The sequence below is a fragment of the Cherax quadricarinatus genome, chromosome 74 (assembly GCF_038502225.1).
Source record: "Cherax quadricarinatus isolate ZL_2023a chromosome 74, ASM3850222v1, whole genome shotgun sequence".
Classification (NCBI taxonomy): domain Eukaryota; kingdom Metazoa; phylum Arthropoda; class Malacostraca; order Decapoda; family Parastacidae; genus Cherax; species Cherax quadricarinatus.
In genome coordinates, this window is record NC_091365.1 from 3,540,143 (window position 1) to 3,612,231 (window position 72,089).

Consider the following 72,089-nt stretch of genomic DNA (forward strand, 5'->3'; position numbering starts at 1 on the left):
AAGGAGAATTAGATATTAATCTGTAGTTCTTTAGTTCTGTATATATAATTATACAGTACATGTACTCTGAGATGACCCCTGTTGTCTTGAGTATGGATGGCAAGGATAAATTGTACTACCTCATACATTAATAATAGAGTGAAATATAGAATATTTGTATTCTACCACTGTAAAAGAACTAATTACAAACTTAAAAATGTAAATAACAAAAAAAGGCACAATACCGTGACTGGAACGATACACAAATAACCCGCACATAGAAGAGAGGAGCTTACGATGACGTTTCGGTCCGACTTGGACCATTTACAAAGTAAGATTGTATCATAAACTGTACTACCTCAGATACTCGAATTACTATATACTGTATAGCAACTGAAAAAAATTAATATCCTCTGGGGCTCTTCACAGACCTATAAAAAGCATTTGATACAGTAGATCACTAAAACTACTTTATAACTGTCAGGGCTACTACAAGTGCTATATAATTGTCAGTGACTACTACAAGCACAGGTTAAACATCACTAATCTGGCAATCAGTTATCTGGTTCCATCAGTAATCCAGCACTAATTTCAGCTAGCATAATTTCAAATTTCATCATTATGCTGACTGAAATTGTGCAGATGGTTGTAAATCCACAGCACCAAGCCAGTGGAGGAGAAAGCAGTGATGAAAATGAGGAAGATGTAGCAGAAAGTCTCTCTATTGATAGGTTAATTAAGTGTATTCTAACCTAACCACTCTGTAATCCAGCAAACTACAGGTCCCAATGATGCCGGATTAGTGATGGTTGACCTGTACTATATAACTGATGGACTACTACAAGGGCAAAGCATTTCCTTACACCTGTTGTCCTGCTCACCTAGCAGAAAATAGGTACCTGGGTGTTAGCCCACTGGCATGAGTCGCATCCTGGGGAGACAAGATTGAGGACCCCAATGGAAGTAAGTTACAGCCTTTGATGATGCACTGACTTTCTTGGGTTATCCTTGGTGGCTAACCCTCCGGGGTTAAAAATCCAAATGAAATCTTATCTCTTATCACTTATAAGGACTATACAACTGTTAGGGACTACTATCAGGATTATATAACTCTTAGGGATTTCTAGAAGACTATACAGTGGAACCCCAAGTTTCGTCTGCCCTGAGTATCATATGCTTCGAGTTTAGAACCATTTTTACAGCTAAATTTTGTCCCAAGTTTCGCACTGTATGGCCTGTCTAACAGGATCACAGATGCCACACACATCTTATTAAAAAATACAATTTTGGTGACCCATTTCATACCATTTTCAATCCAAATTATGCCAACTTAGGTTGTATACAATGGACTAGATTCCATAAAATTTACTTTCTTTGTAACAGCAGTGTTTGTATTAACATAACTGACCAACTGCCAAATAACCCTTCAGCTATACAACATACAACTACGTATATGACTTTTAATATAAATCACTAATATAAAATGACAAATGTTTCAAGTACATGTATCCAACAACTCTCTTCAATTACTATATAACACAACTAAGTAAGTACAGTATCTGCACCCTAAAGGAGGGGTGGAGACATTAGCAGTTTTGAGGTGTAGTATCAGTGCCACTCTGGCAAGACTGTGATAGTAAAAGCATTTCTTCTTTGTGTGGGTCACTACCTTGGTGGGAGACAGTTTCTGGAATCAAAATTTTTAAAGTATTTATATGACACTTACTCAAGTGTCATTGCAAAGATCTAATGTGGATTGCATCAATCAACCCAGTTACTACATGAGATGAATTTAATAAACTATACTGACAAAGATTGAAGATCTGCTCAATAAAACGGTATAACTTCCCAACATCCCTCTAGCTTACACCAACAGAGCCCACTAAGGTTACCATGATTATTAACACTAAATAACAAATCAAGGTATGTAACCCATGTGCCACCACTACTGTATAAACAATTGGCTCAAATCCTTTCACCTACCATTGCATTAATCTTCAACAATTCACTAGATACCAACATTTCCCAGCATTATTCAAGCTAGCAAGGATTACACCAATATACAAAGGTGGTGACCCAACATATATAAACAATTATAGGCCAATATCAAACTTGCTGTTGGAGTGTGAGCAGGGTAACATTTAGTGAAGGGATTCAGGGAAACCTGTTATTTTTTATAGCCAGACTCGAGTCCTGGAAATGGGAAGTACAATTCCTGCACTCTAAAGGAGGGGTTTGGGATATTGGCAGTTTGGAGGGATATGTTGTGTATTTTTATAGATATACTTCCAAGCTGTTGTATTCTGAGCACCTCGGCAACAACAGTGATTATGTATGAGTGAGGTGAAAGTGTTGAATGATGATTAAAGTATTTTCTTTTTGGGGATTTATTTTCTTTTTGGTCACCCTGCCTCGGTGGGAGACGGCCGACTTGTTGGAAAAAAAAAAAATTATACTCCCCCAGGATGCAACCCATACCAGTAGGCCTGCTGCAGCATTCCTCCTCTCTTCTGTGAACAGTGCCAATGGATATAGGGGAACATGCCCACTTGTGCCCGGGATCGAATCCTGGTCAATTGACCCCACTACCAATCGAGCCATGATATATCAAACATTTCATCTCTGCTTCCTACATACACTCTTGCAGGATGGGTACAGGCTGCATATTAAAGATATTTAACTAACACTTGAAGAATTGGGACACTTATGCAACATATGGGAATCTTTATTGAAGAAACTTTTTGCCACACAGTGGCTTCATCAGTCCAGTACAAAGTAGAAATGGTTAATGAAAGGAGGAGTTTGAGGTAATCAGTCCCTCAGCCTGGAATCGATGTGTTCAGTCCATCACTCTTGCAGACCATTTACTAGTGTGGTTTTCTCCACCCCTCAGACTGGTCAATGTTGCTGTGTTGATCAGTGTTGCAGCACACACAGCCAGGCACAGCAGTTACCACACCTGAAACATTATAACCATCAACATTACACATATATACACAAACATTACCATGCAATATAAACTAATAACATTACTGCTGACTGATATACCCATTAATATTTAACGTAGTAAAACTATATATTTAATATTTCTTTCACATAAACCTGATGACTAACAATTTCTTTACATGGAAGTCTATATCTGGATCACAAGGCATAAGTTACTTGGATTAAGAGACCTTCACTAAGTTATTTTTCAATAATGGAAAAAAATAGCACAGAACTACATACACCATTATGGATTATGTAATGCCTAGTGTGAGAGTTATTGTTTGATCAGAGGAAGGGAAGTAGCTCCAGTTCCTCGCATCAAAGCGCCTCCACTAAAGTCAATTACCCCCTCCCCCTCCAAGACATTAGACCCCAAAGAAAATTAAGACTTAAAATAATAAATTTAATGACAAAACTTGTGGCGAGGACCAGGAGCTGCAGCTCAGCTCTGCTGTTGTACTTACAAACACATCAACAGACAATACTTACATTATTTAGGTGCATTAAGAGGCTGAGGAAGTGGTAAAGCTGGCAGGGCAGCAGGAGCAGCAACACGTCTTCCCTGTACGACCATTGAAGGTTAACTGACTTTTAGTACCCTTGAGGTTGGTCGCTGTCTTGATCTTCATTATAATACCATCACTGATAACCTGACTAACTCTGACTACCACGACTAGATGGCACCTTTGCTATATCTTACCTATGAAGAATTTCGAGAGTATATCTACTCTCTGAGCCCGGCCATGGGCCAGGCTCGTCTAATGCTCGCCTGGTCAACCAGGCTGTTGCTGCTGGAGAGACGCTGCACGACTATACGATCACTACTCATGGTGGAGCACTCAACCCATGGGGGTCATGGACCACCTGGGGAGATATGTTCACTCCCAGATGGTATAGATCACATTCCTTGGATCAAGAGACCCTCGCCACCACCTTCAAGGAATCTCTCTCCAGGCCACCACTCTTACCACCAGAGTACTAGTGGTACTATTGTACTATTTACCACTAGTATGTGAAGGGCAGATTATTTTACTACTAGTACTCTACATGAAAGGGAGAATATGTAAACATTCAGTTAAGTGCTAGAACCGTACTGCTCATAATAGTAACAAATTGGCATATGGGTCGTACTCATTTTTCATCATATACAGTATTATATTCAAGTGTGGAGTTACTCAAGTAGGGATAGGCCTATTTAGGAGTGTTACGTTATAGATTAGGTTAAGTTAGGTGATAGGTTAGGTTAGTTTAGGTTAGGTTATAGGTTGGATTAGGTTAGGGAAGGGAAGGGAAGGGAAGGGAAGGGAAAAGGAAATGGGACGGAAAGGTGGGATGAGAAGGATGTAGCAGGGAAGGGAGAAGTGGGGAGTATTTGGATTTGGTCCAAGGAAGAAGACCAAAAGGACCAATTCCTCAGATCAAGAGCCTTTTCACTACAGCAAGGATTATTATTATAATCAAAAAGAAGCGCTAAGCCACAAGGACTATACAGAGCTGCAGGGCAGGAAGGAAGCGAGGGCATCAGGTGGCAAAAGGGAGATGGATGAGTAATAGGTTACGGATAACAGCGGGGTAGTGGATGGTGAAAGGATAAAGGGCAGCAAGAGACTGAACTAGAAAGGGCTGAGGGGAGTGCAAAAAGTATCATCAGAGTTTGTGGAGTAAATCAGTTGTTGTCAAGAAGTCAATGAGAGAGTCAGGATTAAAGGAGGGTCCATCAGCAAGAAGGGAAGGTAAAGAGAGAGTAGTAGAACGAAGACGAGGTTGGAGGTAAATTCTGCGTGCTCATTGATAGAGGGCAGTAACAGAATGTGGCTAATCGATACTGGAACTTGACACTGCTCACAGAGAGGAACAGGGTGCCTCTCCATGAGATACCCATGAGTAAGACGAGTGTGGCCAATGCGAAGGCGGGAGAGAGTGGTCTCCCAACCTCGGCACTGATGACAAGAAGACGGCCAGTAACCTATGCTCGGTTTAATAGAATGAAGTTTGTTACCGAGCAGAGTTGACCAACGTTGTTGCCAATGGGTGCAAAGGTGGGTAGCTATTGCAGCAAAATAGTCCAGAAATGGAACACCTCGATAGGAAATTGGTAGGTCATGTACTGCTGACCGCGCAGCAGTGTCTGCCTGTTCATTGCCCTGTACGTCGACATGACCAGGGACCCAACAAAAAACTATATGTTTGGTAGATATACGGCGTAGCCAAAGTTGGATACGGAGAACTAGGGGATGAGATGTATCAAATTTTCGTATAGCCTGTAGAGCACCAAGGGAGTCTGAGACTACTACAAAAGATGACACAGGCATAGATGCAATACGAATAAGTGCTGCAAGAATGGCATACAGTTCAGCAGTAAAAATGCTAGCTGAAGATAGTAAATGCCCCCGCACGACGCTATCTGGAAACACTGCTGCGAATCCGACGCCGTCTGAAGACTTAGAGCCATCTGTGTACACAGCGGTGGCATGAGAATGGGAGTGGAAGTGATCAAGAAAAAGAGAGCGGGAAGCCACCGTAGGCAGTTAAGCTTTCGAGCAAGGGAGTGAGAAAGAACAGACCCGAACAGCTGGAACTTCCCAGGGGAGTAGGGAAAAGTGAGATGCTACATGAACATATAAAGGTGGTAACTGAAGGGAAGACAAGAGTGAATGTAGGCGAAGAGAAAAGGGACGGAGCAAACGGGCGGCGAACGAATAAAGAATGTCTACTAATATCGGTGACCATTCTATAAATGGAAGGATTGTGTAGATCGTGAGAGCGTACATAGTAGCGAAGGCAATGGGCATCACGGCTATCAGACAAGGATGGAACATTTGCTTCTGTATAGAGGCTCTCAACAGGGGAAGAGCGAAAAGCACCAAGGCACAAACGTAATCCTTGGTGATGGATAGAGATAAGGCTAGAGAGAGTAGCAGGAGAGGCCGCGGAATAAATCTGGTCACCATAATCGAGTTTCGATAAAACGAGGGCTGAATGTAGGCGAAGCAGAGTTCGACGATCAGCTCCCCAGGAAAGATGAGCAAGGGTTTTAAGAAGGTTTAGCCGGCTGTGACAAGTTGCCTTCAGAGAGGTAATGTGAGGTTTCCAGGATAACCGACGGTCAAAGAGAAGGCCTAGAAACCTGACTATCACGTTCGGGGATACGGGAGCCATAGAGATACAAAGGAGGATCGGAGATAACAGAGCGTCTAGTGAAAGTAATTTGGTGAGTTTTGGTACTTGAAAATTTAAACCCATGCGTGGTGGCCCAAGTGGAAGCACGGTCGACCGCATGCTGGAGAGAAACTGCAATAAGGTGACAGTCAGCGCCTGCACAAGTAATAGCAAAGTCATTAACATAGAGTGATGACCAAATACTGAGTGCAAGAACAGAGGCCAAATCATTTATAGCAAGGAGAAAAATTGTTGTGCTTAGAACACATCCCTGAGGGGCACCTTCAGCTTGGACAAAGTCCGGGGAAAGAACATTATTGACTCGAACACAGAAATGTCTGTCAGTTAAAAAGTTCTTAAGGAAGGATGGTAGATTGCCTCGGAGGCCTAAGGAATGGGCCTGGGCCAAAATATTATACCTCCAAGTTGTGTCATATGCCTTCTCAAGGTCAAAAAATATGGCAATAACCGAGTGATTATTCGCAAAGGCATTACGAACATACGTATCCAAGCGTAGTAAGAGGTCTATGGTAGAACGACCCTTACGAAAGCCATATTGACTAGCGGAGAGACTGTTGTGTGTCACTAAATACCACATTAAACGTCGATTTACGAGACGTTCCATCACTTTGCAAACTGCACTAGTAAGAGCGATGGGGCGATAGTGGGAGGCATCATGTCCTGTAGTACCCGGTTTGCGGAAAGGGAGAACAATGGCAGATTTCCACAGCTGGGGAAGAACTCCTTGTGCCCAAATAAGATTGAAGAGGTGTAAGAGGACTACAAGGGCTGACCGATGTAAATGTTGTAACATACAAATATGAATGTCGTCAGGCCCAGCTGCCGATGATCGGCAAGCTGAGAGCGTTGCCTCCAGTTCTTGAAGTGTAAAAGGCACATTATACTGTTCTTCTCTGAGAGAAGAAAAGTCCAAGGGTACTAACTCTCTGGCAGACTTTGAGGAAAGAAACGAGGAGCATAGATGGAGCCCTCGGGAAATACGGACCAGATGTGTGCCAAGTTCAATGGCAACGTCGAGAGGGTTTGCTACATCAACACCAGCGACCCGTAGAACAGGAGCCGGGTCAGGAGAGTATTTACCACTCAATTTCCTCACTTTTTTCCAGACTGCACTCATAGAAGAAGCACAGGTGATGGTGGAAACATAGTCTCGCCAACAAGTGCGTTTAGCTTCACGGATGACACGGCGAGCGATCGCACGCTTCTGCTTAAAATCAAGAAGTCTCTCAGCGGTTCTATTGTACCGGTACCTGCCCCATGCAGCACGTTTCAAACGTACTGCACGAGCACAAGCAGGAGACCACCAAGGCACGCACTTCTGAGAATGCCTGCCTGAGGTTTGCGGTATAGAATGAGAAGCTGCGGTATAAACTGACGTCGTGAAGATGTGTAGGAGCTCATCAATGGAGGATGAAGAAGGAACCTCACTAAAGGCAGTGAGGTGTGAGTAAAGATCCCAATTTGCCCAATCAAATTGCCAGCGAGGGCTACGGAAAGGTGGTGAATAGGAAGGAGAAGTAAGAATGATCGGAAAATGATCGCTGTCATGTAAGTCTGGTAGAACAGACCAGGTGAAGTCTAGTGCAGTGGAGGAAGAGCAGACTGATAGATCGATGCAAGAGAGAGTATGAGTACGAGGATCAAAATGGGTGGGAGTACCCGTATTTAAAACATGGAGCGGGTGAGAGGTGAGAAAAGCCTCCAACTGGATGCCACATGAGTCACAATGAGACCCCCCCCCAGAGGAAATGGTGGGCATTAAAATCACCAAGTAACAGAAGTGGTGGCAGTAAGGATGAAACAAGAAAGGCAAAGTCTGGGATAGAAAATGCCCGAGAAGGAGAGATATAAAGAACATATTGTAAACCACTTATTCAAGTGGATACGGGCTGCAGTGTAATGCAGCTAGGTATGGACAAATAGTTGACAGTACGGAATATCATTGCGTAGAAGAAGGGCACTTTCATTAAAGGTCCCATCTGAGAAAGAATCCGAAGAATACAATAAATTATAGCCTGAGATAGGTTGGAAAACAGCCGAGTGTAATTTTGGTTCTTGTAAGCAAGCACCAACAGGGGAAAACCTGGAAAGCAACATCTGAAGCTCACCCCGATTACCCCTGAGGCCGCGGATATTCCACTGTAAATAGGCCATGATTGGCGATGAAGAAAATACCAGGAATCTGTAGGTAAAGGCACCTACGGACTAGAGGGGTTAGAAAAGTCAACGTGTGGTGGCGTTGGAAGACGTTCAAGTAGCGAAGGAATGGAGCGTTGCGAAGAATGGGGTTGAGAAGATGGAGGAGAGGGAAGAGAAGGAACAGGAAGTGAATCAGTGTCCATTGAAGGTTTAGTCTCTGCAATATATTCTGAAATGGCTTCAAGTGTTTCTGAATTCGAAGATGAATGGGAGACCATATTGGAGATAGAAGGAGGGTGAGTAAAGATTGGGACAGTAATGGACTGTACCAAAGTAGAGGGGGACGAAAGAGTGTAAGGGACTGGAGATGAAGTGTGGGGGGGGACAGAAGAGGCAGAAACCTGGAAGGTGGCAGAAGAGGGAGAAACTTGAGAGGGGACGGGGGTGGAAGGCATAGTACGAGGAGGAGGGTGAATCTCCACACTTGTAATAGAGCCAGAGAGAGGGGAAGAACTAGGTACAGAGACTGGAAAGGTAAAGTGTGGAGGTGGAAGAAGGGAAGGAAGGGGCAAAGAAGATTTGAGCAATGTGGATTTTTTGGACTTCTGAGTAGAGGGGCGATTGGTATTAGGTGTCGTACGAGGTCTTGTCGATACTGGGGCTTGTGAGGAAGGATGCGAAGATGTGAGAACAGACTGAGTTGTAGTCGGGACGTCAAAGCCAAGGACGGCAAAAGGATTAGATGCCGTAGTGGCTATGGGAGGGGTAACAACAGAGGAGGCTGCAGAAGATGGGACCCCAGAAGTGGGGGGATGTTTGGAAACACGAGAATAAGAAACACGGGGTTGTCTCCCTTGGAGGCGGAGATGAGTTACTGCCATAGCATAAGGGAGACCTTCTGCCTCTTTGAGGCAACGGATTTCACGTTCATTTAAGTAGACCTGGCAACGGCGGGAGTACGAAGGGTGAGCTTCATTACAATTAAGGCAAGATGGAGGTTGACTGCAAGATGTATTAGAATGGTCGTCGGCACCACAGACTGGGCATTCAGCCATAGATCTGCAATATTTCGCTGGGTGACCAAAACGCCAGCAATTTCTACATTGTTGCGGTGTAGGTATCACCTTTCGAACTTGTAACCGATGTCCCGCGACATATACAGAGGACGGGAGTTCTCGGCTGTCAAAAGTTAAACAAGCCACATTGCAAGGATAACGTCTCCGCCCCCGGGCAGGAAGGACATAAGTGTCTACTTTGAGGATTGGGAGATCCTGGAGTTCCAGCTGTTCAAAAATGTCATTGCCACATGACTGGAAATTCTGTTGGACTATGGTATGGGGCAGAATGACAGTACCACTACAAGAATTGAGAGAAAGATGTTTTTCAATAGTGATAGGAGTAGTATCGATATTCGAAAGGAGAGAAAGATCATGAGCTTGGGTAGCATTCTGGACAGTGACGATGCGCGTACCGCTCTTGAGAGCATGAAATGAAATATCTCCGCCAACATGACGCAGGAGCGCTTTGCCAATACTATGGTCAGAAAGGTAGGCAGAAGAAGAAGTCGATCTTAAAGTAAAGAATTTAGTCCATTGTGTGGTCCGAAACTGAGCGTGGAGAAGGAGTGCTTGACGTGTCGGTCTTTTCCGAGTAGAATGGGAAGGTAACGAAGGAGCATCATCAGGAGATTGACGTTGGCGTTTAGGAGTAGGACCGGAGTTGGTCCGGCGTGAAATGGGCGGGCAATTCGAAAATTGCCGTACCATAGAGGGAGAAGCCGGAAGCATAGTCAAAGGAGAGCGGAGTTCAGACAAATCGAAGGAGTCAGTCGAAGCCCCGGTACCTGAAGCGGGTGAGGAAACAGCACCAGCAAGAGGTACAGGGGCATCAGGAGTGTCCGAAGAGTGGTCTAAACACAAGGCAGGGTCAGAATGGGGTGCGGTATCAAGAAGGGGCCCGGGGGTAGTGGGTTCATGGACTAGGGCTGCCATGGTTAGGTTACTCCTTTGCTTTTTGTTTTTAAGAAAAAAAAAAAGAAAATAAAATAAAAATAAAAAAAAAAGAATAAAAAAAGGGGGGAGCGGGGAGGAATAGTTCCCAGGAGGAATGAAAGGGCCGGAAATCTCCCTCCGCGCCCAAGAGGACCTCAACACCGCTAGTAGCGCAGATGCAGCATGGAACCCGTGCCATACCCTACCCTTCATGCCAGTAAACCAGCAATCCGGGATAGCAACCTCACATCTGCCGAGCTACCTCGGTGGACAAAAGAGAGGGCGGCCCTATATCCGCCACAAAGCATACCTCCTTCGGCCACCACCCCCGGAATCCGAAAGGTGGCTTCCAGAGATACACCCGTCACCCGAAAGACACCCAAAGCTACTCCGGGATACCGGAGAGGGATCGGGACATCCCCAGGCAATCCAGATTCCATGGCAAACTACGCCACCGCCAAGAACCTCAACGGAATGGGATGGACCCCGGTGTCCTTTCCCCTACCTAGGAACTAGCGCGCCTGTGGGAGAAATCCCAAAGGCCAAAAAGAGGAAGGGCAAAAGGGAGGGGTGAGGAGGAGGAGGAGGAATGGAAAAAGGGGAGGCTGGGGAGGATGGGATAGGGGAGGGGAGAATGGGGGGTAATTAGGTTCGGTCTGAGGAAGAAGACCGACAGGGCTAATTCCTCAGACCAAGAGCCTCTTCACCACACCAAGGAGCCCCCCTTGAAGAGGACTACAGCAAGGAACCCCTTTGAAGAGGATAAAAATAATAATCATAATAATAATAAAACTAAGCACTAAACCCAAAAGGGTCATATAGTGCTACAGAGTGGGATGTCCTAAAGAGATATGCAGAGGTCAATAACTAAGCACTTAAACCCATAAGGGTCAATACTAAAGATAAAATATAGCTTCCAATAAGTCCAAGAGGTAAATAAAAAGCCTTTCTACCAGCTTTAATTTACAGATACATGCAGTATATTTTTGTACACAGTGTAGCAGTGAAGAAAAATCAACTTTATATTATTATTATTATTATTATTGTAAAACACTCACAAAGGGACATACTACCATCTTATTGCAAGTGTAAAACAAAGCTGTTAACTGTTTTGTACTCTGGCATATTTTTATAATCATAACCATCTCAACATGTAAGCTGACTGATAAATCTAAAAATTGCCATTTTCCTGTATTTCTTAATGGTTCTTAGTCCCACTGTATTTATTTTCAAATTTAGAAGACCTGGTTTGAGACCAGGTAATACGGGTGTTGATCCCCAGAACCATCCTAAAGAGGCATACATATCTACATAAGTAATATTAACACAACCTACACAGCTTCCTGGAGGAGAGAAGTAAACCTGTTGATCTTTGAAGCCATGGACATGTCTATGTACTTATCACCAACCGAAACTAACATGCCTCCAATAATTGATGGATCAACCTTCAAGCTCAACTGAAGGCTCTCGCCTGGCTGCAAGAATGCTTTAAGGGATGACTCTAGCTCATTCTTCATAGCAGCATCTAATGCCTGAAAAATAAAACATCAGCAATTTTAACCAGACCAACTTTAATACTGTTTATGGATAAAGCATATAAATAAAAAAAAATGCCAAACCTGAATGGGTCATTTAGCATGTGTGTGTTTCAAGTTATAAGAGGGGTTAATGGAATTAAGGGTTAGTGAAGGTGTAAAATTAACATCATTGTTGGTGTAACAGGTGAGTATTTGTTAAAAACTCAGAGGGAATTTCCATCAAAGATGGTGATCCTTGATGCAAGATCCTCTGATATTATCACGAAATCTTTCACATTAGTTTTCCACTCTAGCGTGTAGTTAAATTTGGCTTTATACTCCATTCTAGTTTGTATTTCCTCAATTTTTCCGTAAGGGAATAACTGAAATTTCTTCTTATTGAACTTGTTTTCAGAAGCCCACTGGAATACTGGGTTAATACCACATGGAAACACTAAATATTGGTTATAGTGCCTTGTGGAAACAGTTATCAGACTGATCTGGGGAAAGAAGCTCCAATTTTTTGGATCAAGAGCCCTTTGACACTTATAGAGCACAAGTGGCTTGAGAAACAGAAAAAAAAAATAAGTGACATAAATGTTACCATAATGGTAACACATGGAAGGAAAAAAAGGTAAAGGACTATGTAGAGGGTTGTGTGTAGTAAACAGAAAATAAATTTGTGCAGAATCTATGCTAGGATATCTGTAGGCATGCAATTCTGACAATCCAAAAAAAAATGCCATGACCTAATGACTAAAGGAGTGTCATTCTTCTTCCTGTGAACTTTTTCACCCTGAAATGTGTTATCAGTTCATGAAAGGCAATGTTACAACACACATTGCCAGGCACACTATTTGAAAAGGGATAAGAAGATACAGATCCTAAAAATCTTGGGAAATAAACCATGGTAGCTACAATCATTCAATAAAAAGATTTTTTAGTGCCAAGAGGAAAACATCGGCAGGAAATGATAAAAATACTCCACCTCCTCGAAGCCTTGTTGGAATGGAGGCCTAGCCAGTGGCCCCCCCACTCAAAAACAAATATTAGTGCCAACAAATAAAGCCCCCAACAAACAAGCAATATGACATTTGTGTTTGCAAATATACAGTGGAAGCTCGACTTATGAGCTTAATCTGTTCCGTGACCTAGCTCGTAACTCAATTTGCTTGTACAGTAGGGCCCCACTTTACGGCTACAGCGTTTCGCTTTACGGTGTTCTGCTAATACGGTCATTTCAAATTATGACCAAAACTCTCTATACGGCTCCCCCACCTGACTTTCTAATACGGTCACTGTGCCCCACCCAGTTTGTTTACATTCTGTGAGATCCATAAGCACTAAGTTTCTCCATTATGTCTGGAAACTCCAAAATTTTAAGTGTTTTTAAAAGTTATTTCACATTTTATATATACTCTGATAATTATGTATACTACCTGTACCTAAATAAACTTACACATTATGTTAGCATGCAGGTAAACATTAAAATCACTAAGAGTGTCTTATGTCTCGAGACACCATATTAATGATGATAATAATAATAATCACCGAGTCTCATTAAATGTCGTATACAGTTGTACATAACGTAACTTGTACACAAACCAGACGTGTACACCTGGTTTGTTTACAAAACTTGCATTCGCCTGGTTTGTTTACATAACTCAGCACCTGTCCTCCCTCATGTACGTATTCTCTCTCTCTCTCTCTCTCATTCTCTCTCTCTCATTCTCTCTCTCTCTCTCTCATTATCTCTCTCTCTCTCTCTCATTCTCTCTCTCTCTCTCTCTCTCATTCTCTCTCTCTCTCTCATTCTCTCTCTCTCATTCTCTCTCTCTCATTCTCCCTCTCATTCTCTCTCTCTCATTCTCCCTCTCATTCTCTCTCTCTCTCTCATTCTCTCTCATTCTCTCTCTCTCATTCTCTCTCTCTCTCTCATTCTCTCTCTCTCATTCTCTCTCTCTCTCTCATTCTCCATCTCTCATTCTCCATCTCTCATTCTCCATCTCTCATTCTCCATCTCTCATTCTCCATCTCTCATTCTCCATCTCTCATTCTCCATCTCTCATTCTCCATCTCTCATTCTCTCTCTCTCTCTCATTCTCTCTCTCTCATTCTCTCTCTCTCATTCTCTCTCTCTCTCTCTCATTCTCTCTCTCATTCTCTCTCTCTCTCTCTCTCATTCTCTCTCTCATTTTCTCTCTCATTTTCTCTCTCTCTCATTTTCTCTCTCATTTTCTCTCTCATTTTCTCTCTCTCATTTTCTCTCTCAATCTCTCTCTCATTCTCTCTCTCATTCTCTCTCTCTCTCATTCTCTCTCTCATTCTCTCTCTCTCTCTCATTCTCTCTCTCTCTCTCATTCTCTCTCTCTCTCTCTCATTCTCTCTCATTCTCTCTCTCTCTCTCATTTTCTCTCTCATTTTCTCTCTCTCTCTCTCATTTTCTCTCATTTTCTCTCTCTCTCTCTCATTTTCTCTCTCATTTTCTCTCTCATTTTCTCTCTCATTCTCTCTCTCATTCTCTCTCTCTCTCTCTCTCATTTTCTCTCTCTCTCTCTCATTTTCTCTCTCTCTCTCATTTTCTCTCTCTCTCTCTCTCTCTCTCTCTCTCTCTCTCTCTCTCTCTCTCTCTCTCTCTCTCATTTTCTCTCTCATTTTCTCTCTCATTTTCTCTCTCTCTCATTTTCTCTCTCTCTCATTTTCTCTCTCTCTCATTTTCTCTCTCATTTTCTCTCTCTCTCATTTTCTCTCTCTCTCTCTCTCATTTTCTCTCTCTCTCTCTCTCTCTCATTTTCTCTCTCATTTTCTCTCTCTCTCTCTCTCTCTCTCTCTCTCTCTCTCTCTCTCTCTCTCTCGTTTATTCATTTTTTTATCTCGTTTATTCACCTCTGACCCAACATTAAGACTACAAATATTTTAAGGTTAAGTAATGAGTGAACTGTATATGCATTTTATTGCTCTGGAATGCTTAAATGTCATAGAATATTATGTGTGGGTGGGTTGGCCTGGTATGGTAGCCTGGCTGGCTACCATATATACCATATTTGATTTCTTACAATAAATACTACTCATTTAGGTAGTAGGTTGGTAGACAGCAACTGCCCAGGGAGGTATTACCGTCCTGCCGAGTGAGTGTAAAATGAAAGCCTGTAATTGTTTTACATGATGGTAGGATTGCTGGTGTCCCTTTTTCTATCTCATAAACATGCAAGATTTCAGGTAAGTCTTGCTACATCTACTTACACTTAGGTCACACTTCACATACATGTACAAGCATATATATACATACCCCTCAGGGTTTTCTTCTATTTTCTTTCTAGTTCTTGTTCTTGTCTATTTCCTATCTCCATGGGAAAGTGGATCAGAATTCTTCCTCCATAAGCCATGCGTGTTGTAAGAGGCGACTAAAATGCCAGGAGCAAGGGGCTAGTAACCCCTTCTCCTGTATATATATTACTAAATGTAAAAGAAGAAACTTTCGTTTTTCCTTTTGGGCCACCTCGCCTCGATGGGATACGGCCGATGTGTTGAAAGAAAGAAATACTACTCGTCTCACCCTAGATTAAGACTACAAATATTTTAAGGTAAGTAATGAGCGTACTATATGTGTATTTTACTTTTTTGTTTCTTAATGCCTAGTTCTAGTGCTAACTTAATATATGTTAGTGTAGACTTGTTATCAAGTATTTATATGCATTTTAAGCAGAAAAAAAGGGTGTTCCACTTTACGGCAATTTCCGCTTTACAGCAGTAGCCCAGAACCTAACCTGCCGTATAATTGGGGTCCCTACTGTATGTCAAATCAGTTTTCCTCGTTTAAATTAACTGAAATGCCATTAATCCGTTCCAGCAGAATTCCTGCTTTCAGGAGGCAGGACAAAATACTTCAATATAACACTTATATCAACTCTACAGTTTATTTTTCTATCACAACTGATTTAATATGACATAATAAACAATATAACATAGAATGAATAAAACAGGCCATAATATGGCAAGTGGTGGCTGCCCGCTACTCCCACTCCCGCACTGACCATATCTTTCCATTCTTCCCCCTTCTGAAAATGAGTGTTTGTGTGGCTAACTGCACTAGATCACTAGTTTCATATGGAAAACACTGGAACAACGTATTTATAAATAAGAAATATTGTATATAAACATAATAGTAGGTAGTAGGTTGGTAGACAGCAACCACCCAGGGAGGTACTACCGTCCTGCCAAGTGAGTGTAAAACGAAAGCCTGTGATTGTTTTACATGATGGTAGGATTGCTGATGTCTTTTGTCTGTCTCATAAATATGCAAGATTACAGGCATGTCTTGCTACTTCTACTTACACTTAGGTCACACTACACATACATGTACACATTTATTTATACACACTCATCTGAGTTTTCTTTGATTTTATCTTAATAGTTCTTGGTCTTATTAATTTTCCTTTTATATCCATGGGGAAGTGGAATAAGAATCTTTCCTCCGTCAGCCATGCGTGTTGTAAAAGTCAACTAAAATGCTGGGAACAATGGGCTAGTAACCCCTTTTCCTGTAAAGATTACTAAAAAGAATAAGAAGAAGAAAATTGTCAAAGTGGGAAGTCTGAATGTGCGTGGATGTTGTGCAGATGATAAGAAAGAGATGATTGTGGATGTTATGAATGAGAAGAAGCTGGATGTCCTGGCTTTAAGTGAAACAAAGCTGAAGGGGGTGGGAGAGTTTCAGTGGAGAGGAATAAATGGGATTAGGTCAGGGGTTTCAAATAGAGTTAGAGCTAAAGAAGGAGTAGCAATAATGTTGAAGGATAAGCTATGGCAGGAAAAGAGGGACTATAAATGTATTAATTCAAGGATTATGTGGAGTAAAATAAAGATTGGATGTGAAAAGTGGGTTATAATAAGCATGTATGCACCTGGAGAAGAGAGAAGTGTAGAGGAGAGAGAGAGATTTTGGGAAATGTTGAGTGAATGTGTGGGGAGTTTTGAATCAAGTGTGAGAGTAATGGTGGTTGGGGATTTCAATGCTAAAGTGGGTAAAAATGTTATGGAGGGAGTAGTAGGTAAATTTGGGGTGCCAGGGGTAAATGTAAATGGGGAGCCTTTAATTGAGCTATGTGTAGAAAGAAATTTGGTAATAAGTAATACATATTTTATGAAAAAGAGGATAAATAAATATACAAGGTATGATGTAGCACGTAATGAAAGTAGTTTATTAGATTATGTATTGGTGGATAAAAGGTTGATGGGTAGGCTCCAGGATGTACATGTTTATAGAGGGGCAACTGATATATCGGATCATTATTTAGTTGTAGCTACAGTTAGAGTAAGAGGTAGATGGGAAAAGAGGAAGGTGGCAACAACAAGTAAGAGGGAGGTGAAAGTGTATAAACTAAGGGAGGAGGAAGTTCGGGTGAGATATAAGCAACTATTGGCAGAAAGGTGGGCTAGTGCAAAGATGAGTAGTGGGGGGGTTGAAGAGGGTTGGAATAGTTTTAAAAATGCAGTATTAGAATGTGGGGCAGAAGTTTGTGGTTATAGGAGGGTGGGAGCAGGAGGAAAGAGGAGTGATTGGTGGAATGATGAAGTAAAGGGTGTGATAAAAGAGAAAAAGGTAGCTTATGAGAGGTTTTTACAAAGCAGAAGTGTTATAAGAAGAGCAGAGTATATGGAGAGTAAAAGAAAGGTAAAGAGAGTGGTGAGAGAGTGCAAAAGGAGAGCAGATGATAGAGTGGGAGAGGCACTGTCAAAAAAATTTAATGAAAATAAGAAAAAATTTTGGAGTGAGTTAAACAAGTTAAGAAAGCCTAGGGAAAATATGGATTTGTCAGTTAAAAACAGAGTAGGGGAGTTAGTAGATGGGAGATGGAGGTATTGGGTAGATGGCGAGAATATTTTGAGGAACTTTTAAATGTTAAGGAAGAAACAGAAGCAGTAATTTCATGCACTGGTCAGGGAGGTATACCATCTTTTAGGAGTGAAGAAGAGCAGAATGTAAGTGTGGGGGAGGTACGTGAGGCATTACGTAAAATGAAAGGGGGTAAAGCAGCTGGAACTGATGGGATCATGACAGAAATGTTAAAAGCAGGGGGGATATAGTGTTGGAGTGGTTGGTACTTTTGTTTAATAAATGTATGAAAGAGGGGAAGGTACCTAGGGATTGGCGGAGAGCATGTATAGTCCCTTTATATAAAGGGAAAGGGGACAAAAGAGACTGTAAAAATTATAGAGGAATAAGCTTACTGAGTATACCAGGAAAAGTGTACGGTAGGGTTATAATTGAAAGAATTAGAGGTAAGACAGAATGTAGGATTGCGGATGAGCAAGGAGGTTTCAGAGTGGGTAGGGGATGTGTAGATCAAGTGTTTACATTGAAGCATATATGTGAACAGTATTTAGATAAAGGTAGGGAAGTTTTTATTGCATTTATGGATTTAGAAAAGGCATATGATAGAGTGGATAGAGGAGCAATGTGGCAGATGTTGCAAGTATATGGAATAGGTGGTAAGTTATTAAATGCTGTAAAGAGCCTCCGCGGTTTTTATGAGGATAGTGAGGCTCAGGTTAGGGTGTGTAGAAAGAGAGAGGATTAAGGAAAGACTACAGCTGTTGCAAGCCGTGCTTGTGACTATTTCAATGACAATTCCCAGAAAAGGACTTGCTACCTCAAGTCCTAATGGAAGGGGATTCCCCTTCTAAACAGTAAGAAGATAATGCTCTCCCCTCCTCCCATCCCATCAATCATCACCAGATCTTCAATAAAAGTAAGTGTCATGTAATTGTGCATGCCTTTTTCAGTTTGTGTGTATTAAAATTAACATTTCATGTGGTAAAAAAAAAATTTTTTCATACTTTTGGGCGTCTTGCACGGATTAATTTTATTTCCATTATTTCTTATGGAGAAAATTGATTCGCATAACGATTATTTCGCATAACGATGAGCCCTCTTGCACGGATTAAAATCGTTAACCGGGGGTCCACTGTATATGGAATAGGTGGTAAGTTATTAAATGCTGTAAAGAGTTTTTATGAGGATAGTGAGGCTCAGGGGTGTGTAAGGGAGAAGTAAAAGTAGGTCTTAGACAGGGATGTGTAATGTCACCATGGTTGTTTAATATATTTATAGATGGGGTTGTAAAGGAAGTAAATGCTAGGGTGTTCGGGAGAGGGGTGGGATTAAATTTTGGGGAATCAAATTCAAAATGGGAATTGACACAGTTACTTTTTGCTGATGATACTGTGCTTATGGGAGATTCTAAAGAAAAATTGCAAAGGTTAGTGGATGAGTTTGGGAATGTGTGTAAAGGTAGAAAGTTGAAAGTGAACATAGAAAAGAGTAAGGTGATGAGGGTGTCAAATGATTTAGATAAAGAAAAATTGGATATCAAATTGGGGAGGAGGAGTATGGAAGAAGTGAATGTTTTCAGATACTTGGGAGTTGACGTGTCGGCGGATGGATTTATGAAGGATGAGGTTAATCATAGAATTGATGAGGGAAAAAAGGTGAGTGGTGCGTTGAGGTATATGTGGAGTCAAAAAACGTTATCTATGGAGGCAAAGAAGGGAATGTATGAAAGTATAGTAGTACCAACACTCTTATATGGGTGTGAAGCTTGGGTGGTAAATGCAGCAGCGAGGAGACGGTTGGAGGCAGTGGAGATGTCCTGTTTAAGGGCAATGTGTGGTGTAAATATTATGCAGAAAATTCGGAGTGTGGAAATTAGGAGAAGGTGTGGAGTTAATAAAAGTATTAGTCAGAGGGCAGAAGAGGGGTTGTTGAGGTGGTTTGGTCATTTAGAGAGAATGGATCAAAGTAGAATGACATGGAAAGCATATAAATCTATAGGGGAAGGAAGGCGGGGTAGGGGTCGTCCTCGAAAGGGTTGGAGAGAGGGGGTAAAGGAGGTTTTGTGGGCAAGGAGCTTGGACTTCCAGCAAGCGTGCGTGAGCGTGTTAGATAGGAGTGAATGGAGACGAATGGTACTTGGGACCTGACAATCTGTTGGAGTGTGAGCAGGGTAATATTTAGTGAAGGGATTCAGGGAAACCGGTTATTTTCATATAGTCGGACTTGAGTCCTGGAAATGGGAAGTACAATGCCTGCACTTTAAAGGAGGGGTTTGGGATATTGGCAGTTTGGAGGGATATGTTGTGAATCTTTATATGTGTATGCTTCTAGACTGTTGTATTCTGAGCACCTCTGCAAAAACAGTGATAATGTGCGAGTGTGGTGAAAGTGTTGAATGATGATGAAAGTATTTTCTTTTTGGGGATTTTCTTTCTTTTTTGGGTCACCCTGCCTCGGAGGGAGACGGCCGACTTGTTGAAAAAAAAAAAAAAAAAAAAAAAAAAAAAAAAAAAAAAAAAAAAAAAAAAAAAAAAAAAACATAATAGAGAATGTGATGAAATAAACTGGTTTGATAAAGTGTACATACATATTTACGTACCTTGGAGAAGAGATGGTGGCAAAGGTTGAGGGTGGAAGATAGGCAGAGCAAAGTATGCTGTCAGTGGCTCTATAAACCCCAACATCATCATTGGAGGAGTTAGTTTCGTTTTGCCCTTTTTCAATCACTTAATCGCTTAACTTGCTACACTTCTCAGCACTGTCCTTTGCACTTACCTTCTTAGGACCCAGGGTTAGAAAAAAGAAATTTAGCAAAATAACTGTACAAAATGCAACCAAACCATGAGAAAAATGCTTCCACAGCGAGGGAAAACACTGCACTGCTCAGCAGATGTCATGGCATTCGCTGCGCCAACTAGTGGCGGCATTCTGAAGCTCCTCACTATTATAATAATTATTATCGTTATTAATTAAGAGAACTGGAGCACAGATCCAATTCCTTAGATCAAGAGCCCCTCACCAGCATCAAGAAACCTTGATTCTGGTGAGGAGCTCTTGATCTAGGGAATTGGATCTGTGCTCCAGTTCCCTAAACAACAAAAACAACAACAAAAACAACAAAAACAAAAACAAAAACAACAAAAACAACAAACAAAAACAAAAACAACAAAAACAACAAAAACAACAAAAACAAAAACAACAAAAACAACAACAAAAACAACAACAAAAACAAAAACAAAAACAAAAACAACAACAAAAACAAAAACAACAAAAACAAAAACAACAAAAACAACAAACAAAAACAAAAACTTGGCACATTGCACTGTTTACCTCGCCATGGAAGCCTTTCTCTTGTGTTTTGCTTGCATTTTGTACAGTTATTTTGCCAAATTTCTTTTTTCTAACTACTGGGACCATTTGAAGTCCCTTGACCAGTACTCCTTTGAAAGCAAGTGAGAAAGATGCATCATAATTTACACCTGGAAAACCCAAGAGGGTCTATTCCCAAATCTGCACACAGAAATCACGCCTGACAAAAGCAAAAGACTCGGCAGGTGGTGCAACATCCCCCCAGTGAAAAACGGGGTGCCGTGAGTACACTAAGAACACAGTAAGTGTCAGGGACCCCAAGACTGTTCAACTGCCTCCAAACATACATAAGCGGGATTACCAGTAGACCCCTAGCTGTCTTCAAGAGGAAGCTGCACGGAGTCAGTACCTAACCAGCCGGGTTGTGGTTCGCATGTTGGATTGCGTGCAGCCGGCAGTAACAGCCTGGTCGATCAGGCCTTGATCCACCATGAGGTCTGGTCATGGGCTGTGCTGTAGGGGTGTTAGGCCCCAGAACACCTTCCAGGTAGACTCCAAGTGATATAATCCACCACTACATTGAACTAAATGCCTGACTGACGAGACCATCAACCAGTATGCCTGGTTTCAGATTAGGTTGTAGGGAACATGACCCCTAGGACCATCTACAGGTAATCTATGAATAGGGAGAACTGAGCAGGTTAAAAAAATAAGACAAATTTGCCTTGAATTTCCTGTGCTAGTCACATTGTTTGATGGGTGCAATACAACAATCACAGATATTAAATCAGTGATAGAATAACAAAATGCAAGTATGGTAATAGTTACTGAAAAGGGCGAAAAATGTAGAGAACATCTTGGTAGAAGTACAGCAGTTTTCCATCTGCAGATTAAAATCTTTTAATATTCTGCATTAATAATAGTAAAGTATCTTAACCTTTAAACTGTCCAAACGTAGATCTACGTTTGCACCACTAGCGCTACGAACATAGATCTACATTTTTTTTTTTTACATGCTTTCAAATACAAAAAAAAAAAAAGTAGACCTACGTTCAGAGCACTAGTGGTGCAAACGTAGATCTACGTTTGGACAGTTTAAGGGTTAAGGATAAAGGGCTAAAGCTCACCTTAGCAGTAGTGACTTCACACAGGATTTCTCCTCTAACTGCTGCCATTATAGTTGCAAATGCAGCAACAACACCCTCTATATTTGACATTCGGCCATTTTCAGCAAGAGCACCTGTTTAAAAAGGTATTTACAGCAATAATACTTAAAAGTGCAAAGCTTCCAATGAAGGTTATAACAGGATTATTCTACAACCAGCAACTCTGACATATCTGCTTTTCTCTCTATATGCACAAAGATAACATCAAGCATGTATAGTCAAATTTTATGATTTACAATTCTAGTAAAACCATTTTGATATTCAGTGGTTTTACTATCAAAAGTTGCTATCATTAATCACCAGTTTTTAGGTGTCTTAATTTTGCTATCACTACCAATTTACTACTGTCATGACAAACTGTATACTGTATAAGAGAAAGATACTTATGTAATTATCAAGACATTTACTGAGGATACATTTTGCTAACCACATGAGAAGTACTGCTGGATATGTTGAGGACAGGAAGGAAAGGGGCTAAGTAATGGCTGTGTTTTGCTTGAATGCAATACATAGTGCTAGTATTTTGGATATGATGAAACTCCGTATTCTAAGTTATGATGTTCCTGGTAGTGACAAGTGATGACTACACACCATCTGTTACAATGAGCCAACTTCCTGATGACTAGTTAGCATCCTTCAAGTCCATGAGATGTCTACAAGTGTTGCCAAACACTTGAAGACTTCTCATGGACTCGAGTGTCTGAGCATCTCAACAAATGATGTTCAGTCATCACACATCATAATCACAATAAAAAGAATTTTAAGTAAATTTAAAGCAAATTTGTAATATGTTCCACCCAAACGTTACATCATCTTTGAAGGGGAAATCCTTAGTTACTATATAACCTTTTATAATACAGTGGACCCCCGGTTAACGATATTTTTTCACTCCAGAAGTATGTTCAGGTGCCAGTACTGACCGAATTTGTTCCCATAAGAAATATTGTGAAGTAGATTAGTCCATTTCAGACCCCCAAACATACACATACAAACGCACTTACATAAATACACTTACATAATTGGTCACATTCGGAGGTAATCGTTATGCGGGGGTCCACTGTACTTCCTTTTCAACCATTTTGGGGTCCAGACCTCCAACCTAAAACTTGTTCTCCAAGTCCAAAAATACTCCCCCCCCCCCATATTTTGGGAAAAACTAAATAATGCAGTCCTATGTGCTTATGTACATAGCTTAGCTCTTTCAGCTAAGCTATGTACATAAGCACAACCTTACCTTTACCTTTGACGAGTTTTGATAGTTTTTCTACTCGTGGAGCCTGGCCCTGGGTCGGGCTTTAGCCCATTTCTCACATCCCCTCTTTATTCTCCCATCAAACGTAAGGGGAATTGCCAACAGATCCCTGACTTCATGAGGGAACACCCTCCAGCTAAACTCCTTTCTTAGCTCCAATTCTCTCAGATATATCGGACTCCATCCCATTTACTCCTCTCTCCTATCCCTTTTATTTTTGCTTCACTTACTGCTAAAACATTTCTCATTTACCACATTAACACTCGTGCACAAACACCCATTTCAAAATTTTCTTTTAGGCTTTTTAGTAATTGAGTACCGCACACAACCTCCCACACACGCATTCTGAGAAGGCAGTGTCACTTTGTTTATGGGCGAGTGAACATTACCCTGCGAGCTCATAGGAATTATTTCGTAACAATTCGTTGTTTCTTGCACTTGTTTATTCTGTGTGACTGCTAAATAAGCCACCATTGGCCCAAACAAAGCAAATAGTGCCAGTCCTTTGGTAAGGAAGGTGACAAACACGATAAAATTAAAGAAAATCATTGAAAAATATGAACGCGGCTTACGTGTGAACGACATCATGAGGATGTATGGCAAGCCTTCATCAACCATCAGTTCCATCGTAACGAAGAACAAAATCAAGGAAGCTGATGTTGTGAAAGGGGTAAAAGTGATAACAAAACAGAGATCACAAACACTGGAAGATGTCGAGAAATTGTTGTTAGTGTGGATCAACGAGAAACAATTAGCAGGAGATAGTATTGTGCCTTGAACGAGTGCTGATGTTAGTGAATTTAAGGGCAGCAAAGGCTGGTTCGAAAAATTCAAGAAGCGTAGTGGCATACACAGTGTTGTAAGGCATGGTGAAGTAGCAATTTCAGATAAACATGTGGCTGAAAATTCCCACATGAATTCAAGGAGTTCAATTGTGATGAAACAGGCCTCTTTCGGAAGAAAATGCCAAAGAGGACCTACATCATGCAGGAGGAAAAGGCACTGCCAGGACACAAGCCTATGAAAAAGACAGGCTAACTCTCTTGCTTTGTGGTAATGCTAGTGGGGATTTAAAAGTGAAGCCTTTACTAGCGTATCACTCTGAAAATCCCAGAGTGGTCAAGAAACAGTGTGTCGCCAAGAGTAAATTGTGTGATGTGGAAGGCTAACAGTAAGGCATGGGTCATGAGGGAAATTTTCCTTGATTGGTTCAATGAAGTGTTTGGCCCAAGTGTGAAGAAATCCCTCCTGGAAAATAAATTGCCACTCAAGTGCCTCCTGGCAATGGACAATGCTTCTGGTCATCCTCCAGACCTGGATGACCAATTGGTGGAGGAGTTTAAGTTCATCATAGTGAAGTTCTTGGCCCCTAATACCACTCCTCTCATCCAGCCCATGGACCAGCAAATCATTTCGAACTTCACAAAACTCTACACCAAAGCAATGTTTCAAAGGAGCTTTGATGTGACCTCAGACACTCAATTGACCCAAAGAGAGTTCTGGAAAGATCACTTCACTATCCTCAATTGAACAGGCCTTATAGATAAGGTTTGGCAGGGAGTGACTTCCAGGACGAGGAACTCTGCTTGCAGAAAATTGTAGCCAGAATGTGTCCAAGAGAGGGATTTTGAAGGGTTTGGGGCTGACCCTGTCGACCCTACACTTGTTGTGGAATGTATTGTGGCATAGGGGAATTCCATGGGGTTGGATGTGATTGGCGAGGATGTGGACGAGCTAACCACTGAAGAGCTGCAGGAGCTTCATCTGCAACAGCAACAGAGCACAGCTGAGGTGCCTTCTTCAGAGATTAAGGAGATTTGTGCAATGTGGAGTAGGGTGCAAACATTTGTGGAGAAACATCACCCTAACAAAGCTGTTGCAAACCATGTTGACAACATGTACAATGACAATGCCATGTCCCATTTTAGGCAAATTTTAAAGAGATGCCAGAAACAGAGCTCTCTGCAACAATATTTTGTGTGACAGGGGTACAGTGACTAGCTGGTCCTAGTGCCATTAAAAAACAAAGAAGGGAAGGAACCCTGGATAAGGACTTCTTACCTAAAGTCTTTATGGAAGGGGATTCACCTTCCAAACAATATTGACTTCTCCCTCTCTTCCTTCCTGTCTACCATACACCAAGAGTCTTCAATAAAGGTAAGTGTCATGTTATTATTATTTTATACTTGATTTCTCATTCTTTTCTGTATGTAAATCTATATTTAATGTATAAAAAATTATTTTTTATTAATACTTTTGGGTGGCTGGAATGGATAATTGAATTTACATTATTTCATCAGACTCTCTGAAACAAATTAAAGACGAAAAGGAAGGGTCCACTGTATTGAAAACACTAACTATGGGTGGGTGTGTGTGTGTGTGTGTGTGTGTGTGTGTGTGTGTGTGTGTGTGTGTGTGTGTGTGTGTGTGTGTGTGTGTGTGTGTGTGTGTGTGTGTGTGTGTGTGTGTGCGTGCGTGTGAGAGAGAGAACAAGTTAAACTATCTGCACTAACTTTATTAGATCTGCTACTAAACCACCATTCCTACACTCTTATAACCTTAGTGTTTCCTGCACTAACTCGAAATGCAAATTAAGTGCTAATCTCACAAATATTGTCTTACAAAACTATTCAAAATAATAATAGTCTTAATGAGCCAGCAGACTGGTGATCTTGCTAGCCAAGCCAACAACTAATTACCCTTGTATACCCATAAAATAAAATGTTACTTACCGAAGAGGTTTACTGTAAGGGGACTGGCATTCTTTTTAGCACATGCTGAATCAAGAGCTTGCTTCTTGAGTTCCTTGCTAAGAAGGGGATTTAAGAGAAACTCTTTAAACTGGGAGTCTGTCTTCAAAAGGACCTGAAAACGAATAAGATACAGAATAAAAAAGCCTAAAATTGCAACAAATTGCAATAAAAACCAAACAAGTCTAGGTTTTAACAGTATCTAAGAAAATGTTTATGAAAATTAAATTATTTTTCTAGGTAAAAAGTATATACTGTACATGTCAAAAAATATGGAAAAAGCAATGTTGATACTAAGCACACAGTTTTAAAACTTTTCTCTTCCATAGCCTACATTTTTTTTTATTATCACACTGGCCGATTCCCACAAAGGCAGGGTGGCCCGAAAAAGAAAAACTTTCACCATCATTCACTCCATCACTGTCTTGCCAGAAGGGTGCTTTACACTACAGTTTTTAAACTGCAACATTAACACCCCTCCTTCAGAGTGCAGGCACTGTACTTCCCATCTCCAGGACTCAAGTCCGGCCTGCCGGTTTCCCTGAACCCCTTCATAAATGTTACTTTGCTCACACTCCAACAGCACATCAAGTATTAAAAACCATTTGTCTCCATTCACTCCTATCAAACACGCTCATGCATACCTGCTGGAAGTCCAAGCCCCTCGCACACAAAACCTCCTTTACCCCCTCTCTCCAACCTTTCCTAGGCCGACCCCTACCCCGCCTTCCTTCCACTACAGACTGATACACTCTTGAAGTCATTCTGTTTCGCTCCATTCTCTCTACATGTCCGAACCACCTCAACAACCCTTCCTCAGCCCTCTGGACAACAGTTTTGGTAATCCCGCACCTCCTCCTAACTTCCAAACTACGAATTCTCTGCATTATATTCACACCACACATTGCCCTCAGACATGACATCTCCACTGCCTCCAGCCTTCTCCTCGCTGCAACATTCATCACCCATGCTTCACACCCATATAAGAGCGTTGGTAAAACTATACTCTCATACATTCCCCTCTTTGCCTCCAAGGACAAACTTCTTTGTCTCCACAGACTCCTAAGTGCACCACTCACTCTTTTTCCCTCATCAATTCTATGATTCACCTCATCTTTCATAGACCCATCCGCTGACACGTCCACTCCCAAATATCTGAATACATTCACCTCCTCCATACTCTCTCCCTCCAATCTGATATTCAATCTTTCATCACCTAATCTTTTTGTTATCCTCATAACCTTACTCTTTCCTGTATTCACCTTTAATTTTCTTCTTTTGCACACCCTACCAAATTCATCCACCAATCTCTGCAACTTCTCTTCAGAATCTCCCAAGAGCACAGTGTCATCAGCAAAGAGCAGCTGTGACAACTCCCATATATATATATATATATATATAAATATATATATATATATATATATATATATATATATATATATATATATATATATATATACACACACACACACACACACACACACACACACACACACACACACACACACACACACACACACACACACACACACACACACAGGCCATATCCCACAAAGGCAGGGTGGCCCAAAAAGAAAAACGAAAGCTTCTCTTTTAAATTTAGTAATTTATACGGGAGAAGGGGTTACTAGCCCCTTGCTCTCGGCATTTTAGTCGCCTCTTACAACACGCATGGCTTACGGAGGAAGAATTCTGTTCCACTTCCCCATGGAGATAAGAGGAAATAAACAAGAACAAGAACTAGAAAGAAAATAGAAAAGAATAACAGAGCGGCTAAAAGAGGTCAATATATCTGAAATGCGTAGGGAGACACTGGTCAGAGAAATAGCAAGCATCGAACTTAAGCTAAAAGAATCTTATAGGAGTCAGGAATCGCGGGAAGAACTAAAAGCCATAAATGAAATCGAAAGAAACCCAAAGTATTTCTTCTCCTATGCCAAATCAAAGTCGAGAACAACGTCCAGTATTGGGCCCCTACTTAAACAAGATGGGTCCTACACAGATGACAGCAAGGAAATGAGTGAGCTACTCAAGTCCCAATATGACTCAGTTTTTAGCAAGCTGCTAACCAGACTGAGAGTCGAAGATCAAAATTAATTTTTTATGAGAGAGCCACAGAATTTGGTTAACACAAGCCTATCCAATGTTATACTGACGCCAAATGACTTCGAACAGGCAATAAATGACATGCCCATGCACTCTGCCTCAGGGCCAGACTCATGGAACTCAGTGTTCATCAAGAACTGCAAGAAGCCCCTATCACGAGCCTTTTCCATCCTATGGAGAGGGAGCATGGACACGGGGGTCGTCCCACAGTTACTAAAAACAACAGACATAGCCCCACTCTACAAAGGGGGCAGTAAAGCGACAGCAAAGAACTACAGACCGATAACACTAACATCCCATATCATAAAAATCTTTGAAAGGGTCCTAAGAAGCAAGATCACCACCCATCTAGAAACCCATCAGTTACACAACCCAGAGCAACATGGGTTTAGAACAGGTCGCTCCTTTCTGTCTCAACTATTGGATCACTACGACAAGGTCCTAGATGCACTAGAAGACAAAAAGAATGCAGATGTAATATATACAGACTTTGCAAAAGCCTTCGGCAAGTGTGACCATGGCGTAATAGCGCACAAAATGCGTGCTAAAGGAATAACAGGAAAAGTCGGTCGATGGATCTATAATTTCCTAACAGAACACAGAGAGCAGTCGTCAACAGAGTAAAGTCCGAGGCAGCTACGGTGAAAAGCTCTGTTCCACAAGGCACAGTACTCGCTCCCATCTTGTTCCTCATCCTCATATCCGACATAGACAAGGATGTCAGCCACAGCACCATGTCTTCCTTTGCAGATGACACCTGAATCTGCATGACAGTGTCTTCCATTGCAGACACTGCAAGGCTCTAGGCGGACATCAACCAAATCTTTCAGTGGGCTGCAGAAAACAATATGAAGTTCAACGATGAGAAATTTCAATTACTCAGATATGGTAAACACGAGGAAATTAAATCTTCATCAGAGTACAAGACAAATTCTGGCCACAAAATAGAGTGAAACACCAACGTCAAAGACCTGGGAGTGATCATGTCGGAGGATCTCACCTTCAAGGACCATAACATTGTATCAATCGCATCTGCTAGAAAAATGACAGGATGGATAATGAGAACCTTCAAAACTAGGGAGGCCAAGCCCATGATGACACTCTTCAGGTCACTTGTTCTATCTAGGCTGGAATATTGCTGCACACTAACAGCACCTTTCAAGGCAGGTGAAATTGCTGACCTAGAAAATGTACAGAGAACCTTCACAGCACGCGTAACGGAGATAAAACACCTCAATTACTGGGAGCACTTGAGGTTCCTAAACCTGTATTCCCTGGAACGCAGGCGGGAGAGATACATGATTATATACACCTGGAAAATCCTAGAGGGACTAGTACCGAACTTGCACACGAAAATCACTCACTACGAAAGCAAAATACTTGGCAGACGATGCAACATCCCCCCAATGAAAAGCAGGGGTGTCACTAGCACGTTAAGAGACCATACAATAAGTGTCAGGGGCCCGAGACTGTTCAACTGCCTCCCAGCATACACAAGGGGGATTACCAACAGACCCCTGGCAGTCTTCAAGCTGGCACTGGATAAGCACCTAAAGTCGGTTCCTGACCAGCCGGGCTGTGGCTCGTACGTTGGTTTGCGTGCAGCCAGCAGTAACAGCCTGGTTGATCAGGCTCTGATCCACCAGGAGGCCTGGTCACAGACCGGGCTGCGGGGGCGTTGACCCTCGGAACTCTCTCCAGGTAAACTCCAGGTAAATACTCAGAGGGGTGTGTATATATATGCTTGTACATGTATGTGTAGTGTGACCTAAGTGTAAGTAGAAGTAGCAAGACATACCTGAAATCTTGCATGTTTATGAGACAGATGAAAGACACCAGCAATCCTACCATCATGTAAAACAATTACAGGCTTTCATTGTACACTCACTTGGCAGGATGGTAGTACCTCCCTAGGCAGTTGCTGTTTACCAACCTACTACCTAGGATATATATACACATTTATATATATTATAGAGCCGTAGTAATAAACAAATTTTTTAATTGTTGGTTTGTGTACACAAATTTTGTAAATAATATAATGATAATGTTTGTGCAGTTATTGTGCTGCATACAGTGAGTGGATATAGTACAGTGGACCCCCGCCTTATAATATTAATCCGTTCCTAAGAGCTCATCGTAAGCCGAAATTATCGTAAGGCGAATTAATTTTCCCCATAAGAAATAATGGAAATCAAATTAATCCGTGCAAGACACCCCAAAGTATGAAAAAAAAAATGTTACCACATGAAATATTAATTTTAATACACACAAACTGAAGAAGACATGCACAATTACTACTCTACTAAGAATGGAATACATGACACTTACCTTTATTGAAGATCTGATGATTGATGGGATGGGAGTGTGTGGAAGTTATTGTTTAGAAGGGAAATCCCCTTCCATTAGGACTTGAGGTAGCAAGTCCTTTTCCGGGGTTACTTCCCTTCTTTTAATGCCACTAGGACCAGCTTGAGAGTCACTGGACCTCTGCCGCACAACAAATCTGTCCACAGAGCTCTGTACCTCCCGTTCCTTTAACCCTTTCAGGGTCCAGAGGCCAAATTTCAAAGTGTGCACCAGGGTCCAAGAATTTTCAAAAAATAATTGTTATTTTTTCTTATGAAATGGTAGAGAATCTTTTTCTGAAAGTAATAAAACAAAAAGTATGAAATTTGATGGAAAACTGACGAAATTATATTCTCGCGAATTCTGATGTGTCGGCGATATTTATGCATCGGCGATTTTGCCAACTTTGACTCCCATTTTAGGGCAATTACAGTATTCCAGTCAACCAAATTCTTAGCTATTTCACTAGTATGTATTACTTCTATTCTATCGATTGAGCACAAGAAATTGCCAAGTCAACTGTTTCAACAACAAAATACAGTGATTGGAAATTGGTAATTTGGCCAATTTAATGCAAAGTTCAAAATATTCCAATTTCAAAATAGGGTCCAGGATAAACAATGCAGGCATTCCTGGCACTAAACTAACATTTCCTCTGTTTATCAGTTACGTTTTCAGACTTTACAAATGAATTCCATTTTGATTTTTTATTCACATAATGAATTTTTATTCAAATAAAAAAATAGAAGATTTACTGTTATGCAATACTGTAATAATTGTATAAATAATATCACCACATTTGTGAATGTATATCAGACCCACCAGCTGTCATGTATTAGACTTGTGAGGTCATTTGTTTACTCTTGAACATCAACAAAAATTTAACATTTCTACTACTTTAAGCTCAGTTTCAAGCCATTTCCAGTACTTAAACCAATCAAAATCATCTCTATTTCTGTAGTATATCTTCCATTCTATCAAACGAGACCAAGAAATTGCAAATACAACTATAAAAAACATACGAAAAAACACTGCAAAGTCGCTATTTTAATCGAAAATTATGGTCTCAGTTTTTTTTCTCATTATGCACTGTGTGCTGCAGGAGTTGTTTTATGTGGTGCACACACATACCACAGATTTATTCTCTCATATCTAGGCCCAAATTTACTGCTCACAGCTTATCAGAGTGAGCTGAGCTCATGGCATAGATCTACGGTTTGGACCCTGAACGTAAAGCCGTAGATCTACGGCATAGACCCTGAAAGGGTTAAGACTTTCCTAAAATGGGCCATAACATTGTCAATGTACAGGTTGCCAACATGGCTTGCAGTAGCTGTGTCAGAGTGATTTTCATTCGTAAAGGTTTGCAGTTCAACCCACTATGCACACATTTCCTTAATCTCTCTTTTCAGTTCCATACTAATTCTCGCCCTTTTTACCACAGGGATGGCACTAGAAGCTTTCTTGGGGTCCATGGTGACTTATTTTGCAGTTACAAGCACTAAAAACACTGGGATAATGTGAAATGTACCAAATGTATGCATAGATGCGACCACACTGGCTGGCTTGTAAACACTGGCGCTGAGGCCACACTTGGGACGCGTCCCGGACGAATCATGTACGGCGAGTTTTTTTTATCTTGAGGCGAGGCAAAATTTTTGCGTTCAAATGCTTCGTATGGCGGATTTAACGTAACGCTATGCGGTCGTAAGGCAAGGGTCCACTGTATATTTAAAGATATATTTTATTCATTCATGTTAGTGTAAAAATTAATAATTTTGCAACAAAAAAACCTGACAGAAAACAGGAACCATCTGAGTTAGGAACGTGGCTGGGAACTTATGTGGCTGGCTACTGGTCTCTTTGCCTGCTCTCAGAACCTTGTCAAGGTAACTATGTTGTCTGTCCTAGGGCAGCCACTTCTCTTGTTCTTATTGTTTTATAACCTTATTATAACAAGCACAATTTAATTTAGCCTAACCCTAACTAAATATATTTTATACACGTTTACAATAATTTAATAATAAACAAAGAATTTTTTTTTGTAAGGTTCAGCATGATTTTTGCGAAATTATTGCATACGCAAATTTTCGCTTGCCTTATTCGGCAGGCCTGCAGGCTGCAACAACATGTTGACTAGACACCTCTATTACTGAAGACTTATAGACAAGGAAAAGCCAAAGAATGAATTCTCACTGGTAGCTTATACTGCTAGTGGTTATGGACAAAGATCACACACAGTGTACCTGCCACAATGTTAATAAAGACAACCATGTTCACACTGTCATAATGCCTGTAAGGACAGGAACAATCACACCTTACCTGCCACCCAACTTACTTAACTCTTAAATGGTCCAAATGTATATATACGTTTTTTCAACATCTGAAAGTATGTAAAAAAATGTAGAACTTTTTTGTTTTACATTTGAAAATGTGTAAAAAAAACTTTTATCTACATTTTTTTTTTTTGTTATATTTGAAAATATGTTAAAAAAAAAGTAGATCTACTTTTGTAGCACTACGAATTTGAACGTCTATTTGTTTGGACCATTTAAGGGTTAAAGACGATGCACTAAGTACACATTAAATTCAACATAATTACATGAACATAATCAAATACATTATGCTCTCTTATACTTACAGAAAATGTTTTCATATCCTTGTCAACAGCATCTATTGCCTTCTGCTTTGAGGCTGCCGAATAAAGAGCAGTAGCATAACGACCCTCTAATCCAAACAGCTGAATTGGAGGCTAGAAATTAAATAATCTTACATTTAGTATTTTAACTAGATGTGTTTTGGTTGCTGAGCTATCAAGAAAAGTATCCCTATATCCCATTAACTTGGACCACTCTACCACAATGCATACAAAATAAATAAAGTAGTACAGTACAAAGTACAGTACAAGTTTCTAATGCAGTTTAATATCAAAAGATGTATTCACAAGTTAATGCAAGGAAACTATACCATTCAATAAATTGTCAACATGGCACCCACATAGCTCAAAATTAATCTGATGCTTCCACTAGCATACACTAACTTCCAAAGTCTGAAACCACTCAGAAGATACATTCTCAAGGTAGCAGCAGGGAAGGTTTTACCCCATCAAATTATACATTCAAAACTTACCACAGAAAAACCAGTATCTCAATTTTTCACATTGCTTCAATAAAACAAACTGATAATTTGACATAAAACTGAATTCTATTACAAAAGAAATCTTCAAAGTAACAGTAAGGAACACTAGAGAAAAAATGCATTTTTCAGCCTTGGTTCATGGACTCCCTAGGGAATCCATGGACCACCAAGTAAAAACCCTGAGCTAGATAATTTTAAGACTGTCTGGCTGGTAATGTACTTTGTCTGGCTTAGTTGACAGGAAAAAAGAGGGATGGAAAGTACAAGTAAATGGGAAAATAAAATCCTACCAAGGCATGCAGTATTTAAAAAACTAACCTTAACCAACTGCTTCATAGCCACCGAGGTGGAGAAGGACCTTGCCTGTAAAGGAAGTCAAAGTATGTTTACGAATGCATTTTTAATTTTTTAGAATAGTGCATCTAAATGCTGCGTAAGCTTGAGAAAAATATACAAATTTAAATATACCATAAGTGCACAATAGAATAACTCATGAAATTGTAAAGATACAGTTGAAAATAACTCACTATATGGCATGGAGTTCAAACCCACAGCATACCAGCCTAATGAGAGCCATACTGTATCATACTAGCCTAATAAGATCTATACTATCCCATATTAGCCTAATAAGATCCATCAAACTAGTAGTTCTATACACCCAAGAAGGTTAGCATGGGTCCTACTGTGACCACAGATGCAGGTTTTTACAGAAGATTCTCATGCTAGAATGGCTACGGGTAAGCTCTAGCTTAAGTCCCATCAAAGCCTTAATGACTCACGAAATTGTAATGACACTATTGTACTGTAAACTTGCATGCATGGTCAGAATGAGACCTATGCTAACCTTATCGTAGAAAAATACACCCAACATGGTACAATGGATAACACTGACCTACTAGTTTTAACCCTTTGAGGGTCAGTCACGTACAAGTACGTCACTGCAGCCAGGGTCGGTCTCGTACTTGTACACCTAAATTCTAGCGCCTTCAAATATGGTGGAAGAAAGCTGGCAGGCCTACACACGAAAGAATGGATCTGTGTGGTCAGTGTGTGCAGTATAAAAAAAAAATGCTTAAGCACACTGTGCATAATGAGAAAAAAAAAACTAACTGTTTTTGGTTTAAAACAGCAACTTTCTAGTGTATTTTTGCATGGTATTTATTGTTGTATTTTTGTTTCCTTTGTCTCATTTGATAGAATGGAAGATATATTACAGAATTTGAGATGATTTTGATTGGTTTCACAATGACAGGTACCTTGAAATTGAGCTCAAACTAGCGAAAATGATCGATTTTTACCAATATTCAAGAGTAAACAAATCAAGCCACGCATCCAATACACGTCAACTGGTGAGTCTATTATTCTTTCACAAGTGCGCTGATATCATTTATACCGTTTTTACAATGATGCAGTAGTATACATAACAGAAAACTTTCTATTTTCTGTGAGAATAAAAATTCAAAATGGAAAGCAAAAGTAATGTAAGAGGGGCCTAGAGATGTGACTCATGAACAGATAAAATGTTATTTTAGTGCCATGAATGTCTGTCTTGTTTATTCTGAACCCTATTTTGAAATTGGCATCTTTTGAAATTTGTGTGAAATTGCCCAAATTGCCAATTTCTGACCACTTTATTGGGTAGTTGAAATCGGTAAATGGGCAGATTCTTGTACTCAATCGACAGAACAAGTGGAGTTCTAGGGAAATAGCTATGATTTTAGTCAACAATAACATTGGAATTGGCAGAAAATAGGGCCCAAAGTGGGCGAAATCACCAACTTTGAGACCACTAACTTCGCAAGAGCATAATTCCGTAGGTTTTTCATTAAATTTCATACTTTTGGTGTCATTATGATCGGAATTAGATTTTCTATCATTTCATAAGAAAAAATTATTTTTTTTTTTTTTTGAAAACTTTGACCCTGAGAACGAGTTTGGGAGTGGGCCTCTCGACCCTCAAAGGGTTAAGACTGGCTTTTCATGGGTTTTAGTCCAACTTGTAATCCAATATACTATAAATATGTTATTGCATATTTACAGTATGCAATCTTTTTACAGGAGAATAATTTTTTTAAAAAGTAACATTTATACAAGATGGCCCACAATAGTTGCAATCACGTTAATTTAATAAAAAACAAGTTTTTTTTTTTTTTTGGGGGGGGGCGGAGAGATTATCATTAAAATAATAAAGCGCTAAACCCACTAAGGTCATACAGCAGGGAAGTGGGGTGAGGGAAGAGATATCATAGAAACAAAGGAATACAAGAAAGGACAACAGGAGACATATATAGACATAGCAATGCAGCAAGCCAAACCAATACAGTGGAACCTCTACTTGCAAGCGCTTCCATGTGCAAGTTTTTCCAAATACAAGCAGTCAATGGGTCGATTTTTTGTTTCCATATGCGGGCAAAATTTCCATAAGCGAGCAGACCTCAAGGCAGGTTCCTTGACGCTAGTGAGAGGCTCTTGCTCTTGATCTAGAGAACTGTATCTCATTTGTTTGTTGGACTATCTTATTGAAACTTGGGCAATGTATGATGGAAAGATGCTTCTTAATGTACACCAAAAAATGAAAGAAATCGGAACATAAATAACAGAATTCACTTCTCAGCAATTAGCCGCCCCTTAGTGGTATTTTTTCATATGGTTTTTATGTTTGTATTCTTGTTTTTTTTAGTCTCAATTGATAGAATGGAAGATATATTACAGAAATAGATATGATTTTGATTGCTTTCATGACAAAAAGTACCTTGAAATTGAGCTCAACATAGGAGAAATGTTCGATTGCTGTCCATTCCAATATGCAGTCCTGAATGGGTTGACATTATTTATACAATTATTGCAATTTTATATTTTTTGTGTGAATAAAAATTAAATTATTTATATTGTAATAATAATAATAATAATACGTATAATAACGATAGTATAATAATATAATACAACAATAATAATAATAATATTATTATATTATGTATAATAATAAATACATATATAATAATAATGGTTGTAGTAGGTTGGTAGACAGCAACCACCCAGGGAGGTATTACCGTTCTGCCAAGTGAGTGTAAAACGAAAGCCTGTAATTGTTTTACATGATGGTAGGATTGTTGGTGTCTTTTGCCTGTCTCATAAATATACAAGATTACAGGTACGTCTTGCTACTTCTACTTACACTTAGGTCACACTACACATACATGTACACATTTATTTATACACACTCATCTGAGTTTTCTGTCTTTATCTTAATAGTTCTTGTTCTTATTACTTTTCCTTTTATATCCATGGGGAGGTGGCTGTTGTCTTGGTTTCAGATTACTGCTAACCAGAACTCCTAAATCTTTTTCGCAATCCGTAATATTAAGATCTACATTATTTAGTTTATATGTGGCATGGTTATTGTCCTGTCCAACATTTAGAACTTTGCATTTGTCTATATTAAACTGCATCTGCCACTTCTCCGACCACTGCATCAGTCTATTCAAATCTTCCTGGAGTGCTCGAATGTCCTCGTCAGAATGAATTCGACGGCCTATTTTGGTGTCATCGGCAAACTTGCCGATGTCGCTCTTTATGCCCTCATCTATGTCGTTTATGTAGATTGTGAACAGCAGGGGGCCCAACACTGACCCCTGTGGAACACCGCTCGTGACGCTTCCCCACTCTGATTTCTCCCCATTTATGCAAACTCTCTGCTGCCTATTTGTCAACCATGCCTCTATCCAGGAAAAAATTTCTCCTCCTATTCCATGTGCTTTAATTTTCCTCAATAGTCTCTGATGTGGGACCCTGTCAAAATATGAATCTTTCCTCCGTAAGCCATGCGTGTTGTAAAAGTCAACTAAAATGCCGGGAACAATGGGCTAGTAACCCCTTTTCCTGTAATAGTTACTAAAAAGAATAAGAAGAAAATTGTCAAAGTGGGATATGAATGTGCATGGATGTTGTGCGGATGATAAGAGATGATTGTGGATGTTATGAATGAGAAGCTGGATGCCCTGGCTTTAAGTGAAACAAAGCTGAAGGGGGTGGGAGAATGCTATTTGTGCTTGGGGATCAACTGCAGCAACACACCTAAAGCCAATAATAACCCAACAAAAAGCCACAGTAAGAATAATCACTAAATCCCATCCCTGGCAACACACCGCCCCCCACTCTTCATAGATCTAAACTTACTCCCTGTTCAGTACATCCACACTTACTACTATGCAATCTACATCTACAGGACCTTAAATTCCAATATTAACCTTGACCTAAAATGCTTTCTTGATAGTTGTGACAGAATCCACAGGCATAACACCAGACACAAACATCTCTATGACATACCTCGTGTCCGAATAAACCTTTACAAAAATTCAATGTATGTCAAAGGCCTTAAAATCTGGAACACCCTACCTGAAAACTCTAGAACTGCAGACACATTCATCACCTTCAAAACTACCATTAGAAAACATCTTATCTCCCTGATACACACCGTCAACTAATTACACGAATACTACCTGGTGGTTCACACTTACACTCACTCGCCCATTTGACCATAAACAGAAATATCAATCTCAATCTTAAAATAATGAATCCTAACTAGTCATAAGTTGGCCTGTGATACTCCAATACTGAAACTATGTATTGTGCCAAAACAAAAGCATTCACATTGCTAAACTCACAAACTAGTATTTAGTCACTTAGCCATAATACCAACTTACCTCATAATTTGTAATATTTTAAATTTAAGAATTAATCTAAGTCTGCCCGAAATGCCTAGCCATGCTAGGTGTTTAGTGGCACCCTCTGTAATTAGTACTTTACTACATGTAAACCACACAATAACCAAATTCTGTAAACTCAGCATTGTAATCCTTATAGAGAATAAACTTTGAATTTGAAATAGAGTTAGAGCTAAAGAAGGAGTAGCAATAATGTTGAAGGATAAGCTATGGCAGGAAAAGAAGGACTATAAATGTATTAATTCAAGGATTATGTGGAGTAAAATAAAGGTTGGATGTGAAAAGTGGGTTATAGTAAATGCATATGCACCTGGAGAAGAGTGAAGTGTAGAGGGGAGAGAGAGATTTTGGGAAATGTTGAGTGAATGCGTGGGGAGTTTTGAACCAAGTGTGAGAGTACTTGTGGTTGGGGATTTCAATGCTTAACCCTTTGACTGTCGCAACCCCCAATCCTGAGGTGTCTCCTGGTGTCGCAAAATTTAAAAAAAAAAAAATTATTTTTTCTTATGAAATGATAGAGAATCTTTTCCCGATTGTAATGACACCAAAAAAACGAAATTTGATGGAAAACTGACGGAATTATGCTCTCGTGAAGTTAGCGACCTCGGCGCTGTTTACAAATCGGCGATTTCGCCCACTTTGAGCCCTATTTTCGGCTAATTCCATTGTTCCAGTCGCCCAAACTCATAGCTATTTCTTTAGAACTTCATTTTTTCTATTGATTGAATACAAGAAACTGCCCATTTACTGATTTCAACTACCTAATAATGTGGTCAGAAATTTGCAATTTGGCCAATTTCACGAAAACTAAAAAATATGACAATTTCAAAATAAGGTCCAGAATGAACAATGCAGACATTCCTGGCTCTAAAATAACATTTTCTTTGTTCATCAGTCACGTCTCCAGGCCCTTCTGATATTACTCTTGCTTTCTATTTTGAATTTTTATTCAAACAAAAAATATTAGACTTACTATTATGCAGACTACTGCAATGCTGTAATAACTGTATAAATAACATCAACCCATTCATGACTGCATATTAGAATGGCTAGTTGGACATTTATTGGACAATGGCATCATTTGTTTACTTTTGAACATTGGCAAAAATCAAACATTTCCCCTACTTTGAGCTCCATTTCTAGGTTCTTTTTATAGTAAAATCAATCAAAATCACCTCTATTTCTGTAATATGTTTTCCATTCTATCAAATGAGACCAAGAAAACGAGAATACAACCATAAATACTATACGAAAATAGACCACAAAGTCGGCATTTTAATTAAAAAAAACGGTCAGAGTTTTTTTTTTCTCATTATGCACTGCGTGCTCCAGGATTTTTTTTATATGGTGCACACTGACCACACAGACCCATTCTCTCACATGTGGGCCTACCAGCTTTCTCCTGCTTGATTTGAAGCCGCTAGAATTTATGAGTATATATACGTCAAACACGGCACCTCGTAAAACGTATATATACGGCCGCGACAGTCAAAGGGTTAAGTGGGCAAAAATGTTGTGGAGGGAGTAGTAGGTAAATTTGGGGTGCCAGGGGTAAATGAAAATGGAGAGCCTTTAATTGAGCTATGTGTAGAAAGAGGTTTGGTAACAAGTAATACATATTTTATGAAAAAGAGGATAAATAAATATACAAGGTATGATATAACACATAATGAAAGTAGTTTATTAGATTATGTATTGGTGGATAAAAGGTTGATGGGTAGGCTCCAGGATGTACATGTTTATAGAGGAGCAACTGATATATCGGATCATTATTTAGTTGTAACTACAGTTAGAGTAAGAGGTAGATGGGACAAGAGGAAAATGACAACAAGTAAGAGGGAGGTGAAAGTGTATAAACTAAGGGAGGAGGAAGTTCGGGTGAGATATAAGCAACTAGTGGCAGAAAGGTGGGCTAGTGCAAGTATGAGTAGTGAGGGGGGGTTGAAGAGAGTTGGAATAATTTTAAAAATGCAGTATAAGAATGTGGGGCAATAGTTAGTGGTTATAGGAGGGTGAGTGCAGGACGAAAGAGGAGTAATTGGTGGAATGATGAACTAAAGGGTGTGATAAAAGAGAAAAAGGTAGCTTATGAGAAGTTTTTACAAAGCAGAAGTGTTATACGAAGAGTAGAGTATATGGAGAGTAAAAGAAAGGTGAAGAGAGTGGTGAGAGTACAAAAGGAGAGCAGATGATAGAGTGGGAGAGGCACTGTCAAGAAATTTTAATGAAAATAAGAAAAAATTTTGGGGCAAGTTAAACAAGTTAAGAAAGCCTAGGGAACGAATGAATATGTCAGTTAAAAACAGAGTAGGGGAGTTAGTAGATGGGGAGACAGAGGTATTGGGTAGATGGCGAGAATATTTTGAGGAACTTTTAAATGTCGAAGAAGAAAGGGAGGCAGTAATTTCATGCACTGACCAGGGAGGTATACCATCTTTTAGGAGTGAAGAAGAGCAGGATGTGAGTGCGGGGGAGGTGCGCGAGGCATTACGTAGAATGAAAGGGGGTAAAGCAGCTGGAACTGATGAGATCATAACAGAAATGTTAAAAGCAGGGGGTCACATAGTGTTGGAGTGGTTGGTACTTTTGTTCAATAAATGTATGAAAGAGGGGAAGGTACCTAGGGATTGGCAGAGAGCATGTATAGTCCCTTTATATAAAGGGAAGGGGGACAAAAGAGATTGTAAAAATTATAGAGGAATAAGTTTACTGAGTATACCAGGAAAAGTGTACAGTAGGGTTATTACTGAAAGAATCAGAGGCAAGACAGAATGTAGGATTGCGGATGAGCAAGGAGGTTTTAGAGTGGGTAGGGGATGTGTAGATCAAGTGTTTACCTTGAAGCATATATGTGAACAGTATTTAGATAAAGGTAGGGAAGTTTTTATTGCATTTATGGATTTAGAAAAGGCATATGATAGAGTGGATAGAGGAGCAATGTGGCAGATGTCACAAGTATATGGAATAGGTGGTAAGTTACTAAATGCTGTAAAGAGTTTTTATGAGGATAGTGAGGCTCAGGTTAGGGTGTGTATAGGAGAGAGGGAGACTACTTCCCGGTAAAAGTACTACATCTTAGACAGGGATGTGTAATGTCACCATGGTTAATATACGTATTTATAGATGGGGTTGTAAAAGAAGTAAATGCTAGGGTGTTCGGGAGAGGGGTGGGATTAAATTATGGGGAATCAAATACAAAATGGGAATTGACACGGTTACTTTTTGCTGATGATACTGTGCTTGTGGGAGATTCTAAAGAAAAATTGCAAAGGTTAGTAGACGAGTTTGGGAGTGTGTGTAAAGGTAGAAAGTTAACATAGAAACGAGTAAGGTGATGAGGGTATCAAATGATTTAGATAAAGAAAAATTTGATATCAAATTGGGGAGGAGTAGTATGGAAGAAGTAAATGTTTTCAGATATTTGAGAGTTGACGTTGTCAGCGGATGGATTTATGAAGGATGAGGTTAATCATAGAACTGATGAAGGAAAAAAGGGAAGTGGTGCATTGAGGTACATGTATATGTGGAGACAAAAAATGTTACCTATGGAGGCAAAGAAGGGAATGTATGAAAGTATAGTAGTACCAACACTCTTATATGGGTGTGAAGCTTGGGTTGTAAATGCTGCAGCAAGGAGGCAGTTGGAGGCAGTGGAGATGTCCTCTCCAAAGGCAATGTGTGGTGTGAATATTATGCAGAAAATTCGGAGTGTGGAAATTAGGAGGTGTGGAGTTAATAAAAGTATTAGTCAGAGGGCTGAAGAGGGGTTGTTGAGGTGGTTTGGTCATTTAGAGAGAATGGATCAAAGTAGAATGACATGAGAGCATATAAATCTGTAGGGGGAGGGAGGCAGGGTAGGGGTCGTCCTCGAAAAGGTTGGAGGGAGGGGGTAAAGGAGGTTTTGTGGGCATAGGGCTTGGACTTCCAGCAAGCATGCGTGAGCGTGTTAGATAGGAGTGAATGGAGACGAATGGTATTTGGGACCTGATGAGCTGTTGGAGTGTGAGCAGGGTAATATTTAGTGAAGGAGTTCAGAGAAACCAGTTAATTTTATATAGCCGGACTCGAGTCCTGGAAATGGGAAGTACAATGCCTGCACTTTAAAGGAGGGGGTTTGGGATATTGGCAGTCTGGAAGGATATGTTGTGTATCTTTATACGTATATGCTTCTAAACTGTTGTATTCTGAGCGCCTCTGTAAAAACAGTGATTATGTGTGAGTGAGGTGAAAGTGTTGAATGATGATGAAAGTATTTTCTTTTTGGGAATTTTTTCTTTTTTTTTGGGTCACTCTGCCTCGGTGGGAGATGGCCGACTTGTTAAGAAAAAAAATGTACTACATAATAATAATTATAATAACAGACGGCTTCAAAAGGCTGTCACTAGATGGCAGTGTTTACCACAACAAAGGGAGTGGTTGTGGCCTCCACCTGTTACATAATGACATGTTTTATTCATTCTAGAGTATATATCAGGTTTCTACGTTATTTATATTGTTTATTATTTCACATTAGATGAACTGTGATGGATAAATAAGCCGTAGAGTTGTTGATAGCAAAATATTCAAGGAGTATTTTGTCTTGTCTCCAGACAAACTCGCGTCGGCTGCTGCCGCCACCACCACATATATGACATTTTATTCATTCTAGAGTATATATCAGGTTTCTATGTTATTTATATTGTTTATTATGTCACACAGTGGAACCTCAAAAATTGAACGTATCACATATCGAACATTTAAAAAATAGGACCATTTTCTCGGACAAACTGTGTCCCTATTATCGAACGCGCCCCTATTTTCGGACCGCCGGGTACGGGACCTGTCTGCCGCCCACTCTGTCCGCATCCCCGCGCAGGCGCCGTGAGCAGTCTAGCTTTGTTTATGCTTGAGTGAACACTAACCTGTGCTCTCATTCACTCATTTTACGATTATTTCATTATGTTTAGTGCTTGTGGGACTGTGAAATAAGCTGCCATGGGCCCAAAGAAACTTGCTAGTGGTACCCCTGTGGTAAAGAAAGTGAGAAACACCATAGATGTGAAGAAGGAAATAATACAGAAGTATGAGAGTGGTGTGAGACTTGTTGAGCTTACCATACCCCCGGCCGGGATTGAACCCGCGGTCATAGAGTCTCAAAACTCCAGCCCATCGCGTTAGCCACTAGACCAGCTAGCCACAATAAGATTCATCCAACTAGGTATATTTCTACACCATAGGAAGGTTAGCACAGGCACCACTGTGACCACAAATGCAAGTTTTTACAGACGAATCTCCAGCTAGCGTGGCCGTGACGAACTCTAGCTCAAGTCCCTTCACTGCCGTCAACATGACTCAAGAAATCGTAATGACACGATTGCAATCGTGTCATTACGATTTCTTGAGTCTTGTTGAGCTTGCCATGATGTATGGGAAAAACAAGTCAACCATCGGTTCTATCCTGTCAAAGAAAGAACAAATCAAGGAAGCTGATGTTGCGAAAGGTGTTAATATAGGGAGTGGATGAGGTGCCTTCTTCAAAGATTAAGGGGATTTGTGCCAAGTGGAATGATGTCCAAATGTTTGTGCAGAAGTACCACCCCGAGCAAGCTGAAACAAGCCATCTTTGCAACAAGTTCAGTGACAGAACCATGTCCCATTTTAGGGAAATGTTAAAGAGGCACCAGAAACAGAGGACTGTGGACAGTTATAACTGTCCACAGGGGTCCAGTGACTCTCAAGCTGGTCCTAGTGGCATTAAAAGACAGAGAAGGGAATTAACCCCAGAGAGGGCTTTGCCTGAAGTCCTCATGGAGGGGGATTCTTCTTCCAAACACTAACCCCAACTCCCTCTCTCCTCCTCCCTATCATCCAGATGACATCACCAATCTTCAATAAAGGTAAGTAAAAATGTTATTTTATATGTATTACTATACATAATTAAAAACTATAGTATTTGTTGTATGTAAAACTGTAATTAATCTCTATAAAATGTATTTTTGGTGTGAATATTTTTGGGTTTCTGGAACGGATTAATTGTATTTCCATCATTTCTTATGGAAAATATTGCTTTGAATTTCAGACTTTTCAAATTTAGAACTAGCTCTTGGAATGGATTAAGTTCGATTTTTGAGGTTCCACTGTATCAGATGAACCGAGATAAATAAGCTGTAGAGTTCATATTAGCAAAATTATTGAAGTACAGAATTCCACTGGAACGGATTAACCCTTTGACTGTCGCGGTCGTATATATATGTTTACGAGGTACCGTGTTTGACGTATATATACTCAAATTCTAGCGGCTTCAAATCAGGCAGGAGAAAGCTGGTAGGCCCACATGTGAGAGAATGGGTCTGTGTGGTCAGTGTGCACCATATAAAAAAAATCCTGGAGCACGCAGTGCATGAGAAAAAAAAACTCAGACCGTTTTTTTTAATTAAAATGCTGACTTTGTGGTCTATTTTCGTATAGTATTTGTGGTTGTATTCTCGTTTTCTTGGTCTCATTTGATAGAATGGAAACTATATTATAGAAATAGAGGTGATTTTGATTAATTTTACTATAAAAAGAACCTGGAAATGGAGCACAAAGTATGGGAAATGTTTGATTTTTGCCGATGTTCAAAAGTAAACAAATGATGTCATTGTCCAATAAATGTCCAAATAGCCATTCTAATATGCAGTCATGAATGGGTTGATGTAATTGTTACAATTATTACAGTATTGCAGTAGTCTGCATAACAGTAAATCTTCTATTTTTTGTTTGAATAAAATTTCAAAATAAAAAGCAAGAGTAATATCACAGGGGCCTGGAGACATGACTGATGAACAAAGAAAATGTTATTTTAGAGCCTGGAATGTCTGCATTGTTCATTCTGGTCCTTATTTTGAAATTGTCATATTTTTTAATTTTTGTGAAATTGGCCAAATTGCAAATTTCTGACCATGTTATTGGGTAGTTGAAATCGGTAAATGGGCAGTTTCTTGTACTCAATTGGTGGAAAAAATGGAGTTCTGAAGAAATAGCTATGAGTTTGGTTGACTGGAATAATGGAATTAGTCGAAAATAGGGCTCAAAGTGGGTGAAATCGCCGATTTGCAAATACAGTGGACCCCCTGCATGACGATTACCTCCGAATGCGACCAATTATGTAAGTGTATTTATGTAAGTGCGTTTGTACGTGTATGTTTGGGGGTCTGAAATGGACTAATCTACTTCACAATATTCCTTATGGGAATAAATTCGGTCAGTACTGGCACCTGAACATACTTATGGAGTGAAAAAATATCGTTAACCAGGGGTCCACTGTATCGCCGAGGTCGCTAACTTTGCGAGAGCGTAATTCCGTCAGTTTTCCATCAAATTTTGTTTTTTTGGCGTCTTTACAATCGGGAAAAGATTCTCTATCATTTCATAAGAAAAATCATTTTTTTTTTTAAATTTTGCGACACCAGGAGACACCTCAGGATTGGGGGTTGCGACAGTCAAAGGGTTAATTGCATTTCAATTAATTAAAATGAGGAAAATTGACTCTGCAAACGAGCAAATCCAGTTGCAAGCAAGGTCATGGAATGGATTAAACTCGCAAGTAGAGGTTCCATTGTACAGTGGACCCCCGGTTAACGATATTTTTTCACTCCAGAAGTATGTTCAGGTGCCAGTACTGACCGAATTTGTTCCCATAAGAAATACTATTGTGAAGTAGATTAGTCCATTTCAGACCCCCAAACATACACGTACAAATGCACTTACATAAATACACTTACATAATTGGTCGCATTCGGAGGTAATCGTTATGCGGGGGCCCACTGTACTTCACACCCCCGCACCAAACAAGGCTATATTATAAGCTATACATACTGGAGGGACCAGGTACAGTGGAACCTCTGGTCATGACCATAATTCGTTCCAAAATTCTGGTCACGACCCGATTTGACCGTGATCCAAACCTAATTTTCCCATTGGATTGTATATAAATATGATTAATCCATTCCAGAACCTTATGAACTGTATGTATATATTGTTTTTTAAGATTTTTAAGCACAAAATAATTAATTATACCATAGAATGCATGGTGCAATAGTACACTAAATGTAAAAATCTTAAATAACACTGAAAACCTTGAACAACGGAGAAAACTAACATTGCACGAGTCCGTTCACTGTAAGCATTTTTTATGAGTTTTAAGCACAGAAAAAAAATAATCAAAGTTTGAAAAATCCTTAATTATACAAAATAATGCACAATTTAATAGAGAAAAAACTTAGAGAAAAAAAACGTATGTACCATAAACAACCAAGAAAACTAACCTTGCAAGAGTCGACTTCTGGCATGAAGGAAGTGAGGAGGAAGATGAGTGGGGAGGTGGTTACTGTTTTGAGGGAGAGTCTGCCTCCGCAATTGAGGGACGTTCTCAGTCAGGTGTTTTCTCTCGTTTAGCTGGTGGACCAAACTTCACCATAAACTGATCTAATGTGACTTGTCTTTTCCTTCGCATCAAAACGTTACAGAAATGAAAAGACAACATTATCATTCATCATGTTCAATACTCTGTTCGTAACAGTTTTGTCGGCATGGTTCTTCTCAAAGAAAACCTGGCACTCATTCCATTTTTCTATGATGGCTTTTATCACATCAATTTTAATCTCCTCCCTTTCTTCTTCTTCCTCCGACGATTGCTCTTCAGTGAGCACCTTATGCTGCTCAATCTGGAGTTCAGAGTGTTCATCCATTGTCAGTTCCTCCTCACGATCCTCGACCAGTTCCTTGATATCACTGTCGCCTATATGACCCATGCTCCTGCCCATGGACACTATCTCCACAACGGAGGTCTCAAATCCTTTGAGATATCGTTCAGGAATGCATTCAGGCCAAAGTTTCTGTCACGCTGAATTCAAGGTCTGGTACATGATGCCTTCCCAGGCTTTGTCGATGAGGCACGTGCAAAAAAATGGCATGGAGTGTGAAAACTGGCATGGCTGTATTTGTTCGTCACTCGATTATGTGTTTGTTACCAGATGCAAAAATTTGCTGATTTTTATTGGTTGTGAACCGATTTGTTCATGTTCGGAAGCATTTGGGACCAGAGGTTCCACTGTATTTGTACAATGAAGACACTACTAAAGTCACCTTCAGACTTCACAATGAGGCAGCCATTAATAACTTCACAACAGCAGTAACAAACATTGACTGGCACACTGAGCTAGAAATCTACAGATATTGACGAATGTTTTAATAATTTTCTAAAAAAGACCCAATACCTCCATAACAAGCACTACCCTAAAAAAACTAAACAGATGACAGCTAAGAGACTGAACAGTCCCTGGCTAACACCCAGCATTCTCAAATCCATAAATACAAAACACCGATATGAAAAACAGTACAGAATGGGTCACATAACCAGAGACCAAACAAAACGTTACTCGTCAATCCTAACCAGCCTGATAAGAAGGGCAAAAAAACTGTATTATGAGAACAGATTATCCAACTTACGAGGTGATATAAAAAAGACCTGGAAGACCCTATCAGAAATTCTGGGAACAAAAAAGATATCACGAAATAGCGAAATAAAATTAGCAAAATCAGATGAACCCCAACTCCCACCAACAGAAACAGCAAACAGACTCAATGATTTCTTCTCCACTATAGGACAAAACCTTGCCAATAAAATCCCAAGCTCAGATACCCCACCAAATGACTACCTCACTGGCAACTACCCGAACACACTGTTCCTAGCTCCGACTAACCCATACGAAGTCTCCCTTATTATCAACGCACTAAAAAACAAGGCAGGAGATTTAAATACCTTACCACCCTTTATATACAAAAAAGTGTCACAAGTACTATCACCAATCATTGCAACACTCTTTAACAAATCCATTGAATCCTCCACCTTCCCTACAGCTCTCAAAATAGCAAGGGTCACCCCGATCCATAAAGGAGACCAAACAGAGTTGAATAACTATAGGCCAATATCCAATTTACACCCTCTCTCAAAAATCTTCGAAAAATTAATTCATAAACGAATCTACTCCTACCTCATCTCCCAAAACATTCTCAAACCCTGAAATTTGGATTCAGGCCTAATAAAAATACTAATGATGCTATTATACACATGCTAGAACATATATACACTGCAATAGAGAAAAAAGAAGTCCCACTGGGGATCTTCATTGACTTACGTAAAGCTTTTGATACAGTTGACCATGACTTGCTCCACGTAAAATTGTCACACTATGGTATTAGAGGGCACTCCCTCAACTACCTCAAGTCATACCTCAGCAACAGAAGCCAATACAGTGGACCCCCGGTTAACGATATTTTTTCACTCCATAAGTATGTTCAGGTGCCAGTACTGACCGAATTTATTCCCATAAGGAATATTGTGAAGTAGATTAGTCCATTTCAGACCCCCAAACATACACATACAAAAGCACTTACATAAATACACTTACATAATTGGTCGCATTCGGAGGTAATCGTTATGCGGGGGTCCACTGTATGTGTACGCAAATGGGGCAAGCTCTTCCGCTCAACCAATTACAGTTGGTGTCCCACAGGGAAGTGTCCTTGGCCCTCTTCTCTTTCTCCTATACATAAATGACCTACCAAATGCTTCGCAATTACTCAAACCCACACTTTTTGCAGATGACACTACATACGTCTTCTCTCACCCGAGCCCAGTCACGCTAGCCAATACTGTAAACACCGAATTACAGAAAATATCTACCTGGATGAGGACTAACAAACTTACACTAAACACTGACAAAACCTACTTCATTCAGTTTGGTAACAGAGCTACAGATGTACCTCTTAACATAACGATAAACAGATCACCTATCACTAAGCTAACAGAGGGAAAATTCTTAGGAATCCACCTTGATAATAGACTCAAATTTCATACACATATACAACAAATTTCTAAGAAAATTTCCAAGACTGTAGGCATACTATCGAAGATACGGTACTATGTTCCACAGTCAGCCCTCCTGGCCCTTTATCACTCTCTTATTTACCCCTATCTCACCTATGGAATTTGTGCATGGGGCTCAACAACAATTAACCATCTCAGACCACTAATTACCCAACAAAAGGCTGCAGTTAGAATAACAAATTCTCACTACAGGCAGCACACTCCACCAATATTCAAAACACTCAACCTACTCACCATACAAAACATCCATACTTATTACTGCACCTATTACATACATAGAACACTTAACTCTGATATTAACCCTCCCCTCAAACATCTTGCCAACCTCAACAGAACACATGACCATAACACAAGGCACAGATCACTCTTTGATGTTCCTCGTGTCCATCTCACGCTATGCAAAAACTCAATGCACATAAAAGGCCCTAAAATCTGGAATTCATTACCTGTAGATATAAAAGAAACACTACCTGTTTATAAATTCAAGTCTCGTCTCAAAGATCACTTACTCACTCAAAACCAAATAAATACTGAATAACTGAACCTTATAAATTGTATATCCTATATGTTACTCACAATTATATCACACAAATGCTAAACCTAGGACCCAATCTAACTTTGTTATTTTTTTAAATACACTACCTAACAGAATACTCCATTCGACTGAATGTACAGCAATGCATGCAACCATATGACCTGTCTTTGTAATACTCATTTGTGCTTTATAGTTATCTGTTTACAATAATGTTTTATCACTGATTTCATCATTGCTTAGTTAATCTTAAGTTAATTTTAAGCCAGCCCGTAATGCTATGCATATAAGTGGCTTTGGTATGCTGCTCTTACCTGTATTTTTTTGTACCTCTGTATGTATGCTAAAAATTACTAAATAAATACTAAATAAATGGTACAGTTCAAGTGATACTAAAACAAAACTCAAATATCTCAAATGGTAAACCCTCCTTTTAGCTAACATTCAGTGATTGAAAATAGAAATAAAAGGCTCCTCAGAGAAGCAAATGCCATGTTTGAAGCATTTACAGAAACATAAGGGATGTTTTAAACAATGAGATATGGGTAAAAAAATTACAATGTTTACAAATGTGACAAATAGGATTATGTAAAATAAATACTAGTTTGTTGTACAGAACTGCTGAAACCATCAAATGATCCAACAGAAGGTGTCAGTATGAAGGTTAGGAACAAGACTGTTACAGAAATTATCCCTGTACATAATCCACCATTCACAGAATCACTGAAAAAAAAAAGACTAGTGCCTGGAAAATCTTTAAAATCCTACACCAAATATTATCCTCCTTGGAGATTTCAATCTTCCTGATGTTAAATATAAGACAGTAAAGAAGAGACTCATATCAGATATTGCCTGATAACGTGCTAGCCCTACAGTTGAATATCAGCGCGTTAATGGGGCTCTAAAAATTTACTCTGAACCAACAGATAACAGAATCTGCCAGAAACAAAAAATACAAAGTGATCTTCATAAATGAGGAACTAATCAGACATAACAATCACAAGTACAATATAATCAGATCACAACCTCATAAAGTACAGACAATATCAGGTATGGAGAACTCCAGAAACAGCCAACAAGAAAGGTAAATTTATTGAGGCATCCAATGGAAATAAGTTCAAGGACCCCAGTGGAAATAAGTCAGACTTTTTTGGATTATCCTAGGTAATTTTTACACACGTTTCTATACATGACAATTTGTGTAACTATTTGTGTGTACCTGTAAATAAACCTACTTACACAAGCGAGCTCTGGTGGCTAAAGCTCTCGCTTCAATCGGCAAGGGTCTGGGTTCAATTCCCAGCCAGAGTAGAAACATTGGACATGTTTCTTTACACTTGTTGTCTATGTTCACCCATCAGTAAAATGGGTATGTACTTGGGTATTAGTCTACTGGTGTGGGTCGCATCCAGGGACACTGACCTAATTTGCCCGAAATGCTCAGCCTAACAAGGGGCCTGTATACCACGTACATGTAGCAAATTATTATTATTATTATTATTATTATTATTATTATTATTATTATTATTATTATTATTATTAGTGCACACAAGTACAATTATCAAGGACCCCAATGGAAATAAGCCCCTTTTGAATTTTTTGGGGGGTTATCCTAGGTAATTTACACATGTATGATTAATTGTATGTGTGTACCTGTGCCTAAATAAAGTTAAGATTTGTAAAGTAAAAGGACACAAGTGCAACTTATGTGACATTTTATTGTGGCAACGTTTTGCTCTCCAGGAGCTTTATCAAGCCATTGTAATGGCTTTCACAAGCCATTGTAATGGCTTGATAAAGCTCCTGGAGAGCGAAACGTTGCCACAATAAAATGTCACATTAGTTGCAATTGTGTCCTTTTACTTTACATATGGTCGGTAATTCTACCAACTTTATTACAAGTTAAGATTTGTTTGGATTTTTAACCCCAGAGGGTTAGCCATCCATGACAACCCAAGAAAGGCAGTGTGTCATCGAGGGACTGTCTCTTATTTCCATTGTAGACCTCAATCTCGTACCTTAGGATGAGACTCACCAGTGGACTAACACCCAAGGTACCTACTTGCTTGCTAGGTGAACGGAGTAACAGGTGTAAGGAAACACCCCCTAATGTTTCTACCCTTTTCTGGGGATCGAACCCCAGACACACTGCATCTGAAGCAAAAGCGTTGTTTACCAGGCCACTGGACACCTTAAGTTACTTGGTGTATATTACCTAGGATAACCCCCCAAAAAATTAAAGTGACTTATTTCCATTTGGAAACAGCCCTCAGTGATCTAAACTCACAACAATGCATGGAAAAGTTGAATAGAGGCATTACCAAGTCTATATTAAGCCCAGCCGACCCAAGACTAAAGCCTTGCTACGCCATTAATATTACAGCTAAGTATAATCCCACAGAACTGGAAAATATACAACATGCCTACACACATACTGCAACCTTCCATTCCTTGTATCAAACCTACAGGTTTAGCGCTTCCTGGTGAATATACCATAATTCAGTTTGAGATAAAGTGACCGGCTTCCTCAACAATCAGCTTCAGTGAACATGTTATTACTTAACTTCAATAACTAAAGTAATATTACCCGAGCGAGCAATACAAGTAATTAAGAGTGGAATAGTTTAAAGAGTTGCAGCAGCGAGTTATAAAGGCAATACTAGATATTTACCAGGACACAGAATTCAGCTGCAGCAGCCATTGTTAGTGTAGTGGTGACCTTCTTAAGGGCCAATTTATGTTCACTCACTTCTCTTTTCTTTCACGTCAAATCCCTTCATACATAAAGAATTTGAAAAACACAATTTAAATAGTATTGAATGATTATTTGAAAGTGCAAACAATGTAATGAATAAACAACTAAGATTTATATTCAGTAATATAAACTCCATTACACAGGAAATACAATTTTTTTTCGCCAATTAATATAGTTGCAATTCAGAGGTGTAATGCCTATTGTATCCTGGGTGCTTTTCACCCCTCCATGGAAGATGTGTTCATTTAATATCACATAGCTGCAAGTCCCTCCCAAGAAGCTCATTGCTAGTAATCCCATCCTTAAATCACTTTTTAAAGCAATTGCTCAAGAAGAAATTCCTCGCAGGGCTGCATCTGCTCTTGTTGCCGCCTCCCTAGTGCTTCTGAAGAAATGTTGAAACTGATTAATTTTATGAGCCAAAATATTGATGAGTGATTGCCTCTCCACCGAGTATGAATTAAATAATGCACTAACCAAAGGTCGATCAACTGCTCCTGGGGAGGATGGTATAACCTATGATGTTCTCAGAATTTTAAGGCACGTGCCTGATAACCCTTTGTTGGCACTGTATAATACCAGTCCCAAAGATGAGGAGGTACTGTACCTCCTCCCATGGGAGACTTAAGTCTCGAGACACTCCCCAGATAGGGAGCCAAGGCCGGGTCACCACTACTTTGTTAAGTCTCGAGACACTCCCCAGATAGGGAGCCAAGGCCGGGTCACCACTACTTTGTTAAGTCTCGAGACACTCCCCAGATAGGGAGCCAAGGCCGGGTCACCACTACTTGGAAAAGACCCGGGCCGGGAGAATACCGGCGAATAAAAAAAAAAAAATACCAGTTACATTGAGGGCGTTCTTCCTACTTCCTGGACCAATAGTCTCATTGTGCCTATCCCTAAGTCCCAACAGCCTGATACATTTAGACCGATCTCCTTAACCAGTTGTCTTTGTAAAACTTTTGAAAGAATGGTAGCCGGGTGGCCTGGTAGCTAAAGCTCCCGCTTCACACACGGAGGGCCCGGGTTCGATTCCCGGCGGGTGGAAACATTTCGACACGTTTCCTTACACCTGTTGTCCTGTTCACCTAGCAGCAAATAGGTACCTGGGTGTTAAGTAAGACACATATGCAACAGTTAGGTATCTTTATTTCGAAACGTTTCGCCTACACAGTAGGCTTCTTCAGTCGAGTACAGAAAAGTTGATAGAAGCAGAAGATACTTGAAGACGATGTAATCAGTCCATCACCCTTAAAGTTTTGAGGTGGTCAGTCCCTCAGTCTGGAGAAGAGCATTGTTCCGTTGTCTGAAACAATATTGTTTCAGACAACGGAACAATGCTCTTCTCCAGACTGAGGGACTGACCACCTCAAAACTTTAAGGGTGATGGACTGATTACATCGTCTTCAAGTATCTTCTGCTTCTATCAACTTTTCTGTACTCGACTGAAGAAGCCTACTGTGTAGGCGAAACGTTTCGAAATAAAGATACCTAACTGTTGCATATGTGTCTTACTTAACAATCTGTCGGTATTTTATACCATTTTAATGTTCAGGTACCTGGGTGTTAGTCGACTGGTGTGGGTCGCATCCTGGGGGACAAGATTAAGGACCCCAATGGAAATAAGTTAGACAGTCCTCGATGACGCACTGACTTTCTTGGGTTATCCTGGGTGGCTAACCCTCCGGGGATTAAAAATCCGAACGAAATCTTATCTTATCTTAACAGACTGTACTACAGAATCAGACACCAACTTTCCCCCTACCTCTATGGGTTCATGAAAGGTAAAAGTGTGCAGAACTGTATTTCCACCTTTCTCACTGCACACACCTCTACTAGTTTTACCACTTTTCTTGATCTAAAATCTGCATTTGATGTTGCGAACAGAACCGTTATACTACATGAACTAGCCAAAATTAATATTGGTGGCAGCTTCCTCTGCTGGATAATAGGATACCTGTCAAATAGAGTATCCTGTGTCCTCTACCAAGGCTTTAGAAGTGAGTCTAAAGAAATGTCTTTAGATACACCGCAGGGAGGAGTTCTCAGACCCATGCTATTTAATATTCTGATTAATGCTCTCCTAAATGCTCTACCTGCCTCACCTAAACATATAGCTATAAGCTATGCTGATGACATCATGATCCATCCATACAACAGGGCATAAGAAGATGAGTACCATTCTTAATGAAGTTCAAGCAATTTGTAACCGACTAGGCCTCATAATATCCTCCTCTAAAACAAAGATATTAACAAGCAAACGACATCCCCCACCCATCTATTTGCAGGGTGAAAACATTAGCTACGTTAAAACTTACAGATATCTTGGCGTAGATGTACCTTTTAACAAATCCACTATACCACAACCAAATAAGAAATGCAAAGATAGGCTAAATGCTCTCAAAGCTGTTGCTGGCTACAACCCCAACTATGGTGCTAATGTTCGCAATAAAGCTAATAGAATCCTTGGCTTCATATCAAGAAGCATAAATAATAGGAGTCCTCAGGTTGTTCTTCAACTCTATACATCCTTGGTTAGGCCTCATTTAGATTATGCTGCACAGTTTTGGTCACCGTATTACAGAATGGATATAAATGCTCTGGAAAATGTACAAAGGAGGATGACAAAGGTGATCCCATGTATCAGAAACCTTCCCTGTGAAGATAGACTAAAGGCCCTGAATCTGCACTCTCTAGAAAGACGTAGAATTAGGGGGGATATGATTGAGGTGTATAATTGGAAGACAGGAATAAATAAAGGGGATGTAAATAGTGTGCTGAAAATATCTAGCCTAGACAGGACTCGCAGCAATGGTTTTAAGTTGGAAAAATTCAGATTCAGGAAGGATATAGGAAAGTACTGGTTTGGTAATAGAGTTGTGGATGAGTGGAACAAACTCCCAAGTACAGTTATAGAGGCCAGAACGTTGGGTAGCTTTAAAAATAGGTTGGATAAATACATGAGTGGATGTGAGTTGGACCTGATAGCTTGTGCTACCAGGTCGGTTGCCGTGTTCCTCCCTTAAGTCAATGTGACCTGACCTGACTAGGTTGGGTGAGATAAGATAAGATTTCGTTCGGATTTTTAACCCCGGAGGGTTAGCCACCCAGGATAACCCAAGAAAGTCAGTGCGTCATCGAGGACTGTCTAACTTATTTCCATTGGGGTCCTTAATCTTGTCCCCCAGGATGCGACCCACACCAGTCGACTAACACCCAGGTACCTATTTGCTGCTAGGTGAACAGGACAACAGGTGTAAGGAAACGTGTCGAATGTTTCCACCCGCCGGGAATCGAACCCGGGCCCTCCGTGTGTGAAGCGGGAGCTTTAGCCACCAGGCCACCGGGCCACTACATTGCATTGGCTTAAGCCGGTAGGAGACTTGGACCTGCCTCGCATGGGCCAGTAGGCCTTCTGCAGTGTTCCTTCATTCTTATGTTCTTATGTACATAGCCTATGTTAGGTCCTTAATTGATTATGGTCCAAGTCGGACCGAAACGTCGCCGTGAGCTCCTCTCTTCTATGTGCGGGTTATTTGTGTATTGATTATGCTGCTCCTATGTTGATATTAGCTAGAGAAAATTCTCTCCGACACTTGGAGTTAGTAAGAAAGTTTATTCAGGTATACACAAATACAGTTACATAGAATTATCATACATAGCAGCATATGTGCAGAGAACCTAGGATAACCCAAAAAAGTCAGAGTGACTTATTTCCATGAAGCTCTCAGAATTATTTTTGGATGTCCCAAATCTACAATGGTTCTTAATATGAGGAAGGAGCTTGGTATTTTTAGTATCAGTGATAGGATTGTTGAGATTAACACAGTACTCGGTATCAGAATAATTACAGAGTGTACCACTAGAACACCTAGCATGGCTAGGCATTTCGGGCAGACTTAGGTAAGTTGGTATTATGGCTAAGTGACTAAATACTAGGTGTGAGTTTAGCAATGTGAATGCTTTTGTTTTGGCACTATACATAGTTTCAGTATTGGAGTATCACAGGCCAACTTATGACTAGTTAAGATTCATTATTTTGAGATTGAGATTGATATTTCTGTTTATGGTCAAATGGGTGAGTGAGTGTAAGTGTGAACCACCAGGTGGTATTCGTATTATTAGTTGACAGGGTGTATCAGGGAGATAAGATGTTTTCTGATGGTAGTTTTGAAGGTGATGAATGTGTCTGCAGTTTTGGAATTTTCAGGTAGGGTGTTCCAGATTTTAGGGCCTTTGACATACATTGAATTTTTGTAAAGGTTTAGTCGGACACGGGGAATGTCATAGAGATGTTTGTGTCTGGTGTTGTGCCTGTGGGTTCTGTCACAACTATCAAGAAAGCATTTTAGGTCAAGGTTAATATTGGAATTTAAGGTCCTGTAGATGTAGATTGCACAGTAGTAAGTGTGGATGTACTGAACAGGGAGTAAGTTTAGATCTATGAAGAGTGGGGGGGGTGTGTTGCCAGGGATGGGATTTAGTGATTATTCTTACTGCGGCTTTTTGTTGGGTTATTATTGGCTTTAGGTGTGTTGCTGCAGTTGAACCCCAAGCACAGATATCATAGGTGAGGTATGGATATATAAGTGAATGGTATAGTGTGAGAAGGGCAGTTTGCGGCACGTACTATCGTATCTTGGAGAGGATCCCAACCGTTTTGGATACTTTTTTGGTTATGTGTTGGATATGGGTGCTGAAGTTCAGGTTGTTGTCGAGGTATAGGCCTAGGAATTTGCCCTCATTATGCCTGGCAATTAGAGTGTTGTCGATCTTAATGTTAATTTGCTCATCTGCTCTGCTACCAAACATTATGTAGTAGGTTTTGTCAACGTTAAGCGTAAGTTTATTGGCTGTCATCCAAGTCAATATTTTGATCAGCTCCTCATTAACAATGGTGTTGAGGGTGGCAAGATTAGGGTGAGAGATGACATAAGTCGTGTCGTCAGCAAAGAGAATGGGGTTCAGGTGTCGAGATACGTTTGGAAGATCATTGATGTATATGAGGAAGAGCAGGGGACCAAGGACACTTTACTGTGGAACTCCAGTATCAAGTGGCTGTGTTGTTGATGCTGTGTCTTTAATGATGACATACTGATACCTATTAGTAAGGTAAGATTTGAAATATGCAAGCGCATGGCCTCTTATACCATAATGGTCAAGTTTGTGGAGTAGGATGTCATGGTCTACTGTGTCAAAAGCTTTTCTTAGGTCAATAAAAATTCCTAGTGGATATTCCTTATTTTCCAATGCTGTGTAAAGCAGATCTAGCATTTTTATGATTGCATCGTTAGTGCTTTTATTTTTCCTGAATCCAAATTGGCAGGGGTTGAGTATGTTTTGTGACGTTATAAATGAATATAGTCTCCTGTGCACGAGTTTCTCAAAGATTTTGGATAGCAATGGTAAGTTTGATATTGGCCTATAGTTGTTTAAATCTGTAGGGTCACCACCTTTATGTATTGGTGTAACCCTTGCCGTCTTGAGTAGTTTCGGGAAGGTGCTAGTTTCTAGTGACTTGTTAAAAAGTAATGAGATAGTATGCGAGAGGACATGGGCCACTCTCTTGTACAATAATGGTGGGACATGAGACAGATTCCCTGAGTTATTTCTAAGTGACTTTATAATCTCGGTGACTTCCGAGGGCTCAGTTGGAGCAAGATAGAAGGAATTTGGGAAATTCCCATCTAGGTAGTCCCCGGCATGGGCATTGGTACGTGGGATTTTATTGGCGAGATTAGAACCTATGGTTGAGAAGAAGTCGTTTATCTTGTTAGCTGTGTCGGTGGGTTGCAGTGGTGTTTTATTAGGTTTTGTTAGGACAATATTCTTGTTTTTTTTCAGTTTGTGGGTACCTAGAATCTGAGAGAGTGTTTTCCAGGTCTTTTTTATATCTCCTCTTGTGTCAGTGAATCTCCTGTAGTAGTATAGTTGTTTGGCTTTCTTTATTACTTTGGTGAGGACTGATGAATAGTGTTTAAGAATATCTTTGTGTATTAAGCCCTGTCTATATTGCTTTTCATATTGGTGTTTCTTATCAATGTTTTTCAGAATGGTGCTGGTTAGCCATGGGCAACCAAGCCGTTTGTTTGTGATCTGTTTCGTTTTTATAGGACAATGTTTGTTGTATAGTCTAAGTAGTTAAGAAAAATGTCTGTCCAGTCATCAATACCATTGGCCTTGGAGAATTCTGTAGGCCAGTCAACAGTCTCTAGGTCAGCTGTGAACTTCCTTATTGAGGCCTCATCATGGAGTCTAAATGAGACTTTGTTGTATTCAAGTGGTGGTTTACTAATGTTTGTCAAGAGGAAGGTAGGGTAGTGGTCTGTAGTGCTATCTGTGATTATCCCTGATTTAAGGGGGGCTAGTATATTGGTCCATATGTTGTCTATTATGGTTGCACTTGTTTCAGTGAGCCTGGTTGGTTTAGTTATTGTTGGTATGAGAAGTGTGTTGTTCATATTGTTGATGAAATCAGTTACAGGCTGATCATCTAGTAGGCCAAGGTTGATGTTGAAGTCTCCAACTAAGAGAAGGTGGTGCTTATTCATTTGTCTGTTTGTTATTAGTGCCTTTAATTTCTCACTGGAGTTTGGGATGTTTGTGTGGGGTATCCGGTAAATGGCACCGATTGTTATAGGCGTCTTAAGGTTATTTACAGTAAAATTAGCAAAAATGTATTCTCCATATTCATCACTAAAGCAATTGGTGCTAATACAAGATAATTGGTTAGAGTAATAGATTGCAATACCAACCCCAACTTGGTATGGTCTGCAGTTGTGGATTGCTGTGTATCCTGGTAGAGGGTAGATATCTATTGTCCTGTTTAAGCCAGGTCTCAGTAAGAATAATGCAGGAGAAGGGTGTCTTTAGTGATTCAAGGAGTGCCAGGAGGTCATCATAGTGTTTCCGTGTGCCTTAAGTTTCCTCAAAAGTCTCTGATGTGGAACTCTGTTGAAAGTTGTGATGAATGGTTTTGAAGACTTGTTGCACTACCTGCCAGGTCTTTTGCTTTCATAAGGAGTGATTCCCATGTTCAGATTTGGGACTTGTTGGACTTTCCAAGTGTATATTATCATGCATCTTTCTCGCCTGCATTCCAAGGAGTACAGGTTGAAGGACTTCAATTGTTCACAGTAATTTTGGTGCTTTATTGTCCAGGTATACATGAAGGTTCTTTGTATATTCTCAGGGTCTTCAATTTCACCTGCCTTGAAAGGGGACATTAGTGTACAGCAATATTCCAGCCTAGAGAGAACAAGCAATTTGAAGAGAATCATCATTGGCTTGGCATCCCAAGTTTTGAAAGTTTTCATTATCCATCCTATCATTTTCCTATATGTGGTAGATACATACATTATTGTGATTTATGAGAGTGAGACTCTGACATTATCATTCCAAGGTCTTTCACATGCTTTCTGCTTTATTGTGTGGCTGGAATTTGTTTTATACTCTGATCCAGTTTTTATTTCCTCGAGTTTTCCACAGTGGAGTAATTGGAATTTTTTCGTATTGAACTTTATGTTTTTTTCTGATGCCCATTAACCCTTAAACTGTCCAAATGTAGATCTACGTTTTTTCGACATTTGAAAGTATGTAAAAAAACGTAATTTTTTTTTTTTTACATTTGAAAACGTGTAAAAAAACTTTGATCTAAGTTTTATTTTTTGTTATATTTGAAAATATGTAAAAAACCTTAGATCTACTTTTGGAGCACTACGCATGTGAATGTAAATCTGTTTGGACAGTTTAAGGGTTAAAGACTTAGTTAATGTTCGTTGGAGATTTGCAGTGTCCTCGATGGATGACACTGTCATTCAAATTCTGGCATGAGCAAAAGAGTACATGTGCTGTGGCTTATACCAGGCTTTAACATAATTTATTTGAGCACAGTTGAAATGAGATTAGGAGATGCTTTTTAAACTGTATTTTTGAAGCAGGTGACTGTAACAAAACTTTTCACACTTTCTAAAAGGGAGTTCCAAATTTAAGGACCCTTTATTTGCATGAAGTTCCTGTATAGGTTAGGTTGAACACATGGTACAGTAGACTGTCTGATAACACATGATCTCACCTAATGAATGTAGCTACATAAAGGGAGAAGAGTGATTTCATGTATAGCTAACACACATGTACCTATTACTGTGATCTGATCTTCTTTTTAATGTTTATGTAAATATCTCAGTTTACCTTATTCTTTGTATATCTCCTTTTATTGTAATTGCTTTTCACATAGTTGAGTTACTTAGCTGTTTTAACTTTTAAGGTTTAAATAGTAATAAGACATAAGGACCCAATGAAAATAAGTCACTTTGACTTTCTTGGGTTATCCTAGGTAATCTACACACATGCTGCTGTGTATGATAATTTATGTGTACCTTTACCTGAATAAGCTTACTTAATCTGTTAACACATTTTTGTTCCAACACAGTTGCAAAATCGTGGCATATTTTCTGTGAATACACCATAAAAAATTGGTTTGCAGGTATATTACATGGACGGAAACGTGTGGCATGTGCTCCATTCTTTTCTTTCCATCTCACTGTGAGCCTCAGGGCAAGTTCATTGTCTCATGGGCTAGTGGGTGGGAGCTGCTCATCATAGCCAGCTGAACCTCATTGAAACTCTCACCCATCTTTCTTGGGAGCTGATAAACAAACCTTTCTTCACCATCATTCCGCCCTAATCGTGTCTAAACTGACTTATGGTGACCAATTGTATTCATCCCCATCTACTCTATACTTCATTCCACTCATCATTAAGGGTTGCATTTGTGTCTCAGGCCATTTCAGTTTTTTCCCATCCAAAATCCCATATAGAGGCAAATACCCCATCTTTGTAAGACCAACTCATTGCTCACTGTCTCTTGTTATTTTCTTGACTTCCACGACCTTCATGATCCTTCCTTACGTAAAACAGTGATGGATATTAGTATGGCTAACTTGTTTAAATGTCGTCCTCACTTATTATGCCACTTTCCTCATTGTATTCACTGTTAGAACAGTTGTCTGCTCCTCCCCACCTCCTCTCTACTATAACTTCATGATCACTACTGAGCACTTATATTCATATTCTCATGCTATTGCAGTGTAAACTGATAGTCTTAAATCTTTTGAGGGTGTTTGGCATACAGTGGACCCTCGGTTATCAGTCTTAAATCTTTTGAGGGTGTTTGGCATACAGTGGACCCTCGGTTATCGGCCATTTCGGATTTCGGCCACTTTTTCAGCCGAAATTCTATCCCAGATTTCAGCCATCAACTCGGAAATGGGCCGTATTGGACGCGTCCACCCACCACGTTCCTGAGTTATTCTGACTGTCTCTGGGCGAGTGAGCAAGACTCTGCTCATTCGTCCAAATATTTCATTATAATCCATTGTTTTTTGTGGTTGTTTGAGTGCAACTGCGAAATAAGCCACCATGGGCCCAAAGAAAGTTCCTAGTGCCAGCCCTTTGGTAAAGAAAGTGAGAAACACGATAGAATTTCAAGGCAGGCAGGCATAGAGGCAAAGAGTGTAGCAGGCATGCAGGGAGTGTAGTAGGCATGCAGGGAGTGTAGTAGGCATGCAGGGAGTGTAGCAGGCAGGCAGGGAGTAGACAGTTTTCTTGTGTGACAGGGATGCAGCAATTCTCAAGCTGGTCTGTCTTCCATATGCCAACAAGTCTTCAATAAAGGTATGTAATATTCATTTAATAGTAAAATTAGTGCTTTATATTTCTTTATCATTGTGTTGTGTATGTAAAACTGTAGTTAATCTTTAAAAAAAAAATTGTTTTTTGTTAATATTTTAGGGTGTCTAGAATGGATTAACCCTTTGTTTTGGTCATATGTATACGTCTTACGAGCCACAGTATTTAACGTATATATACTCAAAAATTCTAGTGGCTTCAAATCAAACGGGAGAAAGCTGGTAGGCCCACATGTGAAAGAATGGGTCTGTGTGGTCAGTGTGCACCATAAACCATACCCCCGGCCGGGATTGAACCCGCGGTCATAGAGTCTCAAAACTCCAGCCCGTCGCGTTAGCCACTAGACCAGCTAGCCACAATAAGATTCATCCAACTAGGTATATTTCTACACCATAGGAATGTTAGCACAGGCACCACTGTGACCACAAATGCAAGTTTTACAGACGAATCTCCAGCTAGCGTGGCCGTGACGAACTCTAGCTCAAGTCCCTTCACTGCCGTCTAGTGGCTAAAGCGACGGGCTGGAGTTTTGAGACTCTATGACCGCGGGTTCAATCCCGGCCGGGGGTATGGTTTGTTTGCAATCGTGTCATTACGATTTCTTGAGTCAGTGTGCACCATATAAAAAAAAATCCTGCTGCATGCAGTGCATAATGAGAAAAAAAAAAATTCCGACCGTGTTTTTGGATTAAAACACCGAATTTGTGGTGTATTTTTGCATAGTATTTATGGTTGTATTCTCGTTTTCTTGGTTTCATTTGATAGAATGGAAAATATATTATAGAAATAGAGGTGATTTTGATTGGTTTACTATGAAAAGAACCTTGAAATGGAGCTCAAAATAGGGGAAATGTTTGATTTTAGCCAGTGGTCAAAAGTAAACAAATGTTGTCATTGTCCAATAAATGTTCAGCTAGCCATTCTAATATGCAGTCATGAATAAATTGACATTATTTATACAATTATTACAATATTGCAGTAGTCTGCATAACAGTAAATCTTCTATTTTTTGTTTGAATAATAATTCAAAATAGAAAGCAAGAGTAATATCAGAGGGGCCTGGAGACGTAACTGATGAACAAAGAAAATGTTATTTTAGAGCCAGGAATGTCTGCATTGTTCATTCTGGACCCTATTTTGAAATTAGCATATTTTTTAATTTGCGTGAAATTTTGCAAATTTGACCACGTTTTTGGGTAGTTGAAATCAGTAAATGGGCAGTTTCTTGTACTCAGTCAATAGAACAAATGGAGCTCTAAAGAAATAGCTATGAGTTTCATCAACTGGAACAATGGAATTAGCTGAAAATAGGGCTCAAAGTAGGCGAAATCGCTAATTTGTAAATATCGCCAAGGTCGCTAACTTCACGAGTGTAATTCCGTAAGTTTTCAATCAGATTTTGTTCTTTTGGTGTCATTGTCATCGGGAAAAGATTCTCTATCATTTCATTTTTTTTTTTTTTTTCAAAAATTTTTCGACACCAGGAGATACCTCAGGATTTGGGGTTGCGACAGTCAAAGGGTAATTGTATTTACATTAATTCTTATGGGAAATATTTCGGTTTTCGGCTTTTTCGAATTTAGGCTGACCTTCTGGAATGGATTACGGCCGATAACAAAAGGGTCCACTGTACAGCAGTTTTTCCTGAAATCAAAATACAAGGTTATCTACTACAATTGACTAGTATTTTCACAGTAAAATATGCAATTCTATTATATGCGTTGCATCCATATGCACCTTGTCATTTGCGATTGTTTTGAACCCCCAAAGTGCATTAAAAGCTATCAAGAATCAAGAAATTCAACTCCCCTCATCTCATCTTTCATGTACAGCTTTGGTTATGTCACATTTATAGCAACTACAAAGATGTCATTCTTTGTTGGTCCCTGGTTGTGTCGATGTTTGGGGAAATTAACAACTAGCCTCGGCCACCTGATCAGCTGTTCATGAAGCCCCCTTCTCTGTTCCTTTGATTACTTTTCAGTGCTCTCTCAACAACCCCTCAGCTACTGGCAATAATGTTGAATCTGAGTTGGACTACAAAAATTTGTTTTGTCAAATCACATTTAGGATTATGGTTATCACTTTACCACTGCTATCTATTTTTGGGAGACAACACACTCCCACTTATGCACGTTATTACTATGATCGAAACTAAAGCATTAAACCCACCAGGCTCGTATAGCACTGCCCACTTACTATTATTAGTACCATCTCCACGGCCCTAACACATTCACTCTTGACATCCTCACTGAACGTTCCATCTGTGGGGATAGGGTGGATGGAAGGCATTCAGCCTCAAGGGAACTGGAGCACAGATCCAATTCCCTACATCAAGAGCCCCTCACCAACATTAAAGAACCTCCCTTGAGGGGTACTATCTTGTTACACCAACTCGATTTAAATATTACTCTTGCACTTTTCCCCTACCTCCATAAACCCCTTCCCTTCACCTCCCTCTTGTCCTTCAAACACTCCACTTTGCAGTACTGCATGTCATTTTTTTTTTAACAATGAAAGTCATTATAATAATAATATGGTATAACTTCTCTGTGCTGAGGTATTAGGAGAGATTTACAATGCTTGCATTTCAGATTTTTTTTTTTCCTAAAATATCATACCTGTAATTGATTATTATTATTATAATCAAAAAGAAGCGCTAAGCCACAAGGACTATACAGCGCTGCAGGGCAGGAAGGAAGCGAGGGCATCAGGTGGTAAAAGGGAGATGGATGAGTAATAGGTTACGGAGAACAGCAGGGTAGTGGATGGTGAAAGGGTAAAGGGCAGCAAGAGACTGAACTAGAAAGGGCTGAGGGGAGTGCGAAAAGTATCATCAGAGTTTGTGGAGTAAATCAGTCGTTGTCAAGAAGTCAATGAGAGAGTCAGGATTAAAGGAGGGTCCATCAGCAAGAAGGGAAGGTAAAGAGAGAGTAGTAGAACGAAGACGACGTTGGAGGTAAATTCTGCGTGCTCGTTGATAGAGAGGGCAGTCTAACAGAATGTGGCTAATCGATACTGGAACTTGACACTGCTCACAGAGAGGAACAGGGTGCCTCTCCATGAGATACCCATGAGTAAGACGCGTGTGGCCAATGCGAAGGCGGGAGAGCGTGGTCTCCCAACCTCGGCACTGATGACAAGAAGACGGCCAGTAACCTATGCTCGGTTTAATAGAATGAAGTTTGTTACCGAGCAGAGTTGACCAACGTTGTTGCCAACGGGTGCGAAGGTGGGTAGCTATTGCAGCAAAATAGTCCAGAAATGGAACACCTCGATAGGAAATTGGTAGGTCATATACTGCTGACCGCGCAGCAGTGTCTGCCTGTTCATTGCCCTGTACGTCGACATGACCAGGGACCCAACAAAAAACAATATCTTTATGTTTGGTAGAGATACGGCGTAGCCAAAGTTGGATACGGAGAACTAGGGGATGAGATGTATCAAATTTTCGTATAGCCTGTAGAGCACTAAGGGAGTCTGAGACTACTACAAATGATGACACAGGCATAGATGCGATACGAATAAGTGCTGCAAGAATGGCATACAGTTCAGCAGTAAAAATGCTAGCTGAAGATAGTAAATGCCCTCGTACGACGCTGTCCGGAAACACTGCTGCGAATCCGACGCCGTCTGAAGACTTAGAGCCATCTGTGTACACAGCGGTGGCATGAGAATGGGAGTGGAAATGATCAAGAAAAAGAGAGCGGGAAGCCACCGTAGGCAGTTGAGCTTTCGAGCAAGGGAGTGAGAAAGAACAGACCCGAACAGCTGGAACTTCCCAGGGGGGTAGGGAAAAGTGAGATGCTACATGAACATATAAAGGTGGTAACTGAAGGGAAGACAAGAGTGAAAGTAGGCGAAGAGAAAAGGGACGGAGCAAACAGGGGCGGCGAACGAATAAAGAATGTCTACTAATATCGGTGACCATTCTATAAATGGAAGGATTGTGTAGATCGTGAGAGCGTACATAGTAAAGAAGGCAATGGGCATCACGGCGATCAGACAAGGATGGAACATTTGCTTCTGTATAGAGGCTCTCAACAGGGGAAGAGCGAAAAGCACCAAGGCACAAACGTAAGCCTTGGTGATGGATAGAGTTAAGGCTAGAGAGAGTAGCAGGAGAGGCCGCGGAATAAATCTGGTCACCATAATCGAGTTTCGATAAAACGAGGGCTGAATGTAGGCGAAGCAGAGTTCGACGATCAGCTCCCCAGGAAAGATGAGCAAGGGTTTTAAGAAGGTTTAGCCGGCTGTGACAAGTTGCCTTCAGAGAGGTAATGTGAGGTTTCCAGGTTAACCGACGGTCAAAGAGAAGGCCTAGAAACCTGACTGTATCACGTTCGGGGATACGGGAGCCATAGAGATACAAAGGATGATCGGAGATAACAGAGCGTCTAGTGAAAGTAATTTGGTGAGTTTTGGTACTTGAAAATTTAAACCCATGTGTGGTGGCCCAAGTGGAAACACGGTCGACCGCATGCTGGAGAGAAACTGCAATAAGGTGACAGTCAGCGCCTGCACAAGCAATAGCGAAGTCATCAACATAGAGTGATGACCAAATATTGGGTGGAAGAACAGAGGCCAAATCATTTATAGCAAGGAGAAAAAGTGTTGTGCTTAGAACACATCCCTGAGGGACACCTTCAGCTTGGACGAAGTCCGGGGAAAGAACATTATTGACTCGAACACGGAAATGTCTGTCAGTTAAAAAGTTCTTAAGGAAGGATGGTAGATTGCCTCGGAGGCCTAAGGAATGGGCCTGGGCCAAAATATTATACCTCCAAGTTGTGTCATATGCCTTCTCAAGGTCAAAAAATATGGCAATAACTGAGTGATTATTCGCAAAGGCATTACGAACATACGTATCCAAGCGTAGTAAGGGGTCTATGGTAGAACGACCCTTACGAAAGCCATATTGACTAGCGGAGAGACTGTTGTGAGTCTCTAAATACCACATTAAACGTCGATTTACGAGGCGTTCCATCACTTTGCAAACTGCACTTGTAAGAGCGATGGGGCGATAGTGGGAGGCATCATGTCCTGTAGTACCCGGTTTGCGGAAAGGGAGAACAATGGCAGATTTCCACAGCTGGGGAAGAACTCCTTGTGCCCAAATAAGATTGAAGAGGTGTAAGAGGACTACAAGGGCTGACCGATGTAAATGTTGTAACATACGAATATGAATGTCATCAGGCCCAGCTGCCGATGATCGGCAAGCTGAGAGCGTTGCCTCCAGTTCTTGAAGTGTAAAAGGCACATTATACTGTTCTTCTCCGAGAGAAGAAAAGTCCAAGGGTACTAACTCTCTGGCAGACTTTGAGGAAAGAAACGAGGGGCATAGATGGAGCCCTCGGGAAATACGGACCAGATGTGTGCCAAGTTCAATGGCAACGTCGAGAGGGTTAGCTATATCAACACCAGTGACCCGTAGAACAGGAGCCGGGTCAGGAGAGTATTTACCACTCAATTTCCTCACTTTTTTCCAGACTGCACTCATAGAAGAAGCAGAGGTGATGGTGGAAACATAGTCTCGCCAACAAGTGCGTTTAGCTTCACGGATGACACGGCGAGCGATCGCACGCTTCTGCTTAAAATCAACAAGTCTCTCAGCGGTTCTATTGTACCGGTACCTGCCCCATGCAGCACGTTTCAAACGTACTGCACGAGCACAAGCAGGAGACCACCAAGGCACGCACTTCTGAGAATGCCTGCCTGAGGTTTGGGGTATAGAATGAGAAGCTGCGGTATAAACTGATGTCGAGAAGATGTGTAGGAGCTCATCAATGGAGGATGAAGAAGGAACCTCACTAAAAGCAGTGAGGTGTGAGTAAAGATCCCAATTTGCCCGATCAAATTGCCAGCGAGGGCTACGGAAAGGTGGTGAATAGGAAGGAGAAGTAAGAATGATCGGAAAATGATCGCTGTCATGTAAGTCTGGTAGAACAGACCAGGTGAAGTCTAGTGCAGTGGAGGAAGAGCAGACTGATAGATCGATGCAAGAGAGAGTATGAGTACGAGGATCAAAATGGGTGGGAGTACCCGTATTTAAAACATGGAGGGGGTGAGAGGCAAGAAAAGCCTCCAACTGAATGCCACGTGAGTCACAATGAGACCCCCCCCAGAGGAAATGGTGGGCATTAAAATCACCAAGTAACAGAAGTGGTGGTGGTAAGGATGAAACAAGAAAGGCAAAGTCTGGGATAGAAAATGCTCGAGAAGGAGAGAGATATAAAGAACATATTGTAAACCACTTATTCAAGTGGATACGGGCTGCAGTGTAATGCAGCGAGGTATGGACAAATAGTTGACAGTACGGAATATCATTGCGTAGAAGAAGGGCACTTTCATTAAAGGTCCCATCTGAGAAAGAATCCGAAGAATACAATAAATTATAGCCTGAGATAGGTTGGAAAACAGCCGAGTGTAATTTTGGTTCTTGTAAGCAAGCACCAACAGGGGAAAACCTGGAAAGCAACATCTGAAGCTCACCCCGATTACCCGAGGCCGCGGATATTCCACTGTAAATAGGCCATGATTGGCGATGAAGAAAATATCAGGAATCTGTAGGTAAAGGCACCTACGGACTAGAGGGGTTAGAAAAGTCAACGTGTGGTGGCATTGGAAGATGTTCAAGTAGCGAAGGAACGGAGCGTTGCGAAGAATGGGGTTGTGAAGATGGAGGAGAGGGAAGAGAAGGAACAGGAAGTGAATCAGTGTCCATTGAAGGTTTAGTCTCTGCAATATATTCTGAAATGGCTTCAAGTGTTTCTGAATTCAAAGATGTATGGGAGACCATATTGGAGATAGGAGGAGGAGGGTGAGTAAAGATTGGGACAGTAATGGACTGTACCAAAGTAGAGGGGGAGGGAAAAGTGTAAGGGACTGGAGATGAAGTGTGGGGGGGGACAGAAGAGGCAGAAACCTGGGAGGTGACAGAAGAGGGAGAAACTTGGGAGGGGACGGGGGTGGAAGGCATAGTACGAGGAGGAGGGTGAATCTCCACACTAGTAATAGAGCCAGAGAGAGGGGAAGAACTAGGTACAAAGACTGGAAAGGTAAAGTGTGGAGGTGGAAGAAGGGAAGGAAGGGGCAAAGAAGATTTGAGCAATGTGGATTTTTTGGACTTCTGAGTAGAGGGGCGATTGGTATTAGGTGTCGTACGAGGTCTTGTCGATACTGGGGCTTGTGAGGAAGGACGCGAAGATGTGAGAACAGACTGAGTTGTAGTCGGGACGTCAGAGCCAAGGACAGCAAAAGGATTAGATGCCGTAGTGGCTATGGGAGGGGTAACAACAGAGGAGGCTGCAGAAGATGGGACCCCAGAAGTGGGGGGACGTTTGGAAACACGAGAATAAGAAACACGGGGTAGTCTCCCTTGGAGGCGGAGATGAGTAACTGCCATAGCATAAGGGAGACCTTCTGCCTCTTTGAGGCAACGGATTTCACGTTCATTTAAGTAGACCTGGCAACGGCGGGAGTACGAAGGGTGAGCTTCATTACAATTAAGGCAAGATGGAGGTTGACTGCAAGATGTATTAGAATGGTCGTCGGCACCACAGACTGGGCATTCGGCCATAGATCTGCAATATTTCGCTGGGTGACCAAAACGCCAGCAATTTCTACATTGTTGCGGTGTAGGTATCACCTTTCGAACTTGTAACCGATGTCCCGCGACATATACAGAGGACGGGAGTTCTCGGCTGTCAAAAGTTAAACGAGCCACATTGCAAGGGTAACGTCTCCGCCCCCGGGCAGGAAGGACATAAGTGTCTACTTTGAGGATTGGGAGATCCTGGAGTTCCAGCTGTTCAAAAATGTCATTGCCACATGACTGGAAATTCTGTTGGACTATGGTATGGGGCAGAATGACAGTACCACTACAAGAATTGAGAGAAAGATGTTTTTCAATAGTGATAGGAGTAGTATCGATATTCGAAAGGAGAGAAAGATCATGAGCTTGGGTAGCATTCTGGACAGTGACGATGCGCGTACTGCTCTTGAGAGTGTGAAATGAAATATCTCTGCCAACATGACGCAGGAGCGCTTTGGCAATACTATGGTCAGAAAGGTAGGCAGAAGAAGAAGTTGGTCTTAAAGTAAAGAATTTAGTCCATTGTGTGGTCCGAAACCGAGCGTGGAGAGGGAGTGCTTGACGTGTCGGTCGTTTCCGAGTAGAATGGGAAGGTAACGACGGAGCATCATCAGGAGATTGACGTTGGCGTTTAGGAGTAGGACCGGAGTTGGTCTGGCATGAAATGGGTGGGCGATTCGAAAATTGCCGTACCGTAGAGGGAGAAGCCGGAAGCATAGTCAAAGGAGAGCGGAGTTCAGACAAATCGAAGGAGTCAGTCGAAGCCCCGGTATCTGAAGCGGGTGAGGAAACAGCACCAGCAAGAGGTACAGGGGCATCAGGAGTGTCCGAAGAGTGGTCTAAACACAAGGCAGGGTCAGAATGGGGTGCGGTATCAAGAAGGGGCCCGGGGGTAGTGGTTTCATGGACTAGGGCTGCCATGGTTAGGTTACTCCTTTGCTTTTTGTTTTTAAGAAAAAAAAAGAAAGAAGAAAAGAAAATAAAAATAAAAAAAAGAATAAAAAAAGGGGGGAGCGGGGAGGAATAGTTCCCAGGAGGAATGAAAGGGCCGGAAATCTCCCTCCGCGCCCAAGAGGACTCGACACCGCTAGTAGCGCAGATGCAGCATGGAACCCGTGCCATACCCTACCCTTCATGCCAGTAAACCAGCAATCCGGGATAGCAACCTCACATCTGCCGAGCTACCTCGGTGGACAAAAGAGAGGGCGGCCGGATATCCGCCACAAAGCATACCTCCTTCAGCCACCACCCCCGGAATCCGAAAGGTGGCTTCCAGAGATACACCCGTCGCCCAAAAGACACCCAAAGCTACTCCGGGATACCGGAGAGGGATCGGGACATCCCCAGGCAATCCAGATTCCACGGCAAACTACGCCACCGCCAAGAACCTCAACGGAATGGGATGGACCCCGGTGTCCTTTCCCCTACCTAGGAACTAGCGCGCCTGTGGGAGAAATCACGAAGGCCAAAAAGAGGAAGGGCAAAAGGGAGGGGTGAGGAGGAGGAGGAGGAATGGAAAAAGGGGAGGATGGGATAGGGGAGGGGAGAATGGGGGGTAATTAGGTTCGGTCTGAGGAAGAAGACCGACAGGGCTAATTCCTCAGACCAAGAGCCTCTTCACCACGCCAAGGAGCCCCCCTTGAAGAGGATACCTGTAATTGAAAACAGGTGCATGAAGAAAAAGTCTTGTTTGTAATAAATACTTTATTTCCTTTACAAAACAACACACACAAGGCATTTTGTTCTTATAAAATTCCTGCAAAGTTTTTAATACTAACAGTATTGAATTTCTAGCACACCTAGCAGTTAACTGATTAGCATTTTCTTGTGAATTTAACACAGTTCATCAATTCAGAAGATTAATCTATAGCAACTAACAAAAAAGTAAGGTATTTTAGCATGTTATAAATGCAGATTATTATTATAATCAAGGGGGAAGCGCTAAACCCGGAGGATTATACAGCGCCTGGGGGGGGGGGATGTGGAAGGCATTCAGGCTTAATTCGGGGAACTGGAGCACAGATCCAATTCCCTAAATCAAGAGCCCCTCACCAACATCAAGGAACCTTCCTTGAGGGGCTATAAATGCAGAGCCCCTCCATTCACTACCAGAGAATTGACAAACTCATTTGTGATCAGTTTCTTTTACTTAATGGTATTTGATACTTAATGAGTGTTTGAAATGTAT

At 40.7% G+C, this 72,089-nt stretch overlaps 2 protein-coding genes across 4 annotated transcripts in view; both read right to left on the minus strand.

Moving 5' to 3' along the window:
* Positions 1–11,223: 11,223 nt before the first annotated feature.
* Positions 11,224–52,648, minus strand: ATPsynO (ATP synthase subunit O, mitochondrial). Of its 2 annotated transcripts, XM_070100689.1 has the most exons (6): positions 52,534–52,648; positions 34,016–34,060; positions 33,201–33,311; positions 26,090–26,222; positions 22,067–22,179; positions 11,224–11,809 (listed from the first exon to the last, which is right to left on the minus strand). In XM_070100689.1, exons 1-6 carry the CDS (start codon positions 52,561–52,563, stop codon positions 11,609–11,611), a joined length of 633 nt encoding a protein of 210 aa, XP_069956790.1. In that variant the 5' UTR covers positions 52,564–52,648; the 3' UTR covers positions 11,224–11,608. The 2 variants fall into 2 exon arrangements, with proteins under 2 accessions (XP_069956790.1, XP_069956791.1); XM_070100690.1 differs by lacking the exon at positions 33,201–33,311 and having other exon boundaries at positions 52,534–52,607.
* Positions 52,649–71,587: 18,939 nt separating this feature from the next.
* The window catches only part of LOC128702446 (BMP and activin membrane-bound inhibitor homolog), a 125,808-nt gene continuing 125,306 nt past the window's right edge, over positions 71,588–72,089 (minus strand). For both annotated transcript variants that reach the window (XM_070100685.1, XM_070100686.1), the window contains one exon: positions 71,588–72,089. This exon is cut by the window's right edge and continues 3,108 nt beyond it. The gene's annotated coding sequence lies outside the window, so the exon portion shown is untranslated.

What these genes read in the sequence shown, in the direction of transcription:
- ATPsynO (XM_070100689.1), bottom strand. Translation starts at nt 52,563, where the DNA reads ATGGCTGCTGCAGCTGAATTCTGTGTCCTG. An exon ending in CAGCTGAATTCTGTGTCCTG is followed by an intron (nt 34,061 to 52,533) that starts GTAAATATCTAG and finishes CTTCCTTTACAG; the next exon opens with GCAAGGTCCTTCTCCACCTC. An exon ending in CCTTACAGTAAACCTCTTCG is followed by an intron (nt 22,180 to 26,089) that starts GTAAGTAACATT and finishes CTTTTTAAACAG; the next exon opens with GTGCTCTTGCTGAAAATGGC.